This window comes from Enhydra lutris, unplaced genomic scaffold, assembly GCF_002288905.1.
Source record: "Enhydra lutris kenyoni isolate GAN:26980312 unplaced genomic scaffold, ASM228890v2 scaffoldscaffold38, whole genome shotgun sequence".
NCBI classification, from domain to species: Eukaryota; Metazoa; Chordata; class Mammalia; order Carnivora; family Mustelidae; genus Enhydra; species Enhydra lutris.
In genome coordinates, this window is record NW_019154122.1 from 13,384,276 (window position 1) to 13,454,528 (window position 70,253).

The following is a 70,253-nucleotide window of genomic DNA, read 5'->3' on the forward strand; positions in this document are numbered from 1 at the left end:
AGCGCTGCTGGAGCTGAGCGGGGTGGAATGTGCGCCTCGCCCGGGGCTGGTCACTGGGTTGGAGGCTTGGTGGCCTGTTGATCGAACAGCCCAGTGTGGTTTGACTTCGCTCCAGTCCCTTGGTCCCCAGCTGTGCTCAGTCAAACCGTTCTCTCCTTGACTTACAGAGCTTCCTTCACTTTCAGTTTGAACAAGCGGAGACCTGGGTGTTCTGATTCTCTGGTGTCTCCCGTCACTCTCCCCTCTGCTCTGTCCTCCTTCCTCCTTTGTGTTGGGTCGGGGCCGAGGGGAGCGAGATTCAGGGCATACGGCCTCAGTCATCCTGGTCCTTGCTGTCTCTCTCTGGAACCCCTGGGCGGGGGTGGTGTGTCGGGGGGAATCATCTCCCCTTGTCCTTGACCTCTGCTCCTATCCCTGGTGAGAGGCACCCTTGTTCCCTCACACCCCTCCCTGGGCGTAAGATCAGAAAGGGTGACTTGTCCCTTCTTGTGTCATTTGTTTGACCCCAGTGGGGCCCATCCCTGCCCCACCACCTCTCTTTGACTCTTCCTCTTCTGAGAGGTCCATCTTGAAGTATCAGCCTCTTGGCTCTTTGTAAATCTCCTTCTTCAGCTTGACCACTGACCCCCCCCTGGGATTTTCCAGCCCCTACTAGAGGGTGAAATAAAGATTTGATGGACCAAGGAGGAGCCAGGTTTTCTGTTCCAGAGGCTCAATCCAGCTGGGTCTGGGGAAAGGGAAGAGTGGTGGCACAGGGCTGCCTTGTACAGGTGTTCAGGTTATGTACTGTACAAGGGGGCCTCAACTTATACAGACACTGTTGTCAATATAAACTGACCTGTATGAGATGTGTGGATAAGTGTGGGCATGTAGGCCCGTGTTTCTGTGTAGCTGTGGCAAGCCTCCTTTATGTGAACCCCGCGTTGTCCTGGACATGCTCGGGGAGGCTCCTGCTGGCGCGCGCGCACACACACACACACACACACACACACACACACACACGTGTGTGCAGCTGTGCCATATCCTGCTGAGCCCGGAGGATGCCTTGAGCTCCCTCCACCTGCTCACTGCTGCTGCACCCAGTCCCCAACCTCACTAGGCTCCTCGGAGGCAGTCCTGGGGCAGGGCTCAAGGAATGAGTAGAGGCCAAGTAAGTGAACGAATGAAGGAAGGGGCAAGTGACAGGGAGAGAAAGGAGCGGACAAGTCACTAAGCTCTGGGCCCCGGCTAGCTTCAGGTTCTGTGCTGGGGCAGGGATGGCCTTCCCATCAGCTTCAACTCAGGTGTCTCTGGGCCTGGGTCTGCAGCCTCTCCCAGCCTAGACTGGGGCCTTGGGACCGGTGGGTGGAGCACTGCTTTTGGAGTCCATACCTGCACCCCCACCACCTCGGTGTCCACGGTCCCGGTAGCTGCTGCAAGCCCCGGAGAAAGGGAAGCCCTAGAGACAGGGCAGATGCTTTACCGGGGACTTAGCAGGCCACCTTCCTCCCTCCCACAGGCAGCATGGGCTCGGCGGCCCCCCTGGGAATGGGGCTGGGGACTGGGGGCAGGGAGCCGGGCCAGCTCTGTCCTCGCTGGCCCGCAGGGAGGCTGTGGCCATCCCCGGGCACCGATGAGAGAGTGGAGCGCAAAGCTATTTTTATTTATGAGCGCGTCAGTGGGCTGGCCTCCGTCTAGACAGCTGGTGTTCTCGTTCGAGGCCATCCTGGAATGCGCGGCCCCGTTTATGGAGAACAGAAGACTGTGCAGATTAAACAGCTCATAAAAATAAGCGAGGACCCGACACTGGGCCAGGCAAACAAAGGTAATCGGCTAGGTCAACTGTCCACGTTGGTTTTGGACACTGGGATGTTTTCAGAGAAAACGAGACTTGGTGTGGCCCCGGGGGAGCCAGCAGGCTCCGATGAGGGCCCTCGCAGAGATGCCCGCGGGGAGGCTGCTGGGTCTCCAGAGTCTCTCTGAGGAGCCGCGGGTGGGCAGCCATGAAGGAGAAGCCGTCTTGCTCAGGACAGGTGCTCTGGGACAGGTGGGACTCTGTGGCCATGTCACCATCCCCAGGGCCACCAAGCCCCCAGAGCCCCTCTCCTGAGGCTTCTGGCTTCCGCCCAGAGGCCAGTGCTGGTCCCCCCAGTTATCTGCCTTCACGGGGACCCCAGCCCTGGGTGACTGACAGAGGGGACCTGTGTGCACATTCGCCCTGAGCGCTTCCAGGTGTTCGGCGGTGACTCGGGTCTTGTCTTCTAGAGGTCTCCGGACAGGCACGGGGGAGACAGGCATGGAAACACAGGCTCACGGCATGGGGCTCTGTGCTGGGGACTCTCCTGTGACCTGCTGCTGTCCCTGCCTCAGTTAAAGGGTGACTGACTCTGTGCTTCTGCAGGAGGCAGCACCCGGCCTCCTCGCTTGCCGGTCCCAAGCCCAGTGCTACGTGCGTGCGCCCTCCAGGCACTGATGACGTCCACTCTCCCCAGGGGCCCGCTTTGCCCATCCAAGGAGCTCCTTGCTCAGAAGCCTGCTTTTCTCCCCACCCCCTTTTTTAAAAGATTTATTTACTCGTTGTTTTTTTTTTTTTTTTTAAGATTTTATTTATTTATTTGAGAGAGAGAGAGAGAGATTTCAAGCAGGGGGCGCGGTAGGCAGAGGGAGAAGCAGGCAAGGAGCCTGACGTGGAACTTGATCTTACCACTCTGGATCATGACCTGAGCCCAAATCAAGAGTGGGTCACTCACTGACTGAGCCACCCAGGCACCCCAGAAGCCTGTTTTCTGAGTCTGAATCCCTGGCATATCCGTGTGTCTGGCACAGACGGGACAGGGGGGTCAAGACACGTTTGCTAAATGGGACAACAGAGGCGGCGGCCCATCTTCTCTTCATTCCCCCAGGGCTTCCTGGAGGAAAATGTGGCTAGTCTCCCTCACAGGCGGCCGGGATCCCCTGGAGAGCCTATGCTCTGGCGGTGAGTCTGGGCTGGTCGGCAGCTCATCCCCAGCTTATCTTTCCAGGAAACTAGGGGTGGGCGATCCCCAGAAGTGGGACCATCAGCTTCCAGGGTCAGCTGCAGGATGCCTGGGGAGAAGCCATAGGACCAGAGGGAGGGGTGTTCCCTCGGAGGGGCAAGCATACCCAAGATGCTTCTCTCTCCCACTTCCTCACAGGCAGAAGCTAGAAGACCTCGGGCATGCGTGGGCTTTGCCCACTCTGTGGGCAGTAAGGCCGCCCCCACCCAGGCCTCACTCAGCCTTTGCAACCCCAGGGGCCTGGTTGGAAGGTATCATTAGTCCCAGCTCACAGAAGAGGAAATCGAGGCTCCCAAAGATGACGTCCAGAGACACAGGATCCGTGACTGGTACCCCAGGCCTCCTGTCCCCTCGCCTGGGGCTGCGGGCCCCTCTGCAGATGACTGTGGGCTGTACCCCGCATCCCGCCAGCCGGGATTCTACCAGCCTTTCCGGTTCTCCAGTGAGAGCGCCCTGCTTGTGACCTTCTCTCTTCCCAGTTCTAGGGAGGACTCAGAAGTGAGAGCGGGTGCAGGGGCTGGGTGGGGGGGGGGGGGTGGCAGGGAGGAGTTGGGCTCCTTAGGGCCACCGGGAAAGGTGGGCTGGAGGCGTTTCCTGGAGCCCCAGAGGAGCAGGGTCCAGGGACCCACATGCTGTTCCTTCTGTCCCACAGCCACCAGGCCCGGCTCCTCCCAGCGCAGCCCTCCGGGCGTCTCCTTAGTGGGAGAGCCAAACCCCAGTGTGCTCATAGAGGATGTTTTCCTGCCCAGTGGACAAAACATTTCTGGCACTTTCAGGAGGGGACTGAACACTCTGTCCACTTTGGCCGCGTTCAGGTTCCTGGACGGACACAAGCGAGCTTTCCCATGCAGCGAGATTAATGACACAACCTCCCGCCCTCCCAGCTTCTCACCTGCCCCGCCCCTTCCCTTGTCACCCGCTCCCTCCAGAGCAAACTTCTGAGAAGTCATTCCAAGTGGCCTCAGGAAGTGAGCACTTGAATCATGGGCCTCCTGCTGGAGGCCTCCTCCATGGGGGGGAGGAGCTGAGAAACACCCCCACCCCCCGCCGCCCTGAGCCCAGTGAACCCCAACCATGTCGCGTTGGGCACATCCCATCCCGACTGGCAGGCCTGGTCTCTGACCTGACACAGTGGCCTGGATCCAAAGGTTGGTCCTACTGGTGCCTCTCCGAACTTCCCTGGTTCATTCGAATTTCCAGAGGCTTGAGAATGTTCCAGAACCCCCTGGATGAACTGTGGTCCCAGCTCTGGTCCCCCGTGTCCTTCTACGCACCATGGAAAGGGGCTGGCCTCAAGTGGCCACAGTGAAATCAGTGGTTGGAGCAGGAGGGACGATCAGGAGAGAGAGGGAGAGGTCCAAGTCCGGTCCTCCCAGGCCACGCCCAGGGCTTGGGGGACAGCCCTGGCTTGGAGGGCCTGCTCCAGGGATGCCTCACTGCAAAGCTGTTCTCGAGGTCGTGAGTTCTGTTTTAGACCCTGACTCTCCCGGAGGGCCCAGCAGTAAACATCAGGCAGAACATTCCACCAGCTCAGGGTGCTGGCAAGACACCCCAAAGTCAGGGCCACTCTGCCACCCCAGGAAGGCCGGATGCTTGGGAAATCGGGCTCCTACCCTGGCTCCGCTCAGAGGAGACCAGGCTCGGGCCGCGCGGGAGGGAGGGGCAGCGCCGCTCTGCAAGGGCCCGTGGGCCGCGGCCAGGGCCCTGAACCCGCTGGGGCAGGCTGAACCCCGGCGGGAGGCAGGCTGCTAACCAGTAAGCAAGTTGTAAAAACCCAACTCAGACACAACATCTGGCAGCTGCTTCAAATAGTTCTGTGTCTGAGGCCGGAGTTGCTCGCGGCCCTCCAGTAAATCAAACCATGTGCACAGAGGAGCCCGCCCCGACCTGAAGCACCCTGCTTGGCCAGGCCCCAGCCATGCCTCCAGGCCCTCTTGCTCTTTAAATAGCCTGGGGCTCACATTCCATTTCCTTGTACGATCAGTTCGGAGCTGGCCCGGCCGCAGAGGCTACTGGATGTGAGCTAGCACCCTCCGTCCCAAGGAGAGAAGAGGGGAACATTGCCACCGAGAGGCCTTCCTGCCCCCACTGTGTACCCTCTGTTCCTGATGGCCCCTGAGCACGGCTGGTGTCTTCCTAGATCCCGGGACCCCTTGCTGTGGCTGGCCGGAGGGAGACCCAGGGAGAGCCCCAGGGCTCCTCACATCCTGTCCTAAGCCGGGCCCCATGACTCCCACATGCAGCCTGGATGCCAGCCCAGGGAAGCACAGCCACCGGTCTTAAAGCAGGTCTGCTCTGGTGGCACTGGCCATGAGGGGCAGGGGCAGAAGGGAGATGCAGGTGCGGCCAACGACGTTAATCCTTACCACACCTGGCACCGGGGTACGTTCTCCATGCTCATCGTTTTGTAGATCTTCATGTTCAATCTAAGAGGGGGTACACCTATGAACTTTTTTTTTTTAAGACTTTTATTTTTTATGTAATCTCTACACCCCGTGTGGGGCTCGAAAACACAATCCCCAGATCAAGAGTCACGCGCCCCACAGGCTGAGCCAGCGGGCGCCTCTATGAGCTTTGTTCTGAAGATACCTGTAGAGGGTCGGAGGATGGCCCTCAGAAAGATGTAGGCTATGTTCTAACCCCAGAACTAGTGAATATGACCTTATTTGATAAAAGGGTCTTCACAGGTGCCATTAAGTTAAGGATCCCCAGATGATCTCATCCTGGATGGGCCCTAAACCCAGTGACGGGTGTCCTTATGGGACAGACACACAGACACAGAAGAGGAGACCACGTGACCACAGAGGCAGAGGCTAGAGTGACATGACAGCAAGCCAAGGACGGCCTGGGTCCACGAGAAGCTGGAAGAGGCAGGAAGGATTCTCCCCTGAAGCCTCCAGAGGGAGGGAGCATGGCTCTGTCCACACCTTGATTTTGGATGTCTGGACCCCAGTAGCATAAGAAAATAAATGCGTATTGTTTTAAGCCACCCAGTGCGTGGTGCTTTATTCCAGCAGCCACAGGAACCCAGTGCCACGTGGAAACTGGGGTCAGAGACACGGAGCGGGGCCACCTAGCTCTTTGTCTCCCTGATTATGAGGCTGATTTTTGAGAAAACTGACCTCGTTTCCATGCATCAGGACAGAGGCTCTGGGGCCCAGGCAATGTCTTTGCAAGATGCCTTCCTAGGAAAGGCTTGTCGGCCAACCTCTGAGCACACGAGGGCCTGGGGGAGCCGCAGGTGGTGCGCGAGGCTTCCTGCTAGCTGCCATTGCTGCTGACCACTTACTGTGGGCCAGGCTGTGTTCTAGGTTCCTTCCAGACACGGGTTCCCGGAATCCTCGCGGGAACCTCCAGGGAGGACATTTTCTCTCTGTTTTACCAAAGAGGGAAGCAAGACAAAGGGAAGACAAAGGGGGGCGGGAGGGCTCGGGGAACACCCCCTTGGAAAGCCAGTTGGAGGTGAGAGAAGTGGGACATACAGAGTCTCATGGTGTGTGACGCACTGATCGGAACGGCACAAGGACAGGTAGAGTCCAAGTGCGGATGGGCGGTTGCTGGGGGCTGGGGAGGGGGAGTGGGGAGGGCTTCCCCTGGGGGGATAAAAATGTTCTGGAAGCAGATGGGGGGGGTGGCCGCCCATCATCAGGAATGTGTTAATGGCACTGAAGCGTATGCTTTAAAGCAATGAATGTGATGTTCTATGAGTTTCACCACAATTTTTTAAAAAGCTGGTTGGAAAAGGATGAGGTGGGAGGTCCTTGTACCCAGGACCTCGATGCGTCCCACTGTACGCTTCCAGTGTCTCAGAGGGCCTGGGGAGGCAAGTGCGGCCACCACGTCCCAGACAGGCACGGCAAGCCTCCTGAGAGCCTTGTTGGAGGTGACCATCCTGGGTGGGCTGGGGAGCTGGGCAGGAACCCCAGGCTGTCCTGGCCCCAGAGCCCGGGCCCTCTCTGTGGTCTCACAGACTCGACACACAGGCCAGCTCGAGGGTCAAGTCCTTTGTTTTTCGGCTGAGGCTTCTTCCACCTGGGGTCATCGCTACCCAGACGGTGGCTTTGTTCAACAGAATCAATGGGAAGGAACTTCCCAAAGTGCTTTGGTTGAAAAATCTCTCAAAAGGTGGGGCCCGGGCGTACAGGTGGAAGGAAGAATGGCTCGTCTGCTCCTCATGCCTTAAGAGGGGAGACACGAGCAGGGAGAGACGTGATCCTGGGTGGTGCTGAGGTCATGGGGCAGATCCAGGGCACCTCCCAGGGGACAGCCCTGCTGGACGGCACTTGTGCTGTGGCTCCAAGACCTCCATGCAGGCTACGAGCTGCCGGCTCAGCTTTCCAGGGCTAATTTCCTTGGGGAAACTGAGGCATGGGGGATGAGCCCAAGGCTGAGGTTTCCTGCCTCCACTCGGGTATTTTTTTTTTAATTTTCTTTTTTAATTTGAGAGAGAGAGAGTGAGCACAAGCAGTCGGTAGGGGGCAGAGGGAGAGGGAGAAGCATACCCCCCACTGAGCAGGCAGCCTGAGGACGGGCTGGATCCCGGGACTCCAGGATCGTGACCTGAGCCAAAAGCAGACACTTTACCAACTGAGCCACCCAGGCGCCCCCAGTCTGGTATTTTTCTCAGACTGTCCAGATCACTCTTCTGAGACAAGTGCTTCCTTGCCCGGGAAGAGGCTGGTGGTGTGGGCCCAGCTCTGCAAAACCTCGGCACATGCTCTGAAACACAGGGCAGGGAGAGCTGATTTTCACGGAATCTCCAGGCTTCTCTGAGTCACAGCCCCTGTGAGCCTCTGAGGGGAATGGAAAAGGCCAGGGGGTCTGCAGGGGTCCGGCCCTGCATCCACCCCGGGGCAACACATTTGACTCAGCTCCAGGGTTGCACAACACAGATGCCTGGGCTCCATTTACTGCATCAAAGTTTCTGGAATTTTGCTTTGTTCCCAAGGTGCCCTCATGATTCCAACGCAGGAGGTACCTGTGAACTCCAGCCAAGGGCCCCCATGCCAGGCCCTGCTCTCTGTGTGTTTCTAGAAGACACAATCTTGGGGACACCTGTAAGGCCCACCCTCAGAAGAGTCAAGGGAGGGATAAAGGAGGCCTTTGCCTTTCCTGCCTATGAAGGAGACCCTGAAGGGGCGGCCGCTGGATTGGGTGGGAAGACAGAGCCAGGGTAAGTCAATCCCACCTTCCATCCAGACAGCTGCCCTCAGCCTGGGCTTTTCCACCGGGAACATTCCCTCTGCTCAGCAAAACCATTATCAGACGGGCAGCGGCAGCTGTGCTCTGGCCCAGGAAGAAAGGTTCCAAAGAAGTGTTAGCTTTCCGTTTTCTTAAAAAAAGAAGAAGAAGAAGAAGAAGAAAGGCAGAAAAGGGAAAAAAGAGAAGGTCAGAGCCCCGCAGAGGACACGGAGGTCCGAGGCTGGGGCAGGACCGCACGGAGTACACCGGAGGACCGTGAGGCCAGCCCGTCCGCCAGCAGCTGAGCCCTAAGAAGCCCTCGGAGAGCCATGAGCGGCTTCCTCTGGGCTTGCTCGGCCAGGACATCATTTGTTGATTCTAAAGCCCAATCCCTAGCTCATGATTTCCTCCCTGGTTGCCATGGCCCCGTACAGAAAACACAGCAAACTCCTGGCCCGGGGCGGCTCATTTATTTCAAATATTCCTTGCAGCTGGACTCCAACCATGTTTGGGTGTCTGGACTGGAGCATGAACTAATTGCTCTGTCTTCAGCCCCCTCCCCAGCTCCCCCAGCATACTTTATGGTTCAGTAAAGTCCACATTCCTCATCTCGCCGCCGTGGAGGAGGAGGCGCGGGAAGAAGGGTGGGAGGGAAGCCTGGGCAGGAGAGGGAGGGAGGGCTCTTCCCATCTCTGGCCAAGCCCCAGGCCGGCTACCTGCTCGAAGGCAGGGTATTAATTACAACCACATGGGCTGGTCTGCAGAATGGTTTTATGAAGACTGCTCCCTCCAACTCGAAACCCTGCTCCCCGAGAAGTCTCCGGGCAGTACAAAGGGCCTTATTTTCCCTGGGTTTCCAAACCCCCCAAACCCCACCCCACCTGACCCCCTTCCTCCCCCTGCCACCTCCTTCAAAGCCAACAGAGTTCCAGATGCAACCCAGACATGAACTCCAACTGAAAAATAATTTCAGGCCACCCCTTTCCTCCAAACGCATCTGGGGAAGGCATCTAGGGCTCTCTTTTCCCCTGTACCCACCTTGATCTTTGGAGACTTTACCCAAGAAGAAAGAACATTTATCGGAAAGTTGGTTTAGGGATGTTTGGACCATTTTCCAGAACAGAAGTGCATGAGCTTTAAAAGCATCTGTTTGCACACTTGCTGGTATGCTGGGCCCTGTTCGAAAGCCTCATTTCACCCTTGCTACCCTCCTACGAGATGAGCACTGTGAGGACTGCCATTTGACGGAGGATCATTCAAGAGCCCACAGCAAGGGAGGGGTCAGAGCCAACATCTGAACCCAGGTCTGACTCAGGAGTCCCTGTTGCTCGTCGCTGGGCCAACCCACCAACACACTGAAAGAATTTCCCTTTCCTCAGCAACTTGTCCGGAAAAAGAGCTGACACAGTCACAAACAGTGGTCTCCAAACTCTTAGGCAAGGTCACTTGGGGAGTTTGAGAAAACTGCAGATCCCTGGCCTGGCCCCAGAAACGCTGATTCGGTTCAGGTCAGGCAGAGCTCTGAGAAAACATGCATTTTAGCCAATACCTCCCAGGGGCATGCCAGGGCAGGTGGTCTGAGGAAAGCTGGCTAGGAGGTGGGCAGAGAAAGGGACAGGGGACTTTGGTCCAAGGGCTCCCAGGCCCCCTGGGAAAAGACCATGCCACTTTTCACAGCACCAGGAGATCCTGATGGGTCCGTGGGGAGCTGAACTGCATTCTTGCCAATTCTTTGCAGACTAGTCATGACATGCGATCGTATCTAGTCAATGTCTTGACTATTCACGTATCACTCGCCAATCCGCTGAAGAAGCCGGATTTTCCCGTCTCCTCTGCTAGGTCATGGGGTTGGGGGGATCCTGCCCACAGCAGCGGGGAGAATAGGTTCCCTGAGAAAGCTCATCAGCGTCACCGCATGCTTGGCACTGGGGACACAGAAGTGAGTAAAGGACCAGGTCCTTCTACTGCATGTGCAGAGCCTGGACTCAGAGAATGCCCCCTCGGGCTTCTACTCTGCCCCTAAAAAGCCCACTGTCAACTCAAGCTGTAGGACACTGATGAGCCAGAGGTCTCACCAATGGGCAGAATCCTTCTTATCAGGTTCAGAAGGGCTCAGTCTGGGCTGCAGGCTCACGAACTTCTGAAAAGGGATGGAGACGTTTTAGGATCACCTCTCTAGGATTCTCCTCCTCATGGGGGCTCTGGTTGGCCTCCCATCCTCGGCCATGGGGTCCCAGGGGATCACCTCATTATCTATTGAAAACTGGACCCAGGGAGGGCTTGGCCACACCCCTTTCCCTTCCCCCCAAGGCACAAAGAGGGACTCAAAAGTGGTTTGGTATTTTAATAAACTTTCCTTTATTAGGTTACTATTATTAATCATCATAAAATAGAACGGGAGTTTCAAAACTGTACAGGTCACAAGGTTCTGGGTGGAGAGGAGAGAAAGGCGGGGCTGAGGTTTGGGAAGCCGGGGGACAGAAGGGCAGAGAAAGGACCAACAGCCCACGATTCATCCAGCGCCTGCGGGAGGACACTGGGTCAAGGCGGGAAGGTTGGGATCTGTGTAAGTAAAACTCTCTTGTGTGCAACATTCATGAGAACATGACCCACCCTGAAACAGAAGTGAGGAAAAGTCTTTAAAAGTCTTACAGGTAAGGTTTCTCCCCCAACTTGGAAAAAAAAAATTCAAAATAATAAGGGGGTAATTTACATTCCTCACCCAGACTTGGCACCAATTTTGTGCTTTAAAAAATATACTCCACTGGAAGACTTTTTTTTTTTTAAAAGGTACCCTACAGCAGCTGTTTAAAACATAATTCTTACAGACAAATATATATGTATATATATTAAACATTTAAACAAATAAAGTCATCTATTGTACCTGTACAGAAATGAACAGAAGTCAGATTTGAAGCGAGCTGACTTCGAGATCAAAGAAGCGGTGAGCGCGGCTGCAGGGGTGGGGTCTGCTACGTGGGGGGGGCTGCGGCAGGGAGTCGGGGGTCCTCCTCCTCCACTTGTTGCCCCGCCCCACCCCGCCCTGCTCCTCGTGTGGCTCTGGGGGGTCGTGATGAGCTGAGGCTGCTCCCCCTGGGCACAGAGCCCGGACGGGGACACTAGGCGGAGGCCTGCGATGGCTTCCGAGGGGCCTCGACCTCACTCTGGGCTCCCCGCCCCGCCGCGCCCCTGGCTTCCCTGGGGCTGGAGACCTGCTCATCCTCCCTTCTTAGTTCCGGCTCCAGGAAGCCAGAGTTTCCGAGGATGTGCATGGGAGGTCTCAGCTGGGAAAGCAAAAGCAAACCCCCCACAGAAGACTAAAGAAGGAAAATCACGTGCAAAGATGGATGTCTCCTGGCTGGAGACAAGGGGCGCGCCACAGCCCTTGTAGACGGGTCCCCCAAGACCCTCATATTGCATGGGCTCAGGAACCCAGAGCAGAGCCCCTTGGGAACTGTAGGTCCAGGGACCCACAGGGAGACACTGTTGTGCCCACGTAAGGACACACCACAGCCACAGCCCGACGAGAGGGACAGGGGAGACGCACACATCCCGGGGAGGGGCGGGTAGAAGGGAAGCAACAGAACACTCCGGAGAGAGGGGAACGAAACAAGGTTTCCTTTCTAAATGGAATAAATAAATGGCTTTTGTTATTGTTAAAAGAATAAATACAGGGTACCAGGGGCTGACAGCCGGGGCTGATGGTGGGTGCTTGTGTGCCTGTGGAAGGTCCCATTTTGGCTTCTGCCTCAGTGTCCGTGATGAGTTTCTGACGTCCTGAGTGTGGTCTGCTGCGGCGTGGCCCCGCTGGCCTCAGCACCAGCCCTCATCCGAGCACCTCTTAGCGGCCCTGGGATATGCTCTTGGAGGAGGCCGGGGTACCTCCTCCTGGGCCCTGCCAGGTCGGGGCAGGGAGCATGGAGATCCTCGTGCCACCCCGAGGGTGGGCTGGAGCTCCGTGGAGGGCTTCCTAGGAGTCTGTTCTCTGGGTCTTCTTCCGCAGAGGGACTGTGGAAACGGCGCGCAGGGGGCTTCTGCCAAGGTCGGGACAGGGAATGGAGGAGCCTGCGTCGAGCTGTCAGTAGCCGGCAGGGGCAGCGGGGGGGATGGACAGGTGGCCGGGTGCCTGTCCGAGGTGCGGGGCACGGCGGCAGGCCGGCATGGTGGCACCGGGTGGTGGCGTGCTGGCGGTGCAGGGTGGAGCATCACTGGTAGAGGAGGTAGGCCTTGAGGGAGGCCGGCAGTGGTAGCGTGTGGATGTCAGCCAGACGCTCCTTCCCCAGGGCCAGGCGCACCGAGCGGCGGCACAGATCCATGAGTGGCAGGGGCTCGGCTGGGGGGACGGAGGAGAGAGCGAGGACAGGTTAGCATGGCTCTGGATGGCTCTAGAAGGTTCTAGAAGGTTCTAGAAGAAACAATGCTAACAGTGACAGCCACCCTAGCGGTACTATGATGTGTTACTATATAATCAGCAACGAGGCGACGTCACGTGTTCAATCAACTGTTAATGGCAAACACGGAGAGAACCTGCTCTGGGCCAGGCACCCTTGTGAGCCCCCTGGAGATGCAAACTCATTGAAGAGTTTGTTATGCTGCGTAAGGAGGGACTTAACAATCTCAGGGACACATCACTATTATCGTCCCCACTAAACAGATGGCACTGAGGGACAGAGAGTCCCAATTACTTGCCCAGGGTCACTGCGCTGGAAGGAGAAGGAGCCGGGTCCGAGCCCAGGCGGCCCCTCCTCTTACCCACCCGACAAGCCTTCGTTGCGTGTCCGACCACAGCACATGGAAGCCAGCCAGTCCCAGCACGGGCCCCAGCTCCAGACCCCACACAGGCGCTCGGGAAGGGAATCCACGTTAGCCCGGCGCTCGCGGGTCCCGCAGCCGTCCCCACCGCACTGGTGAGGGCGCTGAAGCAGAGGGGGCCCCCCGCGTCCAGGTTGCGTGCCGGGGTCCCAATCCAGGCAGCCCGGCTCGGCCACCATATCCTTGGCCACCAGACCGTGCCACCAAGGAAGATGGAAGAAATGCCCAGAGACAGGCCTGGCCATCCCACGGCCTGAAAGGGCAGAATCCGCAGAAACCCTAGGTCCTTGCACTTCTTCGCACCTGACAGGGTGAAGGTCAGGGGCCCAGGCCAGAGCAGGTGATGATACCAGCCCAGCCTCCACAGCCGGGACCCTCGAGGCTACCCCCGGCACCGCCAGAGCATCTCACAGCTAGGGAAACTGAGGCAGGGCTCATAGTGCTGCCTCGGGCGCCTGGATTTGAGAGGAATTTCTAGCCGCAGCCTGCGTAAGCACTTCGGTCCTTATGTCCCCAGACAGCCTGCACCTGTCTTCCCCCAAGAGAGGCTCCCTGCAACCCATGTCTCAGATGAACTCTCCTCTGCGGGGGCAGGGGGGGCCTCGCTCTCCCTGCCTCCCTGCAGGTGACGTTTCCTGGAGAGCACACCTGCAGCTGCTCAGGATCAGCGTCGCGGATCCGGAAAGAGCTAAAGGGACGGGCATCTGTGGCTTTGGCCAGGGTCTCCCCTTGACACTGAGACTCCCCTGTGGTCAAAAAACTGAGGGAAAAAAAAAAACCAGCATTTCCCTCGAGACCCCATGCTTCAATGAGAAGGGGATCAAAGTGTGTCTCAGAATATTAAAAATAACATTGAAAAAACTCAAGTGTTGAGGAGCAAATGTTACAGCTGGAGGCTTTGGGAGGAAGTGGGGGAGTGAGGGCTGTTGAGGTTTTCGGGGAGCCATGAAGGTGTTCTAAAGCTGATCACACTGATGGTGGCCTAGTGGTCACGCTCTTTAAACACGGGACTGGTACTGCCTGTGAATTACATCCCGACGAGCTGTTATCAACACACTCGGGCTCAGGCTTGGTAACACATTTACTAAACTCCGGCTTTCAAAGAAGGCAACTACTCTTCATCTCCCATGGGCCGTCAGCCATAGCGAGACCGGAAAGGGAACTGAAACGGTCAGTGTTTTTCATGAAAAGCTTTGAATTGGGGCCATTCCTGGACAGCTCAGGATGATCAAGGGGAGCCTCGGTCAGAGGCAGAAGGATGAGCTAAATTATCTTTCGCCCTTTGAAGGGGTGAACATTTAGACTCCTGGGGAGCAGGGGTGGGCTTCTCCCCAAGCCCATGGAGCCCTGGGTCTCCCCCATCGTGGCGTCCTGCACGCGTGGCCCTTCCTCTCCTCCACTCAGGAGCTCCCTCCATCTGCCACATTGGGCCAGCCCCTTCTCCCTCCAGAATGTGGTTTGGACCCCCATGCGGAGGCAGAGGGGCTTTCCCCTGATTGGTTGGGGACCCTTAAGAAAGTATCAAGAACCACTGAATGTGGCCAGAGCGCCAAGCAGGGCTGCGGAGGGAAGGTTGAGATGGAGTTCCCATTATACCCTCTTAGCTTAATGGTTTCCAGGCATCCCATGGGTACCCTCACTAAGAAATGCTTCTAAACGGCAGAGCCCTGCACACCCCCTGCTCCAGCTCCCTTATTTTTGGTGACAGCCGACCTCAAATTAACATCACCAGCAGCAGGGGTGCCTGGGTGGCTCAGTGGGTTAAAGCCTCTGCCTTCGGCTCAGGTTGTGATCTCAGGGTCCTGGGATCGAGCCCCGCATCGGGCTCTCTGCTCAGCAGGGAACTCTCTCTCTGCCTGCTTCTCTGCCTACTTGTGATTTCTGTCTGTCAAATAAATAAATAAATAAATAATCTTTAAAACATCACCAGCAGCAACTTGTGGACCATGAAGGGGGTGCCTGGCAGGGACTGTGGCCCCTGCAATCTATGGATGGGGAAATGGCTTAGGGAGGGGAGAGCCAAGGGCGAGAACGTGGACATGCACCACATCCAGCCAATTCTGTAGTCGGGCTATCTCTACACCAGCTTGGGGAGGAAGCTCCTGAGAGTCCCCTGCAGTTTACGCCAAGGGATGAGGACCTGTGGCTACCTCCTTCCACTCCCCCGGAAAGCCTGACCATCTTAGGACCACACTGGGTAATCCAGGTGGAGAGTGGTTGTGAGCCCGGAAGGGATGTGTCTTTCAGACGCCCCAATCCTGCCAGGATGAGCTGTAGAAGCCACAGCCAGCAGATATAGTGACGCACCATGAGCTGAAAATACGACCAGTCACACAAGCATCCTACGGATGGGTCTGTTCCTGGGGGACATAAACACACGCACAGGTCATCCCCCCCCCCTCCTGGATCTTGTAGGGGGCAAACGATGCACGGGTTCACGGTCTGGGTGCTTTCCAAAGGCCGGGCAGAGAGCAGGAGTGCAACCGGACGTGGGTACCGGGCCATGGAAAATGTCTGTCCTGTTTTCAGTTGGTCACTGATGGAACCCAAGAAGGCCTCCCCACCTCAATGCCTTGGACGGGGGCCTGCTGACTCTGTATCCAGCTCCATCCACAAAGCCAGGTGCCCACTGGAGTTCCACCCTCGACGTTCCCAAACAGGGAAGTCCAAGGTTTATTTGGAGAGTGAATCAGGTGCTGTTTACGGGAGCTGAAGGTCGAGAAAGGGTCTCTGTGCTAATTTCCACGTTTCTAGGTTTCTAGGAGGAATGATTACTGGGTGGCCTGTCTGACCGTGCGTGGCCCATCATGCCGACCCGACCCGTCCACACTCCTCAGAGAGGCTACAGCCCCACTCACACCTCCAGGGCCTGCCCCTGCACTAGCTCACGGGCTCAGGGAATGAACTTCAGGTCTGTGAGGTCAAGGGCAAGGGTCTCACTCACGTCAAGAAGCGCTCCTGATCCAGCCACATTCCTGTCCCCCCCCACACACCGGCGCCTTCACCGGTCCCGAGACTGACCTCCCTCTCACTCCTGCAAGAAGCTTGCACTGAAAATGCTCCGTGAAATGGATTCTAGGAAGTCATGGGTGGAGGTGGGCCATCGTGGAGGACCATCAGCCTATGTGCGCGTTTCCCCTCGACATTAAGCGGTTCTTACAAAAAAGAAGCAAAACAAAACACGACCCCTTGTTCTTGGCAGCCAGGAAACGATGCCTCACTCCCGGATGGGTGGCTTGGTAATTCTGGTTCCCTGCTCCCCTGACTCTGAGAGCCTACTGCCCTCATATGCCAGCCTTTCGGGGGACAGGGGGCCTAGAAAGACCCCTTCCCTCCTCAGTGGCCTCCCTCCCCCGGAAGGAAGCCCCTGCAGGTAGAGGTGATTAGCGTCCCTGACTAGGGGCTTCCTGGAGCGCAGCGGGAACAGGTGCAGGTAGGATCCACCACTGGGTGACGCACCCCGGGAGGGCATCTAGGGAGGCCAGGAGGACCCCAGGAGGAGGCCACCAAGTTGAAAGTCTCCTGAGGAAAAGAGCGGAGCCCTCTCTGAAACCACAATCATAAAAAACCTCACCAAACTTATCTGGGAGCTGTAAAAGGGAGAATTTGAAAATGGAGGAACGCAGAGGAAAGCTTTCCTTAGCAGGAGACGCGGTCACAACTGGTGGGGGCAGGGAAGACCCATGGGGCAGGGACCCTCCCTTGGGTGGTGGCCAGCCTACGGCTTGCAAGTAGGTCTTTCCTTTTTGCGTCTCCAGGGAGGGGACAGGTAGGCCTGGAGGCCACAGTGGGCCCTGTCTCCTCGCTACAATGGTCCTATCCACCCCTTCACCCCAGGAAAGATGAAAGTGACACCACAGTCCCTCTGGCTGTGGCTTCAGCCCCAGAAGGTCTCAAGGCCTGAGGTGGTCAGAACAAGTGGCCTGTGGTCAGAGCTGGCTGGATGGTGGGGGGGGTCACATAGGGACACACTGATCACCAGCTCCGCTTTTGCTCTGGCTCTGGCCTCAGTACAGGGACAGGGACTCTGCTAGGAGGGTCTGATCAGCACACGGGGGAAGGGGACAGGGACTCTGCTGGGGATGGTCAGCCTGGCGCACAGGGGAAGGGAACAGGGATGCTGCTGGGGAGGGTGGGCTTGGTGCACAGGGGAAGGGGACAGGGGTAGTGCTGGGGAGTGTCGGCCTGCTGCACAGGCCGTTCACAGGCTACAGACTGTTCACTGCGGTGAGCCCTGCAGCACGGGGGAGGCCCCGCTGAGCAAGTCCGGCTGACCAGCTCTGCAAACCGCTGCTCCCTGTGGAGGTCAGGACCTGGTGTCTGGGACAGGGTGGGGTGGGGTGGGGCAGGGTGGGGAGGGAGGGTGAGGATGGCTTCCCAGACAGCCCAGGGAGGGCTAACGAGTCAGAACGCCTCCAAGGCTGTGACCCCGAGATGATGTCTCTAGCCAGCCCTGGCCAGACTTTCTGCTTTTCACACTCTGCTCCCGGTGGACCACGGACCCCGTCTCGCCATGATATTCCCCGTTCCTCAGTGACCTTGGAAGGTAAGGCAAACTCTCATGGGCAGAAGACTTAGGTGCCCTTCAACCTCACCCAATGGGTACCCCATCTGACTACTGTCTCACCTTCCCCTCAGGGGGTGGCCTGGGGGTCTCATGGGAATGGTCTAGAGTTACTGTCTCCACATCTCTCTCTCTCTCTATATATATATATAATGGGGGGAGAGTGTCCCCCTCTTCTAAATTCAGAAGCACCTGGAGCCTCAGAATGTGGCCCTCTTGGAATAGCATCTTGCAGATGTCGTTACTTAAGGTGAGGTCATGTTGGAGTATGATCTGGGCTGGGCCGGGCCCAGAATCCAATGGCTGGTGTCCTGGTAAGATGAGGACAGACACAGGAGGCCATGTAGGGATGGAGGCAGAGACGGGGGAACGTGTCCACAAGCAAGGACTGCCGGCAACCAGCAGGAGCCAGGACGGAGGCCTGGGGAGGAGCCCCCTGAGCCCTCAGAAGGAACCAATCCTGCTGACACCCGACTTTGTAGTCTGGGCTCCGGAGCGGTAAGAGAACGCATTCTGTTGGTTTAAGCACCCAGCGGCTGTCATCTGTTCCAGCAGCCCCCCGAATCGAACACACCAGCCTTCTCGCTCCTCTGCAAACCCAGTGCTCTGTCAGGCTTCTGACCCCACCCAACCCTGACGACTTCAGTCAAGGTCACCAGTGATGGCCTTGTTGCCACAGCTGATGGACACCTCTCAGCCCTCCCGGTGCTCAACCTGGCATCGCCTCTGTCTTTCCAGAAGTCCTTCTTCATCTGTTGTCCAGGCCACTCCTCTCCCCCAAGCCTCATAGCCACTCTGCCTCTTCTCCCTTTCATCAAAACCAGTAACCAGAGAGTTCACGGGACTGATGGCAGTGGCAGACTCCCTGTGCAACTTTTTACCCAGACCTTTTCCTTTTGCCTTTAAGTTACCCCGGCTCTCCCTTCAGGGAGCTGGATTTGAGGCTTGCCTCCTGTTTCCTCGTCTGACTGCCTCTTGAGTAAATCCTTTCCTTGCTGCCTCCCAGCAATTGTCCTGGCTGCCCAACAGGAAGGCAGACTCCGCTGGGTTATAGCATGACATTTCGGGGGAGAGGGTCCTCATCATTAATCAAGAGAATCCAAGGTAGGCTCAAGCCACCTGGCACTTGGAGTCTCCACCCAAGACCCAGAACCCAAATGCAACCCTCAGCAACACATTCCCACTCCCCTTAATCCCTTTCCATTTCCTCCCGACAAGAAATTACAAAATCACTCGACCTCCCATCTGATGCAGAGCTGACGACGGGCCTCTGTCTCTTTATAAGATGCCCATCTGGGCCTCCAGGACTGTTGTGGCAGAACCTTTGCCGAGGCTTGCCCTGACTCAGCAGAGGAACAATTCTGCTGGGGTGTGCCCCAACTTGCCACAGTTAACAGGCTAGTGTCCCCCTGGGCCCCTGGGCGGTCTGTGTTCTGTATTAGAGCTGGCTCTGTGAACGGGGAGGGCTGATGCACCTGTTACTGGAGGGGGTGATGGCTGCTCTGCTCTTGTGGAGACCAGCAGACCAGTGACAGCACGGGCAGCCCAGCAATCCATTCTTCCATCTGCACAGAATGGGCAGTAAGTTACCAAGGGCCATCGTCACTCCTCTGCCAGGGCTAGGGCTCCTGAGATCCTAGGTTCTGGGCAGGAGGTGTCTGGTTCTCCCAAACCCTGCCCGTCCCGGCCTAGGGCAGATTTGACTATGGACTTTCTACTACCATCACCTGGGGAGACAGACTCACAGAACTTGCTCTGCCAGTTCCTGAGACCAGATCTGAAGTTACCTCCTCGGGGAGGCTACCTGCCAGAGGCACAGCTCATTGCCCCTGCTGGGAGTCCGATGACCCAGGGATACTAGGCTGCGCTGGTGAGGTCATTGCCATCACCAGGCCAAAGGCAGAGGCAAGGAGCAAGGGAAAGACGGGTAGTGGCAGCTTCCAAAGAGAAGCGTTTAAGAGGTCCCTCTGCCTTATGTCCCTGGATATTTTCTCTGACATTCTCCAAGGCTGAAGCAGGGAAGAGGTATAGGAGAAGCTGACGGTTTGGACGCTGCAAGACTACAGTAAGCATCTGTGCTCTGACCCCGGCAGGGCGTCCCTGGCTGCCAGGCCAAACCTGTCCTGTAGGGACGGTCAAGACATGGGTGGGCAAAGCTTTCTGCCCCACCCCCTTTCCAAGTTGAGGTCTGAAGATGGTAGAAAGGACCTATGGAAGACTAAGGGTCAAACATGGGGATAGATAGTTCTGGAACTCTGGGACCTCCTGTCACCATGGGTCCCAGCCATGAAGCCACAGAGTCCTCTACCTCCTAAACTAGGACATGTCACCACATGTGGGCTATTTTCACGTGTGGTCTGAGAAAGGCCACTCCCTTTTCCAAAGGACTGGTGGAAATCATTGCTGATTCAACCTGTTTCTAATCCACATGTTCTTCTCCAAAGGCCTCCTGACATCATGACTGAACAAGCCCCTCCCAGGGGACCTGGTCTAAAGGAACCAACTCAGAAGCCTCTGGCACCAGAAGAGAGAGACCCTAAACCTATCTAATGAGCAAGAGAGGTCACTGGCTTTCATTTATGTAAGAGGTCCTCATAACCCCAAAACGGCAAATCCCAGCTCAGTAGTATGTTGGCTACTGTGACAGAATTTGGTCAACTGCAAATCAAAACTGGAGGCAGGTCAGCCAGAAACAAAGAGCATCTAACCATGTACCCATCCATCCACCTTCCCATTCATCCACCCACACAGCCATCCATCCAACCATCCATCCATCCATCCACTCATCCATCCATCCATCCATTCATTTATCTATCTATCCACCCATCCACTCATCCATCCATCCACTCATTTATCCATCCATCCATCCATACTTCTATCCATCCATCCATCTACTCAGCCATCCAACCACTCATTTATCCATCCATCCATCCATCCATCCATCCATCCATCCATCCATCCAACCATCCATCCGTCCATCCATCCATCCACTCATCCAGCCACCCATTCATTCACCCATCCACGAGAAGCTATCAGGTAATCTGGCAGACTCCAGTTAGAATTCTTCACTTAAGCAGAGGCATGAAAAACAGCCTCTGAGGATTTGAATACGCTGGGATAGCTACTTAAAGACTTTCTAGTTCCAGTGACTATAAATTTTTGGGCAGGCGCAGCTAGGATCCCACAGCCACAGGGAGTCCAGGAACCATCACACTGGACAGAACACAGGACACTTACGGTCGAGTCCATTCAAGTAGCGCATGCGGATCTCACAGTGGCCCCACACGGCACTCACTACAGGATACAGTTTTTTGCCCTTGAGTCCTCGAAAAGCCACTCCCATGTACTGTCCGTCCACAATGAAGCTCAGGGTGCCATCATCCATGTCCAGGGCCACGAGGAATGAGTCAGGGACAATAAATGTTTCATCCGGCTCCAAAAAGGCCGGGTAAGTTTTGCTCGGTTGGTTTTTGCCATCGTGATAGAGCCGGTTGCGCCCCAAGTCCCAGCCCCAGGACTCGTGGTTATTCCCCACGAGGGTCGTGTACCCCACGGAGTGCAGGGGGGCATCTGCTGTCGCCACCCCCACCACAGCATGTGTGCCCCGCTGCCTCATGGCCCACGTGATCTGCCATACGTGCAGCCCGCGTGTGTACCCGACCTTGCCCCTGATGGCGTCCGTGCTCTGGGCCACCGGATGCCGGTGGAAGATCAGCTTGTCGTCCTCCTTCACAAAGACGTTGAGCGATCGGTCGTTGTTGTTCCACGAGTGGAGCAGCTGGACGTCGTAGGACACGGGGGGCATGTCTAGCAGCAGGTCTAGGCGGGTGGGCTTGCAGTAGTCCAGACCCTGGAGCTCCTGCTTCAGGGGCCGGTATGTGGGGTCCCTCATGTCCACGGTCTTGATCCCTCCAGTGACCTTCTGACCCATGTTTGCCCTTGGTTTCACCTTTGCATGGACTCCTGGGGCAAACTCATTAACCGTGGGGCCTCCCGTCCAGTTTGCTGATGAGGCCCAGATAGTGGTCCCAAGGAAGGGTGGTGGGCGGCCTCTGGAGACAGCGGAGCCCTCAGTGTTGCCTGATGGATGGAGAGAAAAAGGAGGCTGGGTGAGTAGAGGTGCGGGAAGAACGCGAAAGTTGCGAGTATGAGGCTGCCCGCGCAGACACGTCCCAGCAACCCGGCTTTGGGGCTCCGGGCACACCTGAGGCGGGGCAGGCTGCGGCCATGGCTCTGTCCCCGAGACTACCGTGAGGAAAGAGTTGGTGTGGAGAGGTGGGCCTCGGGGCTGGGCATCATGCTCGATGGTGTTGGCTGCACGACCCTCACCAAATACCCCACCACGGTCTCTCAGGGCAGAAGGCCAAGTTGGCAGGGGACCTGAATCAGGCCTGAGGCAGTGGGTATCCTCCTTGGTCACAGGAAGGGAAAACTTATTTCCCTTGTCTACGGTTTTCGGGGGGAAATGAGGCCGTGAGAGGCAGCAGAAGGGGCAGGCCCCCATTTCCCAGCTCCTCTTCTTTTCTAGCACAGCTGCTTCTGGGGGTTCATGCTAGGGAAGGGGACCCCAGTGTAGCCAGAAAGCTCACTTGGGGGTCTGCATGGGTGCTCGGCTGGGAGGCCCTAGGGGTCCCCTGGCTTGCTGGTCCCCAAGGCTGCTGCGACCTCTCCAGCAAGTCCTATGTCCCTCCTGGCCCAGGGCCACCAGTGACACTCTTCTCATGGCCCCGGGGCTGGCCCCTGGTCAGGTGAGGACAGAGGCTCTCACCCCCTGCCCTCACGTAGTGCTGGACCAACACTTCAAGGACTGCCACTTCCCCCAGCCACACCCTCCAACCAGCAGCCTACATTTGGCCCCTTGGGTCCCAACAGCCCACCTGGGTAGGAAGTCGGAGAGATCTCACGGTATCTGTCCTGGTGCCTCCATTGGCAGTGCCAAGGAGGGGGCCTGAAATGTGGGGCCAAGCGACCACCCCTGCCATTCCTGTCCTCAGTGTCCAGCCTTGGATAAGGGAAGAGAACACGCTATTTGGGTTTCCTGGGCCTCACTGGGGAAGAGCTTCTTTCGGCCGCCACAAACCTCCCTGGCCTGTGGGACTCTTGGCCGCCTGGTCTGGGGGACGGGCTCCTGGGACCGAGCAGACAAGGGGGAAGGTAGGCTCCAGGCTGAAAAACTGGCACTGAATGTGCATGCGGGGGCGAGGGGCCTGGGTGCCTGTGATGAAGAGAGTCCAAAGGAGCCCGCTGGGGGGGTGCTGCGGGAGGCCCCTCTGTGGGTGGCAGGGACAGGGCACCTGCTGGGAGAGGAGGGCAGGCTGTGCAGGGGAATCTGGGATGGGAGCCAGCAGGAGCCGGGAGGAGGGGAGGGATCTGCAATGGGCTTGCTGCCTCTCATCGCCAGTCTTCTAGCGGTCCCAAGCTGCCTCTATCCTCTGGGACCGCATCTTCAGGGTGGCCAGGCCTCTAGGAGGCTGGCTCTCAGGAGGATGAATGTTCCTGGGTGTGTCCCTCCCCCGCCCTCACTGAGCACATCAAGCTTCTCATCGTCCCCTTTCTGCTATGGAATGGAAGCCTCCCTGAGGCATGGTCATTTCTTCAGAGCCAGGCTAGGACCTCTTGTGTCCAATGTATGCAAAGTTGCTACAGAGCAGAAGTGTGCCTCTGCGGCTAGAGGACCCCCCTGGTTCTGGAAAGTTCTGTGGATATCGTGACCTCACGTCCTGAAGCCCCAGGACATTCCCAATTTCAGGCCTTCAGGCCCATTGACTCCTGAGAGCCATCAAACTCTTCAGGACTTGCCTGTGGCTCTGCAGAGGGGGACCCCATGGCATTGGCACCTGCTTGCCAGGCTGTGTGGGGGTGGACAGAGCCGGGGTTTTGGTGTGCAAACATGGTCCTCATAACTATAGAGTCTGGGGGCTGCCTGGCTGCAGCCTTCCCTGACTCCTCTCTTCTATGCCTCCCTAGACTCCATTCCAGTAGCCTCCTTAGATGGGCAGGGGCAGTTCCCATAGTCGGAAGCATCCATACCCATCCTTGCCTGGACATCTCACTCTGGCAGGTGCCCAGCGACCTCCCTGTACAGGACCCTGTGGGAAGCCCTCTTTCTGGAGCAAAGCGGTCACTGCCCTTCGGTGGGCTCTGTCCCAGCATCTTGGCGCAGGAGATCCCAACCCCACCATGGGCACAGGTGAGGAGTGAGGAGGAGGCTGGGGGTCGGGGGAGACACTGGGCAGGCAGGATGTGTGGGAGAGGGAGGTGGTGCGGAGAAGTCCTTCCAACACGTTAATTTATCTACTTGGAGAGAAAGGGGTGGGAATGGAGAAGAGCCAGGAAGGTGGGGAGAGCCGGGGCAGGTCAAGGGTGGAGTGAGGCAAGGGTGATGGGGGTGAGAAGGGGAGAGAGGGAGGGAACTCTCAGGGCCCTGAGCCGGGACCTGCATGTGTACATACATACACACAGTAAGAGTATGTGAACTCCTACTGCAGTGAGATGGTGATTAGCAAAGGTCTTGTGCATGGCGCCAGACAGTAAGTGTTCCACATTTGCAGACAGGCAGTCTCTGACAACTACTCAACTCCACAAGCAGCCACAGACAGTGCAGAAATCAATGAGCATGGCTGAGTTCCAATAAACTTTATTTGTAAGAACAGGCTGCTCCCTGGTCTAGACTAGGGGCCTCCCGGAGCTAGACTAGGGACCCCGCACGTCATCCCCACTGAGGACAAAGTCTTGCAGGAGTCCCTGGGAGGAAGGGGGACAGGAAAGAGCGTGCACAGCCCTGTGGGAAGCTCCCATGCAAGGGCACCCCAGAGCCTGGCCAGGGGCCGGGGCCAGCCCACTCTGCTGCTTCTGGGCCATCCTGCCTTCAGACTCCCCCACACGGGCCAAGCACTGTAGCAACCCTGGAGCCACTCTCGACACACCTGTCACCTGCCTGTTCCCACCCTGCGTCCGGGCTACGGTCAGAGCCGACACTTCCTTCTCGTAGACCTCCTGTTGTCCATACCGAGCCACCTCCTTGCCATGCAAGGCTGCGAAGCCATCCAGCTGCCCTCTCCTTCCTTCTATTTTTAAATGTGGCTGCAGAGACCCACCCTTCTGTGGGTCTCCTGGAGCTCCGCTAGCCTCGTCTTGGGGATGACCAGTAGGGTTCTTCCCCCCCATTTGCACCTCCCTACTTTGTCCTCCACCACCGGCACGGCTGCTGGGGCTTCCGGTCCTGGGGGGGAACCTGCTCACCCAAACAGCGCCTCGGGCCACTGCCTAGGACTCTGCCTTAGCTTTCCCGAAGCTCCATCTGCTACTCCAGTAAGACGGGCGTCCCATGCTTCCTCAGGCTCCACTGAGACAATGTTCCAGAAGGACTTAGTACAGCTGGCATTTTCCCTTTTGTTTTGTTATTTTTATTTTCTAGGCTGTGTTCTGTACACTGAACAAAGATCACTGTTATCCGTCTTCTTGGTCATTGCACTTGGCCCTGTGATGGACACTGTTTTTGAGCCAAGACCCAAGTGTCTGAGATCAAATTTAAGGTCTCTTCCAAGCCAGGGGCTGGCAAACGTATTCTATCAGGGGCCAGACAGTAAATATTCTAGGCTTTTCTGACAATACAGAAATGAATGGGCATGGCTATGTTCCAATAAAACTTTCTTTACAAAAAACAGACAGTGAGCCAGATTTGGCCCAAGGTCCATAGTTTGCTGACCCCCGTTCTAACCCCAGGCAAATCGGCTGACACCATCTCCAAAATGCCCAGACATGTTGCGCCACCCCCCAGGTGTGGAGTCACAGAAACACTGGTTTGGCCTGTGCAGCTCCTGTCAAAACTGGGCCAAGGAGAGAGTCCCCAGTGGGTACCGAACTTCGGGGAGGCACCAGAAGCAGCAGCACGGGCCCCAGCTCTTGCCTTCTGAGAGGCAAATGCAGACGTCCAGGCCTTTCAGGGCCTAGGGTTGTCCTGGGAGCGTCAGGGCCCAGGATGACTCTGCAAGTCCTTAGTGCATCCCCATGAATCAGGAGGACCCAGACCTTGTCCCTTCAGCAGAAACAAAGCTGCAGGGGTGTGGCCGTGTGGCGGTGGAGTGACCCACGGGCCTAGAACAGGAGAGGCGGAGGACAGAGATGGCCCTGCCGCCATCCCCACCTCCTAGGAGTCACATGCAGCCACACCACGCCCAGAGCCCCAGTGGCTGCAGAGTCAGGGCTAATGAGCAGGATGGGCGGCCCAGGCAAGTCCAGGCAGTGCCGGCAGCAGCACCCTCATTCCCTCCGCCGGAGCTCTTGTTCCGAAAGCTCGGACACACATGAACCACAGGGCCGCCAAGACCACCTCTGCCTGTCCCTATCACAGCCATCCCAAGCCAGCCCTCAAGACAAATTCTTGTATCCCTCCCACCACCAACCTCTGATTGCCCAAATAACACACTGTTCCGCCTGTCCTCAGTCCCTGGGGCTTCCCAAAGACCAAAGCCACACCTGGAGCAGGGGTGAGAAGGACTCCAGTGTGACCCGTGGCTTGGGCAACGGGGGAGGCAGGGATCTGCCCACTGGGTGGGTGGGAGGATCGTTGCCCTCCCAGACAGGCACAAAGGCAGCACGATGGGTACTGCAACTAGGAGTAACAATGTACTATGTACATACAGACACACGCGCATGCACAAACACACACACACACACCCCTGTGTGCACAGGCACTGAAATGGAACCAAAGCAATGTTCAAAGGAGCTCGAACTGTAGGACTCTTTTTTTTAAGATTTTATTTATTTATTTGTCAGAGACAGAGAGAGAGCACAAGCAGGCAGAGAGGCAGGCAGAGGCAGAGGGAGAAGCAGGTTCCCCGCTGAGCAAGGAGTCCAATGCAGGACTCGATCCCAGGACCCTGGGATCATGACCTGAGCCGAAGGGAGCGGCTTAACCGACTGAGCCCTCCAGGCGTCCCAGGACTCTTCTTACACGTCGTTCTGGGTTGGAAGCTCCCAGCAACATTTTTCTACAGGTAAAATCAGATTAAAGACCAAAAAGGGTCTGAGGAGAAAAAGAACCATAAGAGGGTGCATTGGAAAGGGCCCGAGAGAAAGGACACTCCTGACACAACTGTCTGAGAGCGCACGAGTCCTAACACAGAACTGTGCCTTGTTTAGGGTCAAGTTCTAGGGCCAGGGCTGGCGCAGGGCTCTGTGCAGTCAAAGTCGCCCAAGGCGGTTCCGGAAATGCTTCATGGACACGGCCTTGGCTTTTCCCTGGTCAGCTGGGCCACGCGGTTGTCTGCCCCCAGGGAGGAGCAGCTGGGGTGGGGGGGTCACTGACACTGAGTGTGCCCCCGAGTCTCCACTTCCCTCTGCTCCCGGCTCAGCTGGGTCCTTCCTCCCACTCACCACCTCCCCACCCCAAGCCGGTACAGCACCCCCGTGTGCCACAAGGACAGAGAGAGGAGCACCCACCCTCAACGTCAAAGCCAGGCACGCGGTGTGAGTGTGTGTCTCCAGCACTGGAGGGCTGGGTGGGGGTGGTGGGGGAGCACACGGGGCCAGGGAAGGAGGACTCACAGCCACAGGGCAGGGACATGTTACACCCTGGCCGTGTAAACGGACTTGTTTGACCCGGAAGAGGGACACAAAGGGACGTGAGCAAACACATTCTAGAAGCTTTAAGATTTGGCATTTACTTTGCATGTGGATAAGATGAGAAGCTCTGGGACTAGGGGTGCGGACTCACAGGGGTCTGCTACCAGGCCAGATGCCACTAAGCCCTATGGTTTGAGCCGGTGGGGCCCCTTTCCCTTGACTGAACACCCCTTATCTCTCCCTCACTAATGCCAGTATGCCTCATCTTCGAGGGGTCAAAAGTCAGTTCACGGGTCACTGCAAAAGGGGATGCCTCTGAGACCCTCTAATGGGCAAAAGCATCCCACCTAGTCCACTCTGCAGCCACCATGGGGTGGGATGGCCCGTGGCTCCAAGACCCATCAGAGCCACCTGTGCACGATGGCATTCCAGGTGGGCTTGAAGCAGATGAGCTTTCCAAAGCCTCCTGCTCCCACCGCTGCTACAGACAGCCGGTTCTCAGATGTGCCGTGTTCTCATCTCCCTCTGTGAGTCACACAGTCAAGGGATACTGGCACAGGACCATCTGTGACAGAGGACAGAGAGCCATGTGGGATGCTCAGGGCTAAAAAGGTTGGGGGGGATCTTGAGAGAATGTGGGAGAAAGTCACTCATGCACAGGTGTGGGGGTGTGTCCAAGATACACCCCCAAGTGTAAAACACCCAGCAACCCCCATCCCTGCAGGATCCTGTCTAGGAAACCCAAGAGCCCAGCCATAGGGATGTGTTCACTGCCCTATGACCGCCCCCCCCAGCCTTGTAGGGAAAGAGGGAGCCCCTCAGACTGCTGACATCAAATGCAACGTGATGCCATTACATTTTAAAAAGTAAATTGGAGAACAATACGTGCTCCCATTTCTGTAAGAACAGAATTTAAGAAGATTCTATCTGTGTGCATTTACCTGTTTGTAGCCATAGAGAAAGGTCTAAAGGAATAAACAGCTAACCTTTCCCAATGATTAACCTTGGAGGGTGGGGTGGGAGGAAAGATGCGTTCACTTTGAACTTTTTTTTTTTAAGATTTTACTCTTCATTTGAGAGAGAGAGAGGGAGGGAGAGAGAGAGAGAGAGAGAGAGAGAGACAGAGACAGAGAGAATGCAAGCCGGGGGAGATGCAGAGGGAGAGAGAGAAGCAGACTCCCTGCTGAGCAAGGAGCCCGACATGGGGCTCCATCCCAGGACCTGGAGATCATGACCTGAGCAGAAAGCGGACACTTAACCATCTGAGCCACCCAGGTGCCCCTGAATTTTTTTTTTTTTTTAAGGCTCCACACCCAGCATGGAGCCCAAAGTGGGGCTTGAACTCACGAGCCTGAGACTGTGACCTGAGCTGAGAACAAGAGTCAGATGTTAACCGTCTGAGCCACTCAGGTGTCCCGACTTTGGACGTTTTTTGAATTGAAATTTTTTTAAATGCATGTCTTACTTTGGTCATGAAATGATTTTTAAGCACACACCGAAAAGAATAAAGACTGAAAAAATACTGACTTCACCCTTCCACAAACAAGCTGTTCCCAAAACAATTACTTGTGTCCCCTCTTCTTTTTTTTTTTTTTTTTTAAAGATTTTATTTATTTGACAGAGAGAGATCACAAGCAGGCAGAGAGGCAGGTAGAGAGAGAGGAGGAAGCAGGCTCCCTGCTGAGCAGAGAGCCCGATGCGGGGCTCGATCCCAGGACCCTGAGATCATGACCTGAGCCGAAGGCAGCGGCTTAACCCACTGAGCCACCCAGGCGCCCCTTGTGTCCCCTCTTCTAACACAAGCACAGGACAGATGTTTGATTTACCCGGGGACATACACTGGAAGGACCCAGAGTTGGCAGGAGGGCATTTAAAATAAAGGATGGGAATCCCTGCATACAGCCCTGGGGCCATCCCAAAGAGGGAAGTTATTTCTACAATGATTTCTCCCAAGACGTCCAATTGCACTGTCTCTAAGTCACAATTTTATTTTGCCTGGTAAAAAAATAGGGTAGCTACGGTCTCCGCTGGCCCCAAATAAGAACAGAACTGCTCTGTCCTGAACCCTGAAACCCACAGCGGTTCTGTGCTCAGGGGAGGCCGGACAAGGAAGGAGGACCTCGGCGTTGCCACCCTTGGCACGGGCAGGGCCTACTAATCCTTCAGTTAAAGCCATCTTCCCAAAAAGCCCTTTGGGATCCATCAGCCCTGGAGCCCACCTCTACTAAAAAGCATCCTTTTATATTGTTGTTTAAGAAAAAAAAAAAAAATCTGTCGAAGGAATAGTCCTGTCTGACAGAGACACATCCAAGGTGACATGTAGCAGATGGACGTGGTGGGGGTGGGAGGGGACGGGCACGCGCTGAGGGGGGCCACCAGAGAGTGGCAGACACACACTCACCTCCTTTTAGCCCAAGTCCCCCTCCGTGTGTCCGACTGACCCCAGAACAGTAAAACCATTGTTTTGACCTAAGATGGGGAAAGAATGAAATTCAGGATGCGGAACAAGGTGACCTATTTATAAAGCCTCCTTTCACCTGAAGATCAAATAAACTCCCTCCTCCCACCTCCCCCACCTCACACGTCGGTGGTTGCAGCCCAGAATTTTGCAAGAGAAGCACCCCCGGAGCGGTCTGGTACTACATCAGAACACAACCTCCGCAGCCTGGCCGCGTGGCTGACCGGCTCTGCCCGCTCGTTAGGGTTTCGGGCTCCTGGGAGCTGGGACGCGGGAACACGCTTTGGCAGGGGGCGCGCTCGGGGAGTGCTCCCTGCGAGCCTGGCCACGGAGCCCCTGACAGGGGGTGTCACCGCTGCCAGGACGCACATCCCCCACCCTGTCCCACCTGCCCGCTTGACGAGAGACGTCTGGGGACACCCAGGAAGGCTGTGTTCAAAGTAAGGCTCTGCCCCTAGAACCAACAGAAAGCGTTGGTCCCTTCTGGGAAGTTTTGACGAGTGATTTTGGAGAGAAAATCCCGCACGGTCCAGAACCCTAGCCTCTGACCTCAAAAGACCAAGAAGGCACCTGTTGTAAACACCTACGGAAGGACCCAAATTACTCATGGCACTTTCAGAAAGCGCTCGAATCAGTTGAACCTTGCCCCTGGGAAATCAGCATTACATTCATACAGAGAATAAAAATTAAAATAAAGAGTCACGTTGCAGCCCCAGGCAAGCGGTGATGGCAGCTACCTGTGCCTCGTTCGGATGAGAAGCCCTGTTCTCAGAGGGCCTCAGTGACATGCAGTGACACACGGAGATCTGGAGATCTAACCAAAAGTCTACCAAGACAGAGAGCGACTGAGGAGCCTACAACGGGGGCCTGGCGCTCATCAGACTGGGCCCGCCTGGTACCCCAGAGACAGGGACCAGGAAGGCAGAGCAGAGAGCTGCACTCGGCCAGCTCCAAGGGGACCGTTCATGGGAGCCCAGGGAAAAGGCTTGGGGACACTGGGCCCTTCCTGCCCCGACCTGGCTGGGGCCCCTGGGGGAACTGGGGGGCCTCAGCAGTGAAGCCTCCCCTCCCTGAGGCAGGTGCCCAGAGGGGTCTCCACAGGGAAATAAGGGTTCTCCCAGGAGCCCTGGTGTATCTGCAAGACACTCCCTGGCCTGCTCGCTCCAGAGCCCACTGGCCTGGAGCAACTCCCCCTGTCACCTGCCTCCATCATCCCCAGGAGCAGAAATCTGACCGAACCCAGGCTTTAGGGCCCGGAGGCCTGAGTGGGAGCGGGTTATACTCTGGCCTCCTCCGGGGGGATGTGGGAGCCAGGAAAGGTCACCCCAAGACTCAATGGGCTGGCTACCAGGGGGGTGAGAAGGCTGGTCTGTCTCTCCGACCCTGCAGATAGAGGTGATGCTCTCAAAGCACCCGGGGGTGGAGAAGGAGGAGAAAGGCAACGCTCAGGACTTCGATGTGGAATTGAGATGCTAAAGCAATCGATACAGCACTGGGCACACGTAGTAGGTGCTTAAGACACATAGTAGGTGCTTAAAGACACTCTGCTCCTGGCCTTCTCCAACCCCTTTTAACACCAGGGGACACAGATGGGAATCTTGAATGTCTAGTGCAAAAAAGCAGTGAGCCAGGGAATACCATGGTAGGCACCGGTTATGGCCTTGTGGGGCAGCCTGAGGAGCCCAGTCCCCCAGAGGGGGCCAGACGGCAGGCATCCTCCCCGGCGCTGCAGGAACCATGTGGGGAGGCAGGAAGCCCTGTGTGGGGATGAACACTTCGAATGCTGCAAATGAAATAATGTGAGCTCCTTGGGTCAAGAGCAGGGCGGAAGTCCCAAGAACTTTCTCCAGGAGGAAGAGACGGCAGGGGTGGTCTCCAATGATTATGGTCACAGGAGTGGTTCTCAAAGTGGGGGGGGGTCTCCGGACTAGGAGGTCAGCATCACCTGCTGGAGAAGCGACTGCTTGGGCCCTGCCCCTGACCCCCTGAACCAGAGATTCTGGGTCTGGGGCCCAGCGGTCTGCGTTCCACGGAGCCCTCCGCCAGGTTAGGATGCTGTGTGTGTGTTCAAGAGCATCAACAGCTCAACATTTTGGAATCTCGAATCCATATGAATGAACTTCCAGGCTCAGATTTCCAGCAACCATTTTTTAAGCATGGCTTGTTCCATCTCGATTTGAAATATTTCAAATGTTATACAGGCTCGTAAGAAATCGCAATCCAGAAATGAATACAGAAGACATTAAAGTGTACCCTCTCCCGCTGGGGGCAGTCCACTTGGAGCCAAGGATCACACCCACGTGCCAGTCTCCCAGTTTGTTTATCCCAGGTCATAATATATTAGTCCCTGTGTACGACCATCTCTGTCACTTGTCTGTAGAGATGAACGTCAAAGTTGCTTGTAGCGGTGGTCCCGTGTGGGATAAGGGTTTTCCCGCAGCAGGCTGGCCTTAGACAGCTTCCTCTCGTGAGTTGGTGGCCCCCTCTTCCCGCATCACTCTTAAAGTCTTGGACCTCAGAACCCCCACCCCACTGTCGATTTTTAGGAGAAGATAAAATGTCAAAGCAACCTCCCACTGGGCTTCCTGGTCTTTGAACTGGCTATGGGGGCTGATAGGGGCTCAGATTTCTGCACGGCCTGCCGGGCTGAAGACTTGTCACCTGGACCTCGACTGGAGTGCAGCCAAGGAACTTGGAAAGGATTCTAAAAGGAATCAGGGCTTATGTCTCCTAGTGCAACCTAATCACCATTCCCTGTGTGCAATTTCACGGAACTGAACCGGATGCCGAGGGAGAGGTAAATCCCCACGCCTCACAGGCCAGCCGACAAAAGAACTTAGCCCTATTCCTAAAGCCACAATGGCTCACAGACTTCCTGTTCTATGTTGCTGGACCTCCTCCTCCTCTCCTGTCCACTTGAAAAGTCCTGAAACCCTGGGCCACCCCTGGCTAAGAGGAGTCTCGGCAAGTCCAAAGGCAGCGAATCAATCACTCCTGAACTTCTAGGCTGGCCCAAGGGTCCAGCTGTCAGATCCCCACGGCACCAGCCTGTCACGGGAGGGTGGGGGTAAGGCAAGGAGGCAGGAAACGGCCTCCCCCGCTGGGGCTACTGGGGAGAACTATGCAGCCATCAAAGATGCTGGCCAGGAGGACCACGGCAGGAAAGGCAAGGAAAAAGGTCTGCGATGGCAACTGAAATGAAGAACACCAACCGTATCTGCCCTAACAGTGAATCTAGAACATACTACACAGGCATGCGCAGGAAAAGGGAGGAAAAGGAACCCAGAAAATTGAAAATGTGTCTGTGCTTCAGGTGACGTGCTTTCTTTTGAATTTTCTTACTGCTGTTTTATTACTTTGGCAAAAACATACGTGGACGGAACCCCAGGCCCGTCGGTGGATGAACGGGCAAGCCAGCTGTGGGCCACACACACAATGGAACGTTATTCAGCCATAAAGAAGAATTGAGGATTGGCACATGCTACAGGCTAGACAAACCTCAAATGAAACACTGATGCTGAAACCAGATATAATTCAAGGTCACGTGTGGTATGAGCCACTGATATGATAAAGCCAGAATGCGTGACTCCATAGACAGGAGGCATCCTGGTGGTTGCCAGCGGCCAGGGAAGGTGTGGAGGAAGTGGGAATGACTGCTAACGAGTCAGGGTCTCTTTGCAGGGGAAAGAATGTTCTGGAACTAGCCAGAAGCGGTGGCCACACAGCGTCATGAACCTACTAAAAGCCGCTGGACGGTACTGTTTTAAACCATGGTTATACCGCGTGCATCTCACCTCGACAAACAAAAAAAGCATACACGGATGACAAACGTCCACCTGTCCAAAACCCACAGGGCGGGAGGTGGGTGAGGAAGGGACTGCAGCGCCAAGGGAGGCCTGGAGCTTGAAGAGGTCTGGCTGGTGGAAGGAGGCCCGTTAGCCAGGGTTCCACGCAGGGCCACAGACAACGGCATTCCCATGCAGGGCGTAAGGAGTCTTCTAGAGCTGGGCAGTTGGCGCTCAGGGCTCCCCACCCCACCCCCCTTTCTTTCCTCCACGAGAAAGAGCGCAGAGCTGTGGTTTGGCACGCCCGCAGCCTGGACCCGGCACCTGCAGATCGAGTTTCTCCAGAGGAATCTGGTGAGCGTGCCTGCATCTCCGCGCCGCGCCCGCAGTGTGCTGGGGGGCGGGGCAGACGACAGACACAGAAGCTCCCTGGTCCGAGGACGAGGTCACGGAAGGACCCCCAGGGCCAAGCGATTACCGTTTGCACCCTCCCTGCTCGGGGACTGAGGCGGGCTCAGGAGGGCCACGCCAGAGCTCCCAGGCCCCTGCTCGGGCACAGAGCCAGTCCACACCCCAAGGCCACTCCGAGCTGGCCGAGGCCACGCGCTGCGATACCAGGAAACCATCCCCATGGTGCAGACCCTGCTCACTCTGTTGACGATGTTGGTGCCCGCCGGCCAGCGGCAAGGCCCAGGCTGGTGCACAGTTGGACGGGACCTGTCACCACACGAAAACCTGCTCCCATCGGTTGATTTTTTGGGCTCTCAAGAGGATTCTTGCTCACAGGCCTGGAGAGACCTAAGCCTCATGGGCTGGGAACCATGCCCTCCCACGACTCTCTCTGGCTGGACTCACTCATGAAAAACACGGGAAGTTGGGAAAATGGGACCATGCTCAAGGCCTATGTGCATACAGCAGGTGCTTACAGAATATCCGGGTTGCATACTCACCCCATCCCAGAAGCACCTGCTGAGCCCTGGGGTGGGGCGGGGGGGGGAAGCACGGGCTTCCCAAGACCCTTTCCTTGTTCCCTAGTCCCTGAGGACCCCAACTAAGTGGATGATTTGAAAGTGTGGGCCACATGTGGTCGGTGTCCAGGTTAGTGCGACAGTGTTTCACCTTGGCGGGCAGAGAGCATCTTCTGCAGGTGGAAAGTGGTAAGAAAGGGCAAAATCAGCAAGACAGTCGCCTGCAGAAGTGATCCAACCTCAGAGATGGAACGTACCTGTTCAGCTGAAGAACACTTGGAAAACACCCAAGTCCAAATAAGGCGCCTTAGGGTTGGCATTCATTCCAAAAATATTTATTAGGCACCTACTGTGTACACACAGGTAGAAATCGTCGCCTTCACAGAGCTTGGTCTAGTAGGGGAGACGGCTAGCTAGCGATCCTTTGAACAATTAACGTAAACTTCAAGGGCAGAGGTTGGTATCTGTTATGTTCACTGTGGCAGTCCCCAGGACTTGGACAGTGCCTGGGGTATAGTAGGTGCTCAATAAGTAAGTGTTGAATGACAAAATATCTAATGCAGGGTCAAGCCATACGTGTCAAAGAAAAATAAGGCACAGTAGTAAGGACGGAGCAAGAGATGGGAGCATGGGGTGAGGGAAGGCATTTCTCTGATACCATGAGATGTGGACGGAGACCTGGAAGAAGGACAGGAGGAAAGCGTGTGCCTTCTGGGCAGAGGGAACGGGAGGTACTAAGGCCCTGAGGTGTCAGCACATATGGCATGCTGGGAGAATAACAGAGGGGCCGTAGGGCTGGAGGCCAGGGAGGGAAGGCTGTGGAAGGAGGCCAGGTAAGGGCTGTGCAGAGGGCAGGCACACAGGCCTTGCTGACTCTCCAGAGTCAGGACTCTGGACTCTGTCTCCAGTGTGATGAGAAACCAGCAGAGGCCTTTGAGCCGGCAGAGGACCCAGCCTGACTTCTGCTCTCCCAGGATCCTTTCAGGCTGCTGTGTGGAGAAGAGGCTGCTGGCAGCCCGAGTGACCGTGGGAGACCGGCTGAGGCATCAATGCAAGAACGCAGCTTGAAACTAAGGGTGGTAGAAGCGCCAGGCTCCAGAAAGTAACCAGAATGAACTACCATCCAACAGGTGACATTAGGCCTTGTCCAACGGAAGGGCTTGTTGAAGAGAGGGATTGTTTAAAAAAGCTGGTGGTGAGTGACAACACAGACCCAGCACCCAGGAAGATGGCAGCCTAACCCATGGACCCAAGGACTCTTGTGACCTCTCTGTCTGACGACAGTGGAGATACCCGGTTACAAAACAGGAAGGCCATTCAGCCTTGAGCTGTGGTTCTGTGGTTCCCATGAGCCACAACTAGAGGCGAACACACATCTTCAGCACACTTGACTGTCCTTCTCTTTACTGTATGTGAGCAAATTACCTCAGGTTTATACCTCAGTCTCTTGTAAGTTTGGTAGCTATCTCTAACCTGTATCAAAATTGGAGACACTGGGGGAAATAACCCGGTTCATGAATCTACAGAATGTGGGTGGACCACAGTGACCCCAAGGGCCCAGCTGGCCCCCCTGGGATTGTCATCTGAGCAGCCCCACTCCCTCTATCCAAGACTTCTTGGAACCGAAACAGGATCAGTCAAGGGCAGCTTGTTTACCAAGTGCCTACAGAGATGGAGAAGACCCAGGCCATGTGACGTTGGGACCTTCGGGCTTCAGCTCCAGGAGCTGGGAGACTCTGGGCAAGTTCTCTACCCTCTCTGACCCTCAGGTTCCTCCACCACTGGACTGGGGAGACAACTGCTCGACGTCATGGGTTTGACTTGAGGGTTAAATGAGGAGCTGGTAGAAAGTCTGGACTCAGTAAAGACCCAACACTGGCCATGCGTTTGTAATTTAGGGGTTTGAGGAGAAGGAAGGAAGAGGGGAGGGACGCCGGGAAGGTTTCTGGAAAGAGTGTCTCTGGTAGCTCTCCAGTGGTGGAATGCGGCCATAGCATGGCCTCAGAGATCAGCAGGGGGTGTCGGTGACTCAGCTCCGTGGCTGCCTCTCTCCACCTCAGGCCTCCTCAGGAAGCGCTCAGGTGCCAACGCTGTAAGGCCAGCAGAAGTCACAGAATGCCTCTACCGGATGCTCCCTGGTGCCTCCCCATCGCCCCCCGTGGTGCCTGCCCCAGGACGCGGTGGCACCTGTGGGGGTGGGCCAGGGTGTCCTGGGCTCTGCTGAGGCCAGGTGGCAGGGACACACACATCTGGAGAAGTTTCTTGGGAAAGCAATTTGGACCTGGGCTGACGTCTATCCCACTTGGGAAAGCAACTTCGATCTGGGCTGAGTCTATCCCACCTATCACATCTGAGAATGCAAAAGGAAGAAAAAGGAAGTGGGGAAAAAGGGAAATTGGCCTGATAACCATTTAATGGGCTAGTCCTGGAGGGCAGTCAGGGCAGAGGAAGAAGAAGCCAGAGTGAATGTGTTTGCTTCTCCAGCAAGCGTGTCGGCACAACTTTGGAAATGCAAGTATGCAAGTCCCAGATCGGCCATTAGGGCTGGGCTCGGACCCCTGGTCCTAGGCCCCCGTGAGGCTGCAGGTGCACCCTTCCGTGCCGGCCTCGGCAACGTCGGCCAGACAAGTTCAGAAGAGCACTTCCTCTGCACGCGGGACTCGCCATAAGACACAACCGGCAGGAGGGAAATGAGGGGCAGAGGACGTGCCCCACACCCCTCAAGGTCACGGCCGCGGGCAGCTCAGACCACAGCCCCAGGTGCGGGAACCCCTCTGCTGCCCCCCTCCCGCTGTGGCCAGCCCCGGGGACCGCCTTCCTGGCTGGGTGGTGAGTTTCCACAGCTGGAGGAAGACCACAAGCTCTACTCTCCCGCCGAACACACTGGATGTTTCTAAGACCGTCCCAAGTTTCCGTTCCCGTATCAAGAGCGCCTCTTTTCTGCTGAGGCAGCAAGACCTGCTAACAAAACAAGCGGCCGGACCCGCGTTTTCGTAACACAACGCCCTCCCTTGAAACGTGCTGCAGCGAATCACTGAGGTTTAATGGTATTGGCAGCTGGGCCGGGGGACGGAATCCGTGTGAAAGGCGGACGGCGCAGCCCGGGCCGGTCCCCACGCGCCCTGCCCCAGCCCCCACCCACAGAGCCCACCTCTCTGGTTGACAGCGGCCTCTCTCCGGGCCCCCAAACGGAAAACCAGACACGACTGCGGTCCCGCTCGGCGAGCCGTCCAACACCCTCCCGAGAACACCCTTCCGGGGCCAGGGAACAGTCACCCCACCCCCGCCACCTACCGCGCCGCGCATCTGGCGACGCCTGGAGCTGGCTGGAAATGCAGAGTCCCGGGCCCTGCCCAGGTGCTCTGGGCCCAGGTCCCAGGCGGGCTGCGGAGCGGGCCCTCCCCAAGGCAGAGGCATTCTGGTGTTCACGCCCCAGAAAGGGAACGGAGGGGCACCCGGCCCTCTCCAGGAAGCAGTCTCGAAACATCACTGGCTCCTCACGGACCAAATCTAGAAGCCGACAAGGCTCACAGAAGTAATGGGCACAGCCTGTCAGGGAGCAGGGGCCCATAAAACAGGCTGTAGAGTCCCTGGCCCACACCTTCTAGAAGCCCCCGCAACTCGCGGTCTGGGAAGACCAAGGTTTTGGAGACCCCGCTGCAGACCCTCCTGGTCTCACGGTTCTTCAGGGGCTCCTGTCTGCCCGCCCTCCAAGGCCTCCGCAGCTCTCCACATCTCCTCCCCTCAGCTGCGAGCCACGCCAGCCTCGTCGCTCTCTGGGAGCCTCCCTCGGTCTTGCGGCCACACCTGCTGTGGTCCCGACCCTTCCACTTCAAACAACCCCACCCGCCGGAATCCCATCCCTCTGTCTGTCCTGGCACTCTCCGTCCCACAGCCTTCCCCGGTCAGCCTCACGCACTTCTCCTTCTCCCGCAAAACCCTCCCTGCCGAGTCACCTCGGGACCCTGGGTCCTGCCAGAACCCAGAATGCGGGTCCCCTGTGGCCCCGGGGAGCATCCTGGCTGAGCCCCACAGCCCTGCCGGAGACCCACCCCACATGGCCCACCAGCAAGGGGCCTCACAGTCTCCCGGACACCTACCAGCAGATCCAGAGTTCTGGAAGGTTTTGGGCCAGTGCCTGGGGAACGCGTCAGGAGAGAAGCCCGTGGGCCCTCAGGTTGGGGGTAGAACTGAGGAGGGAAGGCAGCCCCCAGAGCTCCGGGAGCAGGGTGCCCTCCCTGCCAGCAGCCAGGCCCGCGGGTCCCCCAGGCCTCCTTTGCCGGGGCTGGATCAGCCCTGGCCTGAGTGAGCTCCACGGTCACCAAGGGGAAGCGGCCCTTGGTTACCACGGGCCTGGAGAACACAGAAGGCCAAACAAACACTGGAAAGGCTCCTCCACAGACTCACTCCTCGCTGCTGGGAACAATTACAAGGTAATAGGCCAGTTTTTAAAAGCCCTCCAGAAGGGAGGCTGTGGGCCCAAGGGGAGGCCACTTTGTAACCCATTCTCTTCCTGCTGCTGCTGCCGCTGCTGCTGCTGCTCCAGGACCCGGGGACCCTCCCTCCACCCCCTTCAGGGAAGCCCAGAAAGGCAAGGCTGGAAGTCACAGAGGAAGCGGGGCCAAGGCAGAACCTTACGCAGACGCTGTACCCATTTCAGCAGCCAGTAAATCAAGGTTTCAAAATGACAGGTGGGCCCAGCTTGGCAGCAGTGGAGGTGACGTCCCTGTAGACCTCAGCCCAGCCCGCGGGGGCAGCCTCATAACAGCACTGTTCCCTTCGCCCCCTTCCCAGCCCCCTCTGGCAATGACCAGCTCTCTTGTCCCCAAACTTGTCAAGAAATGAACAGAAACTCAACAGCTTACTGGGGGCTCCCGGCGGGGCTGGTGGGCAACGGGCCAGGATCACACCCAGGCCACGGCTATCCCTTCCAAGGTTATCCTCTGGGGGGGTGCTCCAGGCCCAGTCTGGGCACTGATCACCACCTGGAAGCCCAGGCCGCGGGCTGCCCCCCAGACGGAGGCACCTTATGGCCGGGGCCTCGGCTACGTTCCAGGTCCCTGTGAGCAGAAACCATAGGGCCACGCTGGTGGGGACAGGGTAAGGGAAGACCTGAGGGACACTCCTCCAGCCCGTCTCTAGGTGTCCCTCAGGTGGCAGGGGAAGGGGCACAGGTAAGGAGAGGGTTTTCTGCCCCCCACCATCCGCCACTGCGGATTTTACCAGAGCCTTTAATATTTTCCGGCACTGATTCAAGGCAGGCTTTTTCTCCCCTATGCCACACTGAGAAGGAGGGAGCATCCCCAATTTCCTCGCAAGGGACAGACTGCTAGCTCTGGACAAGGAAAGTGGCAGCAGGTCCAGACCCCCAGCAAAAGAAGAGACCCCTAGAATATCTGTCTTACTCTGGGATCCCCCCACCCCACAGGGCACTCGGGGCAGGTGTTCCCCCGTCTTAGTTTAGTCATGCTGGTCTCAGCCTAGAAGAGCCCACCCTGGTTTCGGGGGCCTCCCGGGGCACAGAGACAGAAGACACAGAGACACAGAGACCGGCAGAGACACAGAGTCAGAGACAGAGATAGAGAGAGACACATAGAAACTGTGAGAGAAAAACAGACACAAAGAGACAGAGACAGATAGACAGAGGGACAGAAACACAGGATGACATGGGAAAGGAAGCACGAGGAAAGGAGGCAGGAGGCTGGAGGCCCCGAATCCTTAGCCTATGTCCATGTGGGTCCCCAAGTGGCCAGAGTGTCCCCACCAGGAGGGCAGGGCTGAGGATGTGTGTGGGAGTGGCCTACAGAAGTGGGACCCTGTCCCAAGCCAGGCAGGAGGGTGAGTGCTCTCAACAGGAGGGGAGAAGGGCAGCAGACAGCAGGTGCACCCCCACCCACCCCCAGCCTCTCCCTGCTCTGTCACCCCCACAGAGAGGGTTTTTTATCCCCAAACCAGGGAGGTCTTAAAGTTAAGACAAGCCAAGAACCTCATGGATCAGGCAGGCCAGGGGCTCCAGGGCCAGCGAGGGGTCCCCTGGTCAGGGGTCCCCAGGTTCCCTGGGCCATGCTCTGGGCAGAGAGGGCGTAGCAGCAGCTGTGGCAGCTCCACGGGGAGGGCCTGCACCTTGCGGGGTGCCCCCTCTCCTTTGAAAAGAAACCAGTACCTTTCGAAGTGAAGGCCTGGTTCCCCCAGGTACCAGGAGCCGATCTCCCAGTGTCCCTGCCCCACCTGGCCAAGTCCCTGCTTGTCCTAGAGGGACCAGGGGCCACCTTCCACTGCCTCCCTGCCCCTGTCCCAGAGCTGTTATCTCGGGATGGAGGATGGAGTCTCAGATCCCCACTCTGACATGCTGGGAATTGAAATGGAGCATTTCTAGGACAACCAGACAGAAACTACCAGAAAGCTCCTCCCCCACTCCCTTGAGCTAATGTGGTTTCTTCCAGATCCTCAGGTGTGGACTTTGTTCTGACAGGGGGAGGGGAAGGGGCCAAGAATCACTGGACTAAGACCCCAGATACCCCGGGAGTCCCCCTTCCCCTTCCTCCCATGAGGACTCCCCGCCTGGGCAAGGCACCATTGCAGCCTTCCCCAGCAGGAGCCCAGCTAGGGAAGATGTCACTGAGTGGCGTCTTCTGTCTTAAAAACCCATAAACCGCCTTTCCCTTCGTAGTCTTTCTCCTCACACGGTGAAGGGAAAATGTAAAAAAGCTTGACACTGTCTTGCTTTTTTCTAACCACAAATGATCCGCCCAGCAAAGGAGACGGTCTGCTGGGGTGGGAAGACCGAGGCCAACAAGCCACGGCTGTCTGCGGCCTCAAGGAGAGTCACAGCAGAAGCAGGTGCATGGCCTGCGGGGGGCTGCAGAGACGGGTGTGGGTGGAGGAGGGTGGAATTCGCCCGGCTGTGCCCTTTGAGCGGCCCCGACAGAGGGCTAAGGTTCGAACAGCAGAGCTGAGCCGAGGGAGGCAGGCCTGAGAGACACTCTGGGCAGAGAACCCGGCCAGTGGCGATGGCATATTTGGGACCCCGAGGAAGGTCAAGCGATGAGAGCATCAGGAGCATTTGGCGCATTAATGAGACAGCACGCGTGCAAGACTGGGTCTGGAGCAGGAAGGCTGGGGGGCCGTGGTAGAGGAGGGGGACCTCCTGGGTGCCACTGCCCCGAACACTTCCATCAATGCTTCTTGCTTGCTTTCTTGTCCTTGGGAGGGGACAGATTAAGAACAAGGAAGGAGGAATTCGAATTTTTCTTTTAGGTAGACAAAATTTGAAGCGTGTTATCGACCCAAGAAATAGCACTTCCAGCCAGCAGCGTGAGAAATCATTGCTGATTTTTTTACCCAGGAAAGCGAGAGTAACAGGTACATCGTCTACAGGAGGGCAGAGAGAAGGGAAGACAGGAATACACGGGAAGAGGACAACCCTTTTCCCAGCACAGAGCGGGTCCTCAACGCAAACAGTACCGATGTTCCCAAGGACCTCACCGCGAGGGAGACACTCTGGGGCACTTTGCACCTGACACATACTAACATATTAGGTGGCGTGATAATTATTGGTCACACGATCAGTGATCAAATCTGAACTCCAAAAATCATCTCCCAGCCACTGACCACGACACCAGAGAACCGCCACCTTCTTTGAAAGCGCCAAGAGATCTTAAAGCCCACCCAGCCAAAATGCTTCATTTTGTAAAAAAGTGCAGCTGCTGTGGAAGACGGAATGGCGCGTCCCCAAAAAAGGAAAACAGAAAATTCCCGGTAACATCTGATCCACGGCTGGGCATATACTCAAGAGAACTGGAAGCAGGTTCTCGAACAGAATTTTGTTACCCCCATGTTCACGGAAGCATTCTTCACGACAGCTACACGGCCGAAGCCTGCTGAGTGTCCACGGACAAATGAACGGATAAGCCAAGTGTGGATGATCCCCCACAAGGGAACAGTATTTAGCCTTAAAAAGGAAGGACGTTCTGACAGCACGAGGACAGGATGCCCGATGAGAGAAGCCAGTCGCAGAAAGACAACTAGCGACAGCTCCGTAACTAGGAGGCTTCTAGTATCATCGGACTCGTGGGTGGTACATGCAATGGTGGGCACAATGGTGGACGCAGGGGCCGTGGAATGGGAAGGGGTGTTAGTGTTTCATGGGGACAGAGTTTCAGTTGGGGAATCTGAGACAGTTCTGCAGGTGGATGGTGGTGAGTGCGAATGGGCTCGGTGCCATTGAACTGAGCACCTAAAAGTAGTAAAAACAATAAATTGCATGTTGTGTATGTTTAGAAGCTCAGTTGGTTAAGTGTCCGGCTCTGGATTTTTGGCTTGGGTCATGATCTTGGGGTCCTGGGATCGAGCCCCGCTTCGGGCTCCTTGCTGGGTGGGGCGTCTGCTTGGGGTTCTCGCTCTCCGTCTCCCTCTGCCGCTCCCCTCTGTGTGTGCTCTCACTCTCTCTCAAATAATAAAATAAATATTTTAAAAAATGCTTTGTTTTATATGAAAATAAGGAAGAAAAACCTGAGGCACAGAAAAATTAAGTGAGGAAAGCGGGGGTCCCTTCACCCCAAGCTACCAGAAGAAATCTGAACAAGGTTTGGCCAGCCCTCCCTGGCTGTGTCCCACCCGCCCCCCTCAGCCAACCATGGCCATGGCCGTCCACACATTTTTCCCAGGAGCCAAGCTGGAGGGGGAAGTCAGCCCAAGCAGAGATAGAATGTCACCATTTATTTGGCTAACGGGCTCCTTAGCTCTCTTTGCCAACCTCCCTTTCCCTCAGAATAAGGAAAAGGGGGCCTTGGCTATCGGCAGGTAGCTTCCGGGCCCAGTCTGTGCAGGAAGCGGGGAACTGGGGGGCTCACCTGCTTTCCACACCGTGGGTGCCTCACAAACCTGACAGGGAGGCAGCACGGGCAGGAGCTACAAGTGGGCTTGAAAAGGAAGATAATTTATGGAAGGCCGAGCCCAAAACGGCTAAGAAGCTGGGACAGGTTGCTGTCCAGGAAATGACTCATGTCTCCCCTGGTCCCTCGGGGCTGCTCTGGGAACAGACACTGCAGCGAGGAGACTACGGTTCTCGGGGTTCTCACAGGAAGGCGGCTTCTGGCAGAGTCTGCCCTGGACTAGGGACCTCCAAGACACATGGGGTGGCTGGCACCCCGCACGCCCCGTGAGGGCAGCTCGGTCCTCACTCCCCGCTCGAGGGCATAGAAGCCACTGGCCCAGGGTGCCCCGTGGACTCACTGCCCTCTCCTGCCACCACCCACACTTCCTGTGGCCTCTGTCACCCTCCACGCCCTCAGACTGCAGAATCTAACGAGCTGACTTCAGGCCCCAGCCGACTCTCAAGTCATGACCTCCTCATCAATAGCCTGAATGGCCCCGAACAGCATCTTCTCTGTCTCTCAGCTGTGTGTGAAAATACCGACCATGGCCTTGACCTTGAAACACTGGTTTCCTGCTTGGCAAGGCTCCCACCCCAGGTCCTCTGCAGGCTCTGCCTCCTGCCCCTTCAACACACGTGTTCTTGACGGCCCCTCCCTCCCTGGGGTTCTCTGCTCTCCCGGCTCTGGGGAGCAACTCCCCTTGACCTTGACACGTCCAGCAAAGAGCATCGCTCTAATGGCAACCCTGCCCCCCACTCACACACAGCTGCTCCCACCCCACCCCTCAGCCTCCCTGTCGGTCACCGGATTCACACCCCTCGCTTCCCTGGACTACTCTTCTTGGCCTCCCACACTGACACCAAATGGTATAAACACCTTCTCCCCCACAATTGCTCCAATCTGTCCCCACTCTCATGGTTAAGTCACCATCGCCAGCAAGGCAACCACAAGAGTCCCCAGACCAGCCTGCCTGCCCACAGCGTCTCTCCGACCCAGCCCACACAATCCGTCTCCCTAAAACGCTCTCATTTGGATGGCTTTCTTCTTTCTGAAAATTCGTAGCTCAAAAATGTATAAAAGGGATGTGTATTTTCTTTTTTTAAATTAATTTATTTTTAAACATTTATTTATTTATTTATTTGACACAGAAAGAGAGAGAGAGACAGCGAGAGAGGGAACACAAGCAGGGGGAGTGGGAGAGGGAGAAGCAGACTCCCCACCGAACAGGGAGCCCGATGGGGGGCTTGATCCCAGGAACCTGGGATCATGACCTGAGCTGAAGGCAGACGCTTAACCAACCGAGCCACCCAGGCGCCCCAAGGGACACGTACTTTCAACACCTAAAGTGAACAGCTGTCGACAGTCTGTCACATTTGCTTCTGGTCCTTTTCCTGCACAAAGGTCAAACGGCCAGAGGACCTGCATTGGCAATTCAATGGTGGGGGGGAGGTAAATAAGCAAATGGCAAAGAAACTTATATGAAAAGATGCCCGACCTCCCTGGTGGCCAGAGACCCATGGAACTGAAGAAATGAGCTACCGGTTTGTACCCCCGGGTTTCTACACAGTCAATGCAGAAATCGTGCCCGCTGCTGGTGGGGAGAGAGGAGAGCGCACCCACGTGGCCTGGGCCGTCTGAATTGGCACAGCTTTGGGGAGACGAAATCCAAACGGAAATCATCTGAGCGGTTGCACTCCTGCGGTTCCGGCTCACAAGGATCAAAGCGCCCGTCCTCAGGATGGCTGCATAACGTCATTAGAGACCCTGCCATTGCCTGCTACTCCAGGTTAAATGTATTGTCACAGATGGAAGAGTCATCAAGTGGACAGCTCTGGCATATCGGTACCATGAACCACTACACAGAGATGTAATAAATACTGCTGACCCTACGATGTAGCACTTGTACTGCTAGGCATTTATCCAAAGGTTATGAAAATAGTGATTCGAAGGGGCACCTGCACCCCAGTGTTCATAGCAGCCATGTCCACAGTCGCCAAACCATGGAAAGAGCCCAGATGGCCATCGACAGATGAATGGATAAAGAAGATGTGGTCTATACACACAATGGAATACTCTGCTGCCATCAACAAGAGTGAAATCTTGCCATTTGCAATGACGTGGATGGAACTAGAGGGTATTAGCGCTAAGCGACGTAAGTCAATCAGAGAAAAACAATTATCAGACGATTTCACTCACCAGGTGGAATTTAAGAAACAAACAAATGAACGTAGGGGAAGAGAAGGAAAACTAAAGTGAGATGAAAATAGAGAGGGAGACAAGCCACAGGAAATAAACTGAGGATTGCTGGATGGGAGGGGGTGAGAGGATGGGGTAACTGGGTGACAGGTGTGAAGGAGGAAGTGACAGAATGAGCGTTGCATGTTATATGCAGCTGATAAGTCACCGAACTCTACCCCAAGACTAATAATACACGCTACATTAACTACATTGAATTTAAATAAAAAATAAAAATAAAAAACAAGGTAGAGCCCCACCAGTGACCCTGGAGGTATTTCCACGTGCATTTAGAGAGAAAGGCAATGGGGGATACAAAAGGCAACCGTCTTAATAAAATAATGTTGTTCCTAAAGATAAGTGCATAGATATCACTGGGCAGGCAGGAAGGTAAGGAGGTCTTCGGGGTGCATTAACCTTCAATAAGGGTTATGTTAAAGTAAAAACAGTGAGATGATAACAGATGTTGGAAAGGATGCGGAGACTTGGAAGCCCTGTGCTGTCTCAGTGGGAACGTGATCGTGGTGAAGCTGTCATAGAAAACAGCAGGGTGTTTCCTCCAGAAAACTAAAAATAGATTTACCGGGAGACCCAGCAACTCCACTTCTGGTGATGTACCCAAAAGAGATGACAGCAGGTATTACCCGTGTTAACGGCAGCGTCGTTCGCAGAGCCAAAACGTAGAAGCAACATGAGCGTCCCTTGATGGATGGACGGATAAGCGAGACGTGGGACACCCACCCAATGGAGTACTATTCAGCCTTAAACACGAAGGAAACCCCGTCACATGGCATAGCATGTAGAGCATGTAGAGGACATGATGCTAAGTGAAAAAAAAACAGTCATAAAAAGACGAGGACTACAGGATTCCACTTACCCGAGGTTTCTTTCAAGAGGAGTCGGATTCTTAGGGACAGAAAGGAGAGTGGCATGGGGGGGGTAGTTAACCGAGTACACTTACCATGATGAAAAATATGTAAGTTTAAAAAAATGACTTTTTAAAATGCTGTTCTGTTTGAAAAAAAAAAAAAAGTGTCAACAGGCACGAAGGAGGCTGGGAGGGGAGACTGTGGCCACCGGCCACCGGGGGGTTAGGACAGCGGGTTCTCACCTACCCCACGCCCAAAGGACAAACTTCCAACCTAAGCACAGGTCTTCCAGAAGAAGCTGGTGGTACGCTGGAAAGCAGCAGAGGCCCATGGCCAGACACGGCCAGAGCGAGGGACCTCACAGGGACCTCACAGGGTCTATCTTGACTGCACTCTTCTCCCTCCTTCTCTCTGAGCTTCCCACGGGCTGATCCTAGTCAGAAGCCAGACGGAAAGGGAACCCTGTGAGGTGCTCCACTGGTGCCCCCAGGGCCGGGGGCAGCACGGGGCACGGCAGGGAGTGATCTGGAAGAATGTGGGAGCCCCAACATAAGCCCAGAACTGTTTCTCTAAAGCAAAGTACAATACAGTATAATATAGTGTGTCACCATTTCAGGGAAAAAGAGAAAAAGAGTATATCACATATAATATGTTGTCGTTATGTACTGTAACACATCACATGTCCCACACACGCACGGTCCCGTAAGCACGGCCAGTCTGGATGGACTCCTCCCCAAGGAAATGACTCCATCTGATGCTCCGTGGAGGGGACTGGGGTGTCTGTGGAACAGGAGTCGATGAGGGGAGACTTTTCACGATTGAATTATACCTTTGGAATTCTGCACCCTACAAATAGTTCAAAATGTTACAATTTTTGTTCATATGAAAAATCAGAAATAGGGGCTCCATTGGTTAAGCATCTGACTCTTGGTTTCAGCTCAGGTCACGATCTCATGGGTTGTGAGATCGAACCCCGCGTCAGGCTCCACGCTTGGTGGGAGCCTGCTTGGAGCTTCTCTCCTTCTGTCCCCCAACCCCGCCATACTCGCTCTTTCTCTCTCTCAAATAAATAAATAAATGTTTTTTTAAAAAATGAGGAATAAAATTGAATTTTTTAAATTTTTTTTTAAAGATTTTATTTATTTATTTGACAGAGATCACAAGCAGGCAGAGAGGCAGGCAGAGAGAGAGGAGGAAGCAGGCTCCCTGCTGAGCAGACAGCCCGACGCAGGGCTCGATCCCAGGACCCTGAGATCATGACCTGAGCCGAAGGCAGCGGCTCAACCCACTGAGCCATGCAGGCGCCCCATAAAATTGAATTTTTAAAAGAAAAAGAAATCGGAATGGTGGCTGCCTAAGTCTGGGGTGTGTGTGTGTGTGTGTGTGTGTGAGAGAGAGAGAGAGAGAGAGAGAGAGAGAGAGAGAGCTGTTGTTTAATGAGGACAGAGTTTCAGTTTTACAAGATGAAGTGTTCTAAAGACGGATGTTGGCAGTGGACATAAAACCCCATAAATGTGTGCAACGCTACTGAACCGTACATTTTAAAATGGTTAAGATACGCTCTGGACTCGCAGGGTGTGTCCCCCAGAAATGCATATGTTGAAATCCTAACCCCCAATGTGAACCTATGAGGAGATCAGGCCTTTGGGAGGTACTGAGGTCAAGAGGGCAGAGCCCCGAAGAATGGGGTTAGTGCCCTTCCAAGAAGAAAGCCTGGAGAGATGATCTCTCTCTCCACCAGGTGAGTACACAGTAAGACAGCTGTGTGCCGGCCAGGAAGAGGGTCTCGCCACACACCACACCTGCCAGCACCCTGACCTTGGACGTCCAGCCTCCGGAACCACGAGACATGTCTACTGGTTAAGCCCGCCGCCTGCAGTATTGTCTTAGAGCAAGCCGAGAAGACTAACACATCATGGTAAAGCTTATTACTCGGATTTCACTGCAATTCAAGAAAAAGAAGGCTGGAAAGACAAGCTCTGAGTTACCATCAGTTTGGAGTGGGGACGAGAGGGACAAAAGGGAAGTGGGTCGTAGGCAGATGCGAAATAACGTTCCCAGTGTGTCTGCCTGAAGGTGCGAATGTGTGGGTCGCGTCAGCCCCACACGGCCGGGGTCAGAGAGCTCGTGCGGGGACCTCGGGATCGGGTGGTGTGTGCTTCTTTGTGTTTACACATCACGCGTCACTCAGAGTCCCCGCAATGACTGCACACTGTAAGCAGGCACAGTAAAGGTATCTTCATGGTGGAAAACAGTTACACACAGAAAAGCACGAGGGTTGAGAGCACCGAACCCTGTATTTTTTCTGTGCAGAACTGACGACTACGAGCCATGCCGATTCAGATCGAGTCGTGTCTCCTGGGAACGCCTTGTGAAAAAAGCCCCAGCACCATGCACATGTCATCTCCTTCGCGCGCGGGTGGCGTTCACCATGACGTCCTCGCCCTAAAGCCGTCGGTGGCTCCATCCTGCCTCTAGGATCAAGTCCAGACTTCTGAACTGGGCACCCCTTGCTGCTCCCACATGCATCTCAGCCCCCTTTGTCACAGAAAGGCTCACTCTACTCCTTTGCTCGCTCCGACCAGTTCCTCCCGGCCCCGCCGCCCTCCATTCGGCCCACATAACTGCCAATGTCAGGTACCCTACTCACCGACCTGGGAGGCTGTCACTACAGAGCCAAGTGGCCCTCCAGAATCCCCTGCACGTTCCACATCACCTTGAATGACAACTAACTAACCAACTAACTAATCCGCCAACCCACCAACTATCAGGTGCGGTCCCGTTCCTCTCAGGAACTTGTTAGTCTGGGAAGAAACCCTGGTGTATGCCGCACCCTAACTCAGACACCTAGCAATTGTTCCACAACCTTCGGTGATAAAGGACAGACACCCTGCCTACACAGAACGGTGCTGTGAGACCCACACGGACCGTCTGGTTTCTCTCTCTTGGCACAAACCTGGCCACCTGCCCGCAGGCCACTCCAAACCAGGTGTGTGTCCCTCAGTGCAACCTTCCTTCCTAGACTCTGGGAATCAGTCCAAGAGAAGGCTCCAAAAGCTTCATACCACCAAAGTTTCGAGAAGAAAATGTCTGTAGCATGACACTACCCACAGAACATTGCCCACAACCCCCTCGTCCACACCCAAGCTCGCTGTCATTCCAGCTGATTGTCCAAGGTCTCCCAGACTCCAGCACCGCCTTCTCAGTCGGCTGTGAGGCTCACCTTCCAGAAGATTCTCCATCCCACTGTTCCGTGCCCTCTTCATATATCCCGCCCACTACCCTGCATCACACTCCTGAACATTCCATCACTCCCCGCCTACAAGTTCATTCCCCTCCTGCCCTCGCATGAAGTCCTCTGCCCGGGGCGCATGTCCTCCATCCACTCCGGATTTCACCTCTGTCCCCCGCTTCTGCCGTGTCTCCCCATCCAGGAACTGCTCAACAGGTGGCCACCAACCATGATGCAGCACAGAACCACCCGTGTACTTTCTCATGCCTTCGGGACTCTTGAAGCTTCCTGCCTGGGCTGCCTCCCTCATTGCCCTGTGCCCCCTGGGGAGTCTCTATAATCGGTCAGAGCATCAGCCCAACTTTCTACCATGATCAGCGATCCCAGAAAACACAGGGTCCATGCTTACTAGCTTAACTAGCTTAAGACACAGCAGTGATTCTCAACTGGAGTGATTTTACCCCCCAACCCCCACCAAGGGGACATTAGGCCACACCTGCAGACATTTTCAGTGGCTACGACCTGGGGTGAAGGTGTCAGTGGTACCCTAAATTTCATCCAGAGCAAGGACAGCCCCTACATCAAAAAAAGATCCTGCCGGTATCAGTGCCTCAACTGCAAAGCCAGACGGGAACGGACGCAGTGTGCTCCTGGACAAAACTGTCTTTGTGTCGCCATGGACAGAAGGCCAACCTAGGACACCTGCATCTAGGACTCTATCAGGGTGGGGAGGGGGCACCCCAACTCCATGGCTCTCCTGAGCCAGGAGGGAAGTGACCGAGCAGAGACTCCATCCCAACACTGTCCCCAGCCCTCTGTGTCACTCTAAGTGAGACATTTCAACCGCATTTCAACTGCCATGGGCCTTAGGTTTCTGTTTCTTTGTGATTCTACCATGACCAGGGGCCCCGCCTCCTACCGCTGCCATGATTATCTGGTTCAAGAGGACCAGAGCAAGAAAGTGCTGGAGCTGGGGGTGCTCTGCTATGTCATGGAAAGGGGACATTGACCTGCCCCAGCTCAGCAAACTCTCTGTTTGAGAGTTTGACCTGCCCCAGCTCTGCAAACTCACCCCCCCGCCAAGCCCACGTGTGCATCTGGCTGGAACACTCATCTGTGACGGCAAGGTCAGGGGCTTGCTTTTTGGTGGGTGACAGCAGCTGGCTCTCAGCCGTGCTGGGCCCCATCCTCTTAATCCAGACCAGGGTTTGGCCAACAATGCCCCATGGGCCAGTCTGGATAGCTTTCAATTTTTGTCCATAAAGTTTTATCGGTACACAGCCATGCCCTTCTGTGGCCATACCATCTCCTGGCTGCTTTCGTGCTTGCTACGAGTAGTTGCCATGGAGAGATCCCATGGTCCACAAAACCCCTGAATATTTACTCTCTGGCTCTTAGAGCTCGATGGCCCTTGGTCTAGACCTTAGGAGATGGTGTCTACCATGGAAGAAATGGGCTAAACCTCTCCCCCAAATTCCTCCAAGAGCCCCAGGGCCCCACATCCACATGCCCAGGATGAGACACGATGCCCGAGCACAGGGTGAGGCCAGGATGCTGCTGTCCGCTGCGCCCCGCCCACCCTCACCCTCCTTCCCCGGACCTCGGGGGTGCCCCCTCCCTTCACAAACCAGAGCCCCGCACGCAGCACCACATACCAGCCTTTTTTGGTCATGCACGGGATTAGTGAACTTTTCAGTACATATCCCCCGAAAGATACATTGTGCGTACATGATACTCACCTGTTTTTGTATCGAGAGATGACGTACGTTATGAAACACACATCAAAAAAATAGAAATCAAACAGGAAGAGGTTTTAAAAAAAAATCAAACTACGAATTTCTTCCCCCATCCAGCCAGACCATCTCAGGAGAGGTGCCCCGGAGGCCGTGGGCTCCCAGCATCAGGCGGCACAAGCAGGTGCTTGGGCCTCGAGGCCGGGCGGGGGGCCAGGCTTCTTCCCAGTTGGATCACAGGCCGGGCACTCACCCCGCTGTCTACCCAGCCCTGAGCACCCGTCCCAGGGGAGCCCTGGGTTGGGAGAGGCTGGGGTCTCCGATCCCAGAAGCCTCCTGGCTACAGGCAGGAAGCAAAGGATTAGGGACCGCACCCCCCCGCCCCCGCCCCCGCCCCCGAGAAGGTGCCAGTTCCTCCTTCAACGGCAAACTCCGTGGCACATCCAGGGGGATTTTTGTGTTTTGACTCAGAGGCAATAAGTCTTTCAAATTAAGCCAACGCAGACTGAACTGCAGTAATGAGGAAAGCCCCTTGGACACGGCCAGCTCGGGGTTCGCGCCTCTGCCAGGCCGGGGAGGGAAGATGGCGGGGGCATGGGGGTGGGGAGCGACCTGTGGCACCCTTCTGGGAGGTGTTTCCTCTGGCCCAGCAGCCTTGAGGGGTTCTCAGGCCTACCCCCCAGTTCCCACACTGGGCCTCCAGCAGCCCCCGCTGCAGCCCTCCCAGGCCAGGCCACCCACCAGGGAAACACTAGGCCATAGGCAGTGACCCCAGGGGAGCTGCTCAAGGGGAACTTTGGAGCCCTGACCAGATGCCACCCACTGATCTTCTGTAGACACTTCAGGGGGCTCCAGGGGCTCCCACAGGGTCGTCTGGTGGCCCCTTGGCGCAAGCTCAGATAAGTAACCTGAGCAGCCCTGGGGGAGTGCTGGGACCAAACCCAGGCCTTCCCCAACAGGCCCTTCCCCAACGCCTCACTCCTCAGGAAATCTCAGGATACCAACGGCCCCACCGACCAAAGGCAGGGAAGGACAAACTCGGCCCCACAGAGAACATTCTGCGTGACCTCTCCAATGCCAGGGGCCAGCCCAGCCACACCCCCGGGGACACACAGAATGCACTCTGACCTCAGAGACTCCCGACCCCTTGTAGCATCTTTTCTCTCCCGGGAGGAGTGGGGCAGACGCAGGGACACAAACACATCTTCCCTCGAGGTTTCTGAAGCAAAAAAATTCAACCGCAGGGAGCTTAGTGCCAGTCCAGGAAGCAGGGCTGCCAAAGGGAAAAGGGGGCCCAGCCTCACCGGACAACAGGCTGCTTTTCGAGAAACACACCTGCTCAACCGCCATAAGCATCAGCCTGCGGCGAAGAGGGACGCGGAGGCCACGGCTCCCCAGTGAGACGAGGGCCGCGAGGATGAGGATGCCGGGCTTCAAGTCTGCCACCCGAATGGGTCTAGCTGGCCTCCGAGGGACAGGAGCATGACAGCCAGCACGAGGGCCCACCACCGAGGAGGCGGGAGCAAGATGGGCCTCCCCTGCCCCCGGCCGTGCCCGGAGCCTGCCCCCGAGGTCCTGACAGCTCGAGTCCTCCCAGGCGGTCACCAGGCCCGGGCCCTGCACAGTGCCCCTTCATGCACTCATCTCACCGTGCCGCTTCCCTGCTTGGAACCATCTGGAGGCGCCCATGAAACAGGTCATTGCAGCTAAGTTCACTGAGCAGCCACGATGTACCAGGCACAGGGCCACCTCAGAAACAATGGTCAAACTCTCACATGCCCTGGTTCTGACTACCTCTCTGGCCTCCTTTCCAATCCTTCCCTGCCACCAGCCTTGCCCACCAGACACAAATAACCACCCATTGAAAACAGGCACGGGGTCCCTAACAAGTTGGGGTGGGGGTCTTCACGTTCCGGTGATGCAGCTCGATTCTGTCGAGGAGGGCTCCCCCTCCCCACCCCCCACCCTGGGCCAGGATAGGTACTGCTCTACCCCAGGCTCTAGGGGTGGGCACCCGGTCTCGGGAGACTGTATCAGGGCATCACCCACCCCTGTGACAGTGAGACTACTCAGAACCAGTCCTGGGACCTTGGCTTAAATACCTTCTGAGAACAAGGCCAAAAACAAAGAAGGCAAGTGCTTAAAGACCGAGAGGCACTAGCTGATGCTGAGGTTTGAGCCCCTGGATCCAGCCATGCCTGAAACCGCTTGACTTTTTAGCAGCTTCATCCAGTTCAGCAAACCAGCTTCTTTTTGCTTAAGGCTATTTGTACTGGGTTGTCTGTCCTTTGCAAATGGGAAAGTCCAAATTGATTCACAAGACAAGCTTTTTGAAGACTACTTTTTTGCTCATACTGTTTCTTCCACCCAAGCATCCTAGAGTTACCAGACTTCTTTACACGGAGACTTTGAATAGACACGTTCCCACTGGAAAGCCTTCTGGCCTCCTCCCCATGTCACGTAGATGCCCCTACTCTGTGCCTCTCAGCACCTGTGCATTGTTTACATTCATTAACTGGTTTCTCGAACATGTGCTGAGCACCCGAGCCCTGCCCCTTGGTCGGCTCACTCCAGCGAGAGACACTGTGGCTGGTTTTCTTTCCTGGCTCCCCCTCCTTGAAGCAGGCACCAGGCTGCTCTAGTACCCAGCCCAGAGCTTGGCACACAGCAGGCACCAAATAAATGTTTGCTGAAGGAGGAAGGAGAAACCCTGCCTCAGAGCAGTGCACCTTATCCATCAACATGGTATATACAAGTGACAAGGCAGAAATCCGAGCCTGTCCAGGAGCAAACCCTATCAGGCCTACCTTCCATGCATCCAGACCCCAGCCATCTTGCCCACCTCACTGGCCCCTCCTGGGCCTCAACACCAGTCTCCTCTGCCCAGACTCTCCAGTGGTTCCACTCACTGAAGAGTAGTGTCTCACAGTGGCCCACAGGCCCTCACAGCCCAGCCCCATGCACTCCCTCTCCCTTCTCCCCTTCCACACTCTGTCCTGCCTCCCTGGCCTTCTGGCTGTTCCCAGCACATGCTAATAAGCCCCTACCTCTGGGCCTTTGCACTTCCCACGCCCTCTGCATGGTACCAGGTGCACTGGCCCTGGATACCCAGATGGCTATTCCCTCACTTCCACCAGACGTCTGCTCAAAGGTCGCCTCATCACAGAGGCCTTTCCCAGCTACCCTACTTTAAATGGCAAACATTCTCCGCCCCCAGCACTCCCATCCCTGGACCCCACTCAGCTCTTCCCCGCAGCACTTTCTGATGATATTCTTGGTTATCTGCTTAAGACCTGCTCCCCACTGAGAACACTTGCCTCATAACGGCAGGTATCTTGTTTACCTCTACGTTCCAGGGCCTGGAACAGTCCCGGTACACAGTAGGTGCTCAATGAATACCTGTAGAATGAGTGAGTAGCTCCTTCCATTCCACAGTGCCACCCTCCACACTGCCAAGCTCCACGGAAATGCTACCTGCATGGACCGCTTCTGGAAGGTAGAGTCAGGCACCCCCCTCTCTGTCCCCTATCTGCTCTAGAAACTTCCCCCAATGGATCTGCAGACTTTCTGTCCCCACTTGCCTTCCTGCCCCCTCATTCCTTGAGAACCCGGTCTCCAAACACGGCAAGAGCTCACCCCTAAACAGCCCAAACCATCCCTAGTGGGCAGGGCAGACGAGCCCAGACAGCAGGAGACAGTCTTGGCCCCTTTCCTCTCTGCCTGTGCCGGCTGCCCTTTCGTGGAAAACCCCGAGTCAGCAGTGGGAGCAGAAGCAGGGCTCCGTCAGCTGCCACACGCTGAGCCCTGGGGTCCTAATTTCAAGGGTGCACACAAGCCCCCCATTCAGGGGCAGCAGCTGGGCTTCCAGATGGGACTCCCACAGCCCCCCGCTGCCCGCCTGGCACGGACCCGCTCACAGGGCACCTCCCACCCCAGCCTTGTCCCTACCACCCGCCCCCACTCGGGTTTCCAAGAAAGAATGTGTCTGGTCTGGATCCGACAGTGCTGGCCCCGTGACACGGAGAACAGACTGATTGTCCCAAATGCGACCGTCTGGCCAGTGTCGGCTCAGAGAGGTCAGGGATCACAGAAGTTATCATCACAGCGGGCGGCGGCTCCCAGGCGGCACACCCGCTCCCGGGGAGAGGCTGGGTGCGGGGAGGCGCCGGCTACCCCCTCCTCCCCGCCGGCAGCCACACACAAAGTTCCCTTTATGGGAACACGGAGGGCTGGGCACTGGCAGCTTCAGCCACAGGGAATCCAGGTTTGGGTTTTCTCCTAGGGCACAACTAGGCCTTTGTCTTGACGCTGCTGCATCCCCAGCCGGCTGGCCTCCCTGTCAGGGACACAGTGTCCGGACCCAAGCCCTTCCAAGCGGACCCTTCCAAGGCTGGGCCCAGAGACACCACAGAGGACGTCAAGGGACATGCCAACAGCACCGGACGCAACCCACGTTCCCCACCAAGACCTCGCTGAGGACCTACTATGCGGCGAGCTCGGGGTGGTGGTGGAATCTGCCCCAGAGGAGGGAGGCAGGTGTGACCACGGCTCATCGGGAGGCAATTCACTGACGTGAGGAAACGTGCGGCCCCACTCTGTGCCGGCGCCGTGCCCGCAGTGGGTCCACATGGTGAAAAGACGCAAGTGCTCGCCCACCCGAGCCCGTGCCGGCTGCATCTGACTCATCAACTCGCAGCTTGCTAAGAGAGGCACGAACGCAGTGCTCATCCCCTGGGGTTTGGTCCCTTACTTTGGCACGCATACAAGATACACCCTAAAAAGCGTAGGAAGAAGAAAGAGAAAAAGCCCCCGGGAGCCGTGACTGAAGGCAGTAACCAGGGTGCCCCGAGCAGGGGTTCTGGAGCTGGATTTCAGGTGCCCTCCCCATGGCTGGTGTGCATAGAGCCTGCACGTGACCCCCCGCCCCTTGGGGTCTGTATCCTGGTTCTCCTTCCTACAGAAAAAGTTCCCCCCGAACTTTCCACTGGCTACAGGGAGGAAAGAAGGGAAAAGGCACATAGCCTGTGCCTCCGAGGCCCCAAGTGGCAGGGCCCTCCCACCTGTGAGCATCACAGTGGACCCTGACGACTCACCCCCCCTCCGGACACCCAGCAGGAGCGTCAGTGACAAGGACACGGCCTGGTTCCCTGGAGGCCTAGGAGCCCTAGGGATCTGCAAAGGCCACTTCCCCAGAATCTGCCCAGTGGGGCTCCAGGCGCCCAAAGACACAGGGGCAGTCAACTGTGAGAAGAAAACAGCTCCTCGAGGGGAGGTGGGTCTCACGTTCTCCATTCTCTGCTTCATGCACTTCTGGACTCCAAGACTAAAAGTTAAGCCCGAGTTCAGCCCTCCATGGCAGACAGAGCTCCAGGCCCAGGTGAGGCGGCAACGCAGCCCAGCACGGCCTTCTGGGCATCAGGACACGAGGAGCGGGGACCTTTGGGGTCAGCCTTGGCACCCAGGCTACACAGGAACGTCTCCCAAGACTCACCATGATCTCCACCTGCAGGCCCTGAGGGACAGCTCCCCCAGCCAGCCAGGGGAGAGACGGAAAAACCCCAGGGATTTTTCGGAAGGAAGGTCCACTGCTGAGCGCCAGGCAGAGGGGCTGCAGGGCCAGAGAGGGGCCAGTGGGGCCGCCCATCCGCCTCGGCTCCAGCCCAGCAGGAACTGGTCTGTTCCATCTAGACAGTCCGAGCCGCCAGCCCAGCTGGGGCGCTTCGTGGAGAGGAAAAGTCTGATGCTCAGAGGGTCAGGACTGTGGACTTCCCCTTCCCAGCGTGGCCGAGGGGAGGAGGGGCCGCAGAGTGCGAGGTCCTGGGAGGCCAGAGCAGAGGTGGGGCGGGGCGGAGCGCCTTGCCCCCAGACATTCGCAGCCCCTCCACGGACAGCATCAAAGAGGGACAGCCAGACACTGTCACCACGGGGAAGGTCACATGTGGGTCAGTGCCAGCAGCGCGGGAAGGGAGTGACCTCTTTCCAAGGCCCATTCAGGAACCTCCCTGCAAGCCCAGACGTCTGACACAGCCAGACGGCAAAGGAAAGGGAGGCTGGGGTGGGGGGGAGGAGGTGTCTGGTGGTCCGACACGGCACTCCCCCCGATCCCAGGGGCCCCCACAGCTGCACCCCCACCCCTGCTGACCGTCGGAGTGGCCGGAGTGGGGCTGATCAGCTCAAAAACTTGCCACCTTGCTCTGGTTCTCCTGACCTTCTGGAATATTCTGCCAATTTTCAGCCTTGGTAGAACCAGAGGTGGTCCTGGCATCCCCAGAATGTTGGCCCAGGAGCCCGTACACACACCTCTCCCCAAGAATTACACCATCTCTCGTAGCTTTGAGGAACACTCATCACTCTGGGCCGTATTCACAGACACTTGCTCTCAATCGACCATTAGTCAGGTCGCCCTATGAACGGGGGGACGACCAACGCTAATCCCCCAAAAACCAGTGAACATCAGAGATGGGTTAATTCCCAGCTCTGACCCTTCCCCAGCAAAGACCTGAGATGTTCAGGTCCTCTGTTTCCCCATCTGCAAAATGAGGACAAGAACCGTATCTGTGTCCACAGGGGTGGCTTCAGGGTTAGGTGAGGCCGGTACACATGCATCCCGGTGCCGGCTTCGTACTAAGTGCTCCTGAAAGGGAAGGCACAGAGACAGGTCCAAGGCAAAGAAGGAGCTCCGGCCCCAGGGACTAAGCCCTGGGGATTTGAGTCACTACTAAAGGATGGGAGCTCAGGGGAGCAGGTGCTGGAAGCCCTTGCCCATTGCTAGTCCCAGGTTCGCGTTACCCAGGATAGCCTCTGCCTTTCTGCACAACAGACACGTCAGGGCTGCTCCCCGATTGGGTTGGAGGTTGCAGATCCCAGCTGCAAACACGCCCAGAGAGCCTGGACCTTGCTGCTGCTGCTCACTGCCCCCTACCCCACTCTGCCCATGACCTGCCACCCCGGTTACCCCCCACAGCTGAACGAACATCCCCCATGAACTTGACCGTGCCTCTGGCCAGTCCAATGCCCCCATTCTGCCTCTCATGACTCAGGATGACTCACGGTTCACATCGCTGAAATCAGACTGGTCCTGGCGTCCATGACATGGTCCGGTGACCCTCGGCAGCTTATTTAAAAAAAAAAAAAATGGTGACCCTTTCTCTCCGTGGGTCTCAGAGGCGATCATGTACAGCACTGAGCGGCCGTGTCTGCCTCCCTCGCCGCTGCCTACGCAGCCCCAACGGAACTCTCACCCACATCTGGCTGAATAGTAAGTGTTCGGAGCTGCCCAGACATCTCCCCAGCAGGTACCAAGGTCAGGGTGTGCATACAAAGGTCACACAGGGTCTGCTCTCCCCCCAAGAATTCGCTCTGAGGCTTGGAGGCCACCCCATGCCATCCAGGATATTTGGAATTCCACCACACACATGCTTTCTTTGTAAAGAGCTCTGGCTTCCCGCTCCCTGTACCACTAACCCAGAAACTTGACACTCAAAGCATCGGGCTAAGTCCTAGGAATGCAAATGCTTCAGGCACGCCGCCTGGGATGCCTCCGCAGACTGAACTAGAAAGGTTTAAGGGCTTTTGTCAGGTGTGGGGATGTGGGGTCGGAGGAGAAGGTTTGAGGGGGGACAGGACTATCTCCAACACCTATAAGCACACTAATGGCTTTTTCAGCCAAAGTGTGTCCCTTGTCCAGTCTAGGGAGTGGGTCAGAGACTCGGGGAGTCCAAGATGTGAATGGAGCAGAGGCGAGGATGCTTGTTTAAAAAAGGGGGAGAGGTTCTTCCACTGGAGCCTTGGGGGTGACCCCTCCCAGTCATACCAACCTTTCATGAAGCAGAACATCCCATAATTCCATCCCACCTCAACAGCCACAGGAGCAGGTATGGCCTTAAAACTGCCAGTGACATAATTGAAAACCCTCCTCCCCCCACCAAGGAAATAAAGAGACACAGAGCCCATCCACCAGGGCACCTTCAAAAGGAAGGTCAAGATCAGCAGGAGTGGGGTTCATTCGACAAGTTCCCATTGAGCCTCACAGTGTCCCAGCCACAGTGCTAGGACCAAGCGGTCTGCCCTGAGGGGTTTCAGCAACTCCCACCACATCTCTCAAGACCCCATGGTGCCTCCTGTCTTCCTCACAAGCCCCACGGACAGGCACTGAGCAGGGAGACTGGCCCCAGCTCCTATCATCAGGTGAACCATTTCTCCTGCTCCACTGCCTGAAATACAGAGCAGAAAGGGGGTGGGTACAGGCTTCCCTTGAGTGTCAAGGAATAAATCAGGAACCCTGAGCAAGTCCACTGTGGGTACAAGATGCCCCATCAATTGAGTGCTCTGGGACAATAAGATACAAAGGGGTTTCCTGGCTCTCTAGAACCTTCCAAGACCTGCTAAACAGGGAACAGGGACACCACATCTGTAAAGGACAGTGGGGAGGACAGGTGAGAGGGGCTTAAAGCCCAGCGGGGGGATGGAGGAAGGGAGGGAGGGAGGAGGTGTTGCAGGTAGACCCACAAGATAGAGATGCTCCCGACACACAGAGGGCAGCTCTCCCCCAGACACAGTGAAGGTTAATTATCACCCTCGGGTCTGTTTTGTTTCTGCTCTGACCCCCTGCCTGAAACAATGGCTGGCACGTAGCTGGTGCTCAGTAAATATTTGCAGAAGGGAGTTTCTGCTATGAAAATTTCAGAGGGATGCAAAGAGAAACCAAGGTTGGGGGGGGTAGGAGGCGCCCAGAAAGAGCGAGAAAGACACCAGCTGGACATCTGGGATCCCTGGCAGGGGGCTCTGGCCCTGTCCTGAGCAGTATCTACGTGCCACTTGACCCAGTGGGAACTGAGAGCACAGATTCCCCTTCACCTTTTGGAAAAGGAGAGTATCCTGCCTCTGACCCCAGTAATAGGCAGGCAGGTGGCCAACCCAGGGCCAGACCTAGCCAGGGTCCTCCCAGGAAGTCTGGGGCTGGAGGCTTGGGGACAGGCTTCCCACCCAAGGCCAACAGTTCAAGCAGCCGCAGGACCAGTGGGTATGGACTTTGGAGCTCTCTCCAAATGGGCTAACCTGTCTCTAACCACCAGGCTGGACAGTATTTTGAAGTCCCCCTCTCTTTGAGAGGGGGCCCTATGCACGTCGCCCCCCTCAAACCACGCCAGCCACACCTGGGTCTGGAAGGATCTCACGCCTCAAAGCCACACAAAATTCATCACCCCCTGCCCTGTCACCCCACTCCCCATGAGGCCTGGAGGCCAGGAGGCCAGGCAACCTCACCCAGCCTCTAACCCAAGATGGTCCCACCTCCTCCTCAACTCAGTTCAGGGGGTCCCAGGGAGGGGGCAGAGCAGAAGGGCCCCCGGGACTGTCTTCATCCCTCCTGCTGGCCTCCCCTTCTGTCTTTGTACTTCAAGGCTCCAGATGGGGGGTAGCATGTGAGCTGAAGCCCTGATCTGGGTGGGGGGCGGAGGGGCATGTCCCAGGGGCAAGGTGAACGACGAGGCCCGGCCTCTGCCCACCTCCTCTCTGGCCAGCCCGCTGGGTCCACACAGACCTGCAGCCCACATGCTGTTCCTGGGCTCCCCACGCCACCCCCTCCCCCGGGGCTCCCACCTCTCCAGTCCCTACCTACTCCTCAGGGCTTGCTACAGGACGACCCTCCCCAGATTGCGTTCCTGGGTTCCCTCCTGTTAGCTTTCCCTGCACCAGTCACACGGTGTTGTAATTATAGCTCAAGTGACCGTCCCCACCACGGACGGCAAACCCTCCGGGACAGGTGCCTGCCTCGTGCGGCTGCATCCCCAGCCCGCACTGAACGCGCGAGCCGCCGGACGGCTGCATGGGCCGGGAACCAACTCTGAATGAAGCAGGCAACCGGCCCCGGGGCAGCCCCGACACGATCCTCGTGGAGCCCCTGTGGTGATTCCGCAAGGGGAGCTCTTACAGAAGCGGAACGTGCGACTCAAAAAGGCTGACTAGGCTGGGATCCAGGTCAGAAGCCAGAGTCCAATCCTCGTGGTCTCTCCAGGACGCGGGGACCTTGAGTGCGGCAGCCAGAAGGGCTGTGCTCAGGAACAAAGGAAGGTGGCAGGACCGCCCCGTGGGCCACAGGTGTGGGACGCTGCCCTCAGTCCTGCCCGTCCCCCCACCCCTGCGGCAGCCTGGAGGCGCTGTCTACGCCTGGGGCCGGGCAGCTGGGGAGGGACCAGAGCGGGTGTGGCAGAGCCATGGCTCTGCAGGGCAGCCGTGGCCCCGGTGCTCTCACCGGCCTTCACCCCTCACCCGCCCACGGCCCTGGCCCACAGCCCCTCCCCGGCCAGGCCACAGGAAACACCATCCCTCCCTCCCCACACCGCAGCTTCCCAGAACACGCGCCACGTCTCCCCAACCTGCCTGGAAAGGGAGTGAGTGCACCGGCTTCCTGTGGTCCCCACCTGGCTGTCAGGGGCCTGGCCACCGCGCTTCCCCTGGCTCCTGGGGGACGCCCAGTCACCCCATCTCACCCAGCCCGGGCTCTCCAGGGCAGGCTCAGGGTACTGGGCAGTTCCAGAATAGCACGGGCTTAAAAACCTAACGAAGGCAAGGACACAGAGGTGGGACTCCCCTTTCAGTCTTGGCCCATGTCCGTGTGTCTGTCTGTATGCCCCACTTGGCAAATCGGGCCAGAGCCCGGCACACAGAGGCTTTTGGCCAACATGTGGGGTGAAGGGAGCGCGGATGAAGAATGAGAAGCACCCATTCAAGAAGCCTGTGGAAGTGCAGCCCCCGCCGCAGACAGCCCCTCTACCCCTCAGCCCTCACCCTAGGAAGGCCATGAGTGTTGATTCCAGCTTCCACCCTGAATCCCAGACACATTACTTGGCCTCTGGGAGCCTCAGTTTCCACATCTATAAAAACATATAAAACTACAAAAATAGGTTCCCAGATACCTAAACTAAAAATCCCAGAGTCCTTGATTTTGAGGATATTTATTAGGCACTTACGCCACCCTGGGTACCCTCAGTGCTCCTAGCAGAGTGGCATATGGACAGCCTCTTCTGCCAGTGACAGATCTTTTCCCTCCTTCTCGTCCTTCTCTCTCTCCAGTTCTTACACATCCTAAGGTTCAGCGTCAACATCACCTCCTCCAGGAAGCCCTCCTAGATTTGCCTGCTAAGCGTAAACTCTGAATCCCAACTAAGTCCTCCAGAATTCCTCTCACCTCTCATTGCCTTTATGACTCTCTGCCTAGGATGATATTGTTGGAGAGTTAACTGTCTATTTGCCCTCTTCCCTTCCAGAGAGCACACCAGGCAAGTTCTCAAAGGCCAGGACTAAAGATTATAAATTCCAAGACACGTTCCCTCAGAGCAGGAAGGCACATGGGAGGGAAGGCCTTGCGCCATCTCGGGCCTTGAATCCCAGTTATGGGAAGGATAGCACCTAAGTTCACCCAAGTCAACGCACCCATTCATGGGGTACTCTTACATCCCCATTTCACAGATGGGAAACTGAGGCCCAGATCACAGGGGCAGGTACCAGAGCAGGACTCCAGCCACCTCCACCTGATTCCCAAGCTAGGCTTCTAACTGCTCCAGCTCCCACAGCCAGACTATACACGGCTTCCCAAGGTGGTTTCCTCTGGAGGAGAGACCCACGCCCCAGAGACCTCACACGGGGCTGCGTTGGTGCCCTGGGCCTGTGGAACGCATATGGGCTCCCAGATGTCCCAACAATCCCTGATCTCTTGGTGAAAAGCAACTGCCCTGAACCCCCAGGCATCCCCTTCACCAATCAGCCCCTTTGCAGTAACCTTCATCCCCTCACCTTCCAGCAGCTAAAGGGGTCACACCCAGGATTCTGCCCAAGGCTGACACAAACGCATGGCCGGTGCCCATGCCAAATCAGCAGGCTGATATTATCTGGTCAAGCCTCTGAGGGAAGACACACCCACTCCCGCCCACACCACCCCTCCTTTGTCCCCTGGGGACCGCCTCTAACGTGCCTGGGCACAGCATCCTCCCCAACTCACCTGAAGCTGGGGGCAGGCCAGCTGGTGAGCGTCTCCTTCCCAGGCCAGTTCCCCCTGGGGGGTGCCGCGAGCCCCAAAGTGGGCGAGGCCGGCTGTCGCACCTGACACCACCGCCCCCCACCTCCCCTGCCTGCAGGGCCGAGTGGGGAAGAGCACAGGGCCGAGGCACCTCCCTGACCGCCTGCACCTGGTCCCCCGCTTGTACATGACTAAGCAATTTCTCCCTCGGAGTCCGCCTGCCAAGTGGCCCTGCGGGCAGCGGAACCGCACCGGGCCGCCCGGGGCCACACGCACTAAACCCATAATTGGCGAGTCTTCTTCTTGGGAAAGAAAACCCCCTCCATGTTTTGTTTTGTTTTGTTTTCCCCTTAAATGAAACAAATCCACCCACGTAGTTACTGGAAACTCAAGCATGTGAAACTGAACCGTTTGCAAAGGGAATTAGTCAGCAAGCTCGTGAGCAGCGCAGTGGGTTCCGCAGTAGGTGGGGCCGCCTGGGCTCTCGAGGTTCCCATCCAGAGTTGGGGGGGGGAGGCGAGGTCCTGCAGGGGATGCCCCGGCCACGGCCGAACATGAGGGCGGGTCTGCTCGCACCAGGTCCAAAAGGGTGAAAAGCACCACTTGCTCTGTGCCCGTCCCCCACTTTGGGAAACTCGGCGATGAGAAGTCCTGGCTCAGGAGTCAGCTCCCACCCCATCCAGTCAGTTGAACCCCTGCGGGTCTCAGTTTCCTCGTCTGTGCAGTGGGGGCAAGAGAACTTACCAGGAGCACTGCCGGATCACAGAGACCATCTAGGTGAGGTGCTTTGGGTCTGGCCGCCAACAGGCAGCAAGGCGGGGACTCTGCAGTAGGTAGGTGTCTTGCTGAGAGCTATGGTGGCCAGAGGACTGTTGCAGGGCTCTGTCTCTCTGGGTCCTGTCCTCCTTGCTGCAGGGCAATTGGCTGACTTGGTTTCCAGCCCTGCTGCCTTACCCAGGAGACGGCCCCGGGGAGGTGGAGTGGGGCCAGGCCAGGAGCCCACAAGTCCATTCCCAGATTCCTGAGCCCTGAAGCTCCGTGACCCACTGGGCTCCTTGGCCTTGTCCTCCTCACCTGCACAGGGAGGGCTCAGACATTGTATGCTGTGTTGTTTCTTTATTTTATTTTTATTTTTATTTTTATTTAAGATTTTTTATTTATTCATTCGACAGAGAGAGATCACAAGTAGGCAGAGAGGCAGACAGAGAGAGAGAGGAGGAAGCAGGCTCCCCACCAAGGAGAGAGCCCGATGCGGGGCTCGATCCCAGGACCCTGGGATCATGACCTGAGCTGAAAGCAGAGGCTTTAACCCTCTGAGCCACCCAGGCGCCCCTGTGTTGTTTCTTTAAAAAACAAAAAACCCACTACATTTTCTGCCTACATTAAAAAACAAAAAACGCCTGGATTCCTGGCTTCTCTTAGGGGGACAGAGAAATGGACACTTCAGTGCATTGGACCCCACTGCCCTGGGTAGGAGAGGCCACTCCTGGACAGAGGACAGACGTGCTCTGCTTTGCCACAGTCCTCCCCCATCCCTATTGCCTTCCACCTGACTCGGGTGCTGATGCTTCGTTTGCGCCTCCTTCCCGGCCCCTGGGGGCATCTGAATTTGTGACCCAGTTTAAAACCCTAATTTTATGTAGGAGCACGACCTCAGCCACTTGTCAGTAGAAATATCCACAAGAAGTGTCCCTCGGGAAGGTAGTTAAAGTCTGATGCTGCTGGCTGATTTTTCTTGGAGAAAAACAAGGCGATGTAAGAAGACCACCGCTCCAGCCTGGCCAAGGGGAGCTTGGGGATGAGATAGTAATGTTCTGAAAAATTTTTTTTTCTTTTTTAAAATTGTATTTTTTTATTTGACAGAGAGAGAGAGATCACAACCAGGCAGAGAGGCAGGCAGAGAGAGGAGAGGAAACAGGCTCCCTGCTGAGCATGTCCCAGGACCCTGGGATCATGACCTGAGCCAAAGGCAGAGGCTTAACCCACTGAGCCACTCAGGCGCCCCTGTTCTGAAATTCTTTATGGGATTTAATAGACAATGAGCAGAACCAAGTGTTGGGGGTCCTGCCCTCACTTCCCTAATTTCTTCCCTCTTCTTTTGCTTATGAACCAAAAGAGGGCATCGCTCTGCATCTCAACCCCCTGGGCGTGCAGAAGGTGGGCGGTGGGGGTCAAGGTGCTGGGGTGCAGGCCCCCTAGGAGGGCTGCTTGCAGAGCCAGAAGCCCTGCTCCGCCGCTCCCCGAGCTGGCTAGTTTGTTTTGTTTATTGGAGGGGCAGGGGAGGTAGGATTCCGTGGACACAGCCGATCTAGTCACGGCCCAGCAGAGATGCTGAAATGTCAAGAGAACATTTGAGGGCATTTTCAAGTTGTCTTGGTCACTCCTGAAGGGGAAAACACAAGATTCAGGATCTGAGTACCTGCTAAGGGCCGGCCAGCAAGACACAGAGGGGACAGGCCAAGGGGAATACGTTCTCACCTGGTCTGTGCTCTGGCACCTCTTCCCCCTGGGGACCCCTCCTGTGCCCTCCCCTTTGTCTGGCTAAGGCTTCTCTCCTCCAGAAAGCTCTCATCCCCCGGAGCGCTCCAGGCACACCCGTATCACATAATGTAACACCGTGTGGTGACCCAATGACTCCTGCCTTTTGACCCCCTCCCATCCCAGGTCAGGGGCTTCTACAGACTCAGAGGCCTCGTGGGGGCGTGATTCGGAGCACAGACAGGGGCTGCACCCAGCCTGACTTCTTGGCCGTGTGATCCCAGGCAAGGTATTTGACTTTTGGGTCAGTTTTCCCATCTGTAAAATGGGCATAATCAACTCCATTCACAGGGCTCTCGGGAGTAGTACATAACTTGTACGGGAAGTGCCGAGCATGGTTCCTGGCACACAGCGACGGCTCAATGTAACAGTGAGCAAACGGGTCTAAACCCAGGAGGAAAAGGTGGTCAGTGTGCACAGTCCACTGAAACACACACACAGCTTGGGTCCGGCTTTGGACAATCGGCCCGCACTACCGCCGGTCACCCCTCCCCTTGATAACCTCTGAACAGCCCCAAACCCTGCCCGGGCAGCCTTCAACAGGTGCTTTCCGGGACTGTGCCACTCAGGGAGATGACAAGGTGTGAGACTGCTGGATCTCGAGGAGTGCAGCCCGTGAGCCGCTGACCCGAGAAACTTCAGGACGACACTGCCTCTACCGGTACAGGTGCTCGAAAGAGCTGCAACTGCAACCCCCGCCCCCCACTCCCGGCTCCCACCTGCAGATCGTGCCGGGGTAGGGAGAAGTCATGAATTCGGGGCTGATGCTGCTGGCCGCCCCGCTGCACAGTCACTAGCAATAATCAGAGTGGACGTTTACAGCGGGTAAGCTGCATGGCGTGTGAATTTGATCTCAGTAAGAGTCCTGGATTAGCTCCTGCTGTATACACTCTGAGCCCCGAAGAGACAGCATCCCACTACAATAGCCAGAAAAGTCGGGTCCGCCTGCTTTGTCTTTTTAAAAATTCAGGCGAAACAAGGACACAAAGGCAAAAACTTGGCCATCACAATGGCCCCCGTATCTCAGTGATTGCTTATTCTCTGGCTTAAGGAGAGAAAGCCAACTCCATTTTTCTACTTTGCCTGAACACAGCTCTTTTATCTGGTTCCCCATGGAGGCTCCAAACCCATTTCCAGAAGGAAAACAGAGGTCACATCCCTAACATCCAAAACATGGCAGATCAAGCCACAGCTCACACCCAACACCCAGCAAGTCAGGGCAGAACCATCCTGCCTGGCCCCGACATTGACCTTAATCTACTCCTGCCAGTTCACCAAAATGTTTTGGGGGAAGGGCAGAGGCAGGAGGAGGAGACAGAAGACCACCCCCTAGTCTGCTTCTAGGACAGTGGCCCCCAAACATATTTTCAGCAGTTTAATTTCTCCCAAGAGTTAAGTGTTGCATAGAACCCTACTCCCCCCATCCCCGCAAAAAAAAAAAAAAAAAAAAAGGATCAGAGTCAGACTGCTCTGGTTCAAGTGACCCATCTTCCCACTCAGGGGTGGAAGCCTAAGGCTCTGCACGAAACCAGGGCCAGGTGATGTGGCATCCGAGTCCCGTCTGGCCATTTCTGGGGCTTCGCTGTTATTCCCTGAGCAGCCACTTTCCAGACAGATGGGTGTCTCGTGCACAGTGAAGAGACACAGGGACAGTGGTAACGTCGCACTCGGTCATGGACACGTGGGGCTCATGAGGACCCCCTGCATGTGTTCCAAATCTTCCATTTAAAAAAATGCACGTAAACACAGACAGCAGAAAGCAGGGGCGGTGAGAACACCTGAAGGAGGGGGGCAGCCCGTCTCCGTGCAGGACTCGGCTCAGACATGGTCCCCTGGGTCAGTGCTGTCTGGACCTCTCCCTCCGCGTAGGCACCGCGACAGCCTGGACAGCTCAGGCCTTCGGCGAATGTTGGCTGAATGATGAAGGAATTTAAAACAAACAAACAAACAAACAAACAAACGCCTTTATCCTGAGCTGTCTAGACACCCCCAAGTGTGACACAGTGGTAAGGAAGACAGGCTTGCTGGAACCCTGGGGGATGGGTGGGTATGGGGTGGGGGGAGGGGGGACAAAACAGACAAAATACAAAACAGCTCAAATTTGGCCCAATAGATAGAACTGGAAGGGGCAGCGGGGACATCAGTATCTTTTCGAACACCACGTTTCTCCAGAGATGATGAAAGTTGGTTCAAAGAGACCCTGACATTTATAGATGATTTACGCATTATGAAACACATTCCACACTGCTGTTGCCCCTTAAGATGATTCTTTCAAGCTTCACAAACGCAAGGTGACCTTTCTCATTAGAGCTTCTCGAAATCTCCAAGCTGCAAAGACCCTCGGACAAGTAAAAACCCTCACAGGTCTCCCCCTACCCCCAACTCCAAAGTAATTAAGCAAAGGTCTTCTGATTCCCAGATCTTCCGGATCTGTCCAGGGGCTCGTCCCCCAGAAGTCCATGTAGGTGACCCCAAGAACGTGGCACAGGGCCCCTCATCCTGCCTCCAAAACTGCCATCCTCCGAATCTCGTGTTTTATGTCCAGGATCGCATGAGGCTCCCTGGGATCAACCTAGCCCGCGGATCCCACCAATGTGGCCCGTTGCCCGTGTGGCCTTCCAAGGGCGGGAAATCAGCTCCGGCGGGTGCAGGAGAGCCTCCCCATGCTCTCATCCTGGGAGAGGTTGAGGTCACGGGTGCAGCACCACCCCAGCCAAAACCCCAGCCAAATCATCGATGGTTAGTGGTCTACTGGGAGAGCCCCCCAGAGCGTCCAGGAAAAGGACCAGGGGCTTGCTTTGGACTAAGAGGACCAGGCCAGAGTGTTCCATGAAGGAGGCAGAGGTGGGTGGAGACAAACGTTTCTAGTTTATCGGTGCCTCCTAGCTTTTGGGGTGCCTGGGGCTGGGAAGGGATGCAAGGATACCTCCTATCCACCCTTAGGCCTAGCATTCAAGGCCTCCCCGCTATCCAGCAGCCTGCCCAGGATCCTCCTTCTCCTTGGGGTCACTCTACCTCCCCGTCCCCCAACACGAGACTCTGCTCCCCAGCCTAGCACAGAGGCTCTCCGGGACCGCCCAGCACACCTGACAGTGAGCTAGTGTTTCCTGCCCACACCTGTCGTCTCCACCTGCTGCAACACGGACACTCGAGGCCTCGGGCAGCTTTGCACGCCTCCAGCGTCAGGCCTGGTGCTAAGAAGGGCTAAATGAGCCCGGTGTGTGGAATCAGGCCAGCCTTCCATCATCCACGCGGCCGTGTCCCCTCTAGTAACTCGGGAAAGGTCTCTGAGGCTCACTTCCCTCATCTGGAAAGGGGGGGTCGACCCCCCTTTTTTGAAACCCATCGACAACAGCACGCACAGTGCCTCACACCCAGCAGGCGTCCCATCACGGTCCATGCTATTTCTGAAAGAATCTGACTCGGAGCACACAGGAGTAGAGACAGCCTCACGGAAATGATAGCCAGAGAATGGGCTAGAAACGGCGGAGGGAAAGTTGTCAAAGGCTCCAACAACGAAAGAGCCAACATGCCCTGAGGTGTGACAGGTCGGGTCTTCTCCCGTGCTGGGGGGCAACCCAGCAGTGTTGCCTCTACAAACTGTCCCCCACCCCATCCATGATGATGGCACCGTGACTCTGCAGGGAGCCCTGAGCCAGGACCCATGGCTGGAGTGCCGCTGACCCAGGCAAGGGTGGACACAGAGCAAGAAGCTCCATGAGTTACTGACCCCCATCCCCAGAGCCGGTCCTGGGGGGGCACGGGGGACATATGGGGACACATGGGGCATTGCTGCTCCAGGTAGGGGGGTGGCGGCACCAAGCGGACCTGAGACGAGGTCATGCCACGTCTGAGGCCATGTCACAGGTTTGGGAATGAGAATTTTCCCTAAGATTAGCATTGCTGTTGACGGGCTTCAAGAAGGGAGTGGCCCTCATCAGGTGTTTTATTTATTTATTTATTTATTTATTTAAAGATTTTATTTGTCAGAGGGAGAGGGAGAGAGAGCGAGCACAGGCAGACAGAATGGCAGGCAGAGGCAGAGGGAGAAGCAGGCTCCCCGCCGAGCAAGGAGCCTGATGCGGGATTCGATCCCAGGATGCTGGGATCACGACCTGAGCCGAAGGCAGCCGCTTAACCAACTGAGCCACCCAGGCGTCCCCCATCAGGTGTTTTAAAAAGATCACTGGAAAAAAGTTTAAAACAATGAAAAAGACGGCTGTCAGCAGGACAGCGGCTGGGTCTTGGGCGGGTATGGATACGGAGAGGGAAGCAGGTGTTTACACGGCTCTAGGCAAGTGTTTCAGACCAGCCGTCTAAATGGAGCTGTCCCCACCTCCCAGTGGCCCCCAAGCGAGCCAGGAAGGGAAACCCAGCTTCTATTCAGGAAACACTGCAATCT

At 56.4% G+C, this 70,253-nt stretch overlaps 1 protein-coding gene across 2 annotated transcripts; it reads right to left on the bottom strand.

The window, feature by feature from the left end:
* Positions 1-10,529: 10,529 nt before the first annotated feature.
* LOC111154739 (splA/ryanodine receptor domain and SOCS box containing 1) lies at positions 10,530-58,395 on the bottom strand. 2 transcript variants are annotated; one of them, XM_022514622.1, is made up of 3 exons: positions 58,348-58,395; positions 20,812-21,654; positions 10,530-12,531 (listed from the first exon to the last, which is right to left on the bottom strand). In XM_022514622.1, the coding sequence occupies exons 2-3, from the start codon at positions 21,503-21,505 to the stop codon at positions 12,404-12,406; spliced, it is 822 nt and encodes a 273-aa protein (XP_022370330.1). In that variant the 5' UTR covers positions 21,506-21,654; positions 58,348-58,395; the 3' UTR covers positions 10,530-12,403. The 2 variants fall into 2 exon arrangements, with proteins under 2 accessions (XP_022370330.1, XP_022370331.1); XM_022514623.1 differs by lacking the exon at positions 58,348-58,395 and adding an exon at positions 29,543-29,583.
* Between the last annotated feature and the right edge of the window lie 11,858 nt (positions 58,396-70,253).

What these genes read in the sequence shown, in the direction of transcription:
- LOC111154739 (XM_022514622.1), bottom strand. Translation starts at nt 21,505, where the DNA reads ATGGGTCAGAAGGTCACTGGAGGGATCAAGACCGTGGACATGAGGGAC. An exon ending in CTACTTGAATGGACTCGACC is followed by an intron (nt 12,532 to 20,811) that starts GTAAGTGTCCTG and finishes CCGTCCCCCCAG; the next exon opens with CCGAGCCCCTGCCACTCATG.